Source organism: Artemia sp. Qi Xiang Cuo, chromosome 6 (assembly GCF_049724085.1).
Source record: "Artemia sp. Qi Xiang Cuo chromosome 6, ASM4972408v1, whole genome shotgun sequence".
Taxonomy (NCBI): Eukaryota; Metazoa; Arthropoda; class Branchiopoda; order Anostraca; family Artemiidae; genus Artemia; species Artemia sp. Qi Xiang Cuo.
In genome coordinates this window covers 14,569,023-14,641,111 of record NC_142799.1, presented here as the reverse complement: position 1 = coordinate 14,641,111, position 72,089 = coordinate 14,569,023, and the positions used below count along the sequence as shown (strand labels likewise).

General features: G+C 35.2%; 2 protein-coding genes across 3 annotated transcripts in view; both read right to left on the bottom strand.

The window, feature by feature from the left end:
• LOC148950898 (RCC1 domain-containing protein 1-like) overlaps nucleotides 1-7,178 on the bottom strand; it is a 59,095-nt gene extending 51,917 nt beyond the window's left edge. For both annotated transcript variants that reach the window (XM_089090507.1, XM_089090508.1), the window contains exon 1: nucleotides 7,095-7,178. In XM_089090507.1, the coding sequence (XP_088946633.1) occupies nucleotides 7,095-7,107 (13 nt within the window). In that variant the 5' untranslated portion in view covers nucleotides 7,108-7,178. The remainder of the gene's footprint in view (nucleotides 1-7,094) is intronic.
• A 5,505-nt stretch (nucleotides 7,179-12,683) lies between these two features.
• Nucleotides 12,684-57,035, bottom strand: LOC148950897 (XK-related protein 6-like). The gene is made up of 7 exons (XM_089090504.1): nucleotides 57,007-57,035; nucleotides 51,199-51,592; nucleotides 48,737-48,838; nucleotides 40,857-41,068; nucleotides 38,842-38,997; nucleotides 30,872-31,107; nucleotides 12,684-17,232 (listed from the first exon to the last, which is right to left on the bottom strand). Exons 2-7 carry the CDS (start codon nucleotides 51,453-51,455, stop codon nucleotides 16,954-16,956), a joined length of 1,242 nt encoding a protein of 413 aa, XP_088946630.1. The 5' UTR covers nucleotides 51,456-51,592; nucleotides 57,007-57,035; the 3' UTR covers nucleotides 12,684-16,953.
• Between the last annotated feature and the right edge of the window lie 15,054 nt (nucleotides 57,036-72,089).

The window sequence follows — 72,089 nt, the reverse complement described above, 5'->3', positions numbered from 1 at the left end:
AAGACCTAACTAGGTCAAACATCTAGGAATCTTACTGTTTGATTAGAAGTTTGAAGTTTTATCAGAAAAGGTTCAAAACTCCGACTTTCTGAAACTGGACCATTTTCACCAACAAATCCGACAAAACAAAAAAGTTACCCGTTTTTGATGTAAGTTGGAACCCAATTGGACACATGTCAAAATACCTGGGGAATGCTTGTGGACGGATCCTTCTGCATTTTACATGCCTATTCTTTTTACTTTATTCCTTTGTTTCTCTTCAACTTTGTTTAATCCATAAATGTATAAAACACTATTCAGATAGTGGAAGCAAAAAAAAACTGAAAAAATTGTCTTGGGTATAGGAACAAAATTGGACAATCATATGGAGTGTAATTGTGTAACCTAGGTTGTATGCCTTTTTTTTTTCCTTTTTTTAAAATTTTTGCATATGTGCCACAAGAAGAATATCTCCAAACACTATCTGGAATGGCCCAGTTCCTCTCAACTTTAATGGTCCAGCAAAGATTTCTTTGTTGTTCAAAGTGAAAATGTTGTCAACATTTGGCCATTTCAAAGTTAATCTGCCATTTTTATCCACCTTAAAAATTTTAGTTTTGAGCATGCTTTGTCTGGAAAGTCCAGAATTCTTGAAATATGCATTTCCTACTTAAGATTATTAGAAATTTGTGACACCAAGGAGTTTAACATTTTCACTAGCATTTTGGGTGGAATAGGGTCTAAAAAAAACAGGAGTGGATTTCAAGAATTTTAAGAAGTTTATTATTATTATTGAGTTAGTGGAATTTATGTTTGTATGTAAATTCTTAGCCTTGTCCTAAACATGGATTTTGATGGGGCCACTTTTGATATTTCTATGACATTTTTCAGGGATCAGCAGGTAATCTACACATTAATACCTTTGAGGGAGTCTCTTACCAATTTCATTAATCAATACTACATCTAAGAGTGGTCCTGACCAGGTTCCTAAAGGAATTCTACACCAAGTAGGGAGGGGATCAGAGAGAATTTTTATTTTACAACTTGGGATCTGTTTGAAAGAAAACATATACAAAATTTACTAAGAGAGGGTCTACTTCAAAGTTATTCAGTGATAAATGAATGAGGATGTTATAATTAACCAATTTAAATGTTTAAAAATATGAACAGAGTATGAGGCCAAGGGGCAGTTCCTCAGATGATGGAAAAATATAACATCTAGTGTCAAATCAGTAAAACTATGGTTTAATAAAAACCTTTTTTTTATGTTTTTTTTTCATGGGAAATATGATTATAAATAACAATCATCAAAATCTCTTGTTGTTGAGAAAGTACCCATAAATTTGACAGCTGTTTTTGTCAGAGGACCCTAGAATTTTGACACCAATTCTTTCTCATCTGTTTTTATGTTCAGTGAAGTTGACAGAGTCACCTATATTTTGACAGGGCCTGTTGCTGTCAGTCAAAAAATTTTGACAAGGTTATTACTAAGGGTGCCAGCAGAAATTTTCCAGGGGGGGGGGCAGATGCCGAATTAGCAGTGGTGGTTGGGTGACAGTTTAGGTGGTTTAGGGCACCAAACTAGAACTTTACCCCAAAGAGAACAGATTTACAATCAATTTAAAGTCCTGAGCAGCTAATTGATTTAAAAGTTTCAATAGCTATATTTTAGGCTTCCCAGTTGCAAAAGAAGTAATGCTGCAGGGTGGTAGTACTGGATTCAACCAATATAATTTGCTTTATTTGTATTGAAATTATGCTATGTTTGGTGATCTGTAATTGTGTATCAGCTATAATGAGGGGAGTGTGAGTCATTGTTTAGGTGGGGGTAGGGTAGATTCCTACAAAAGTACATTTTAATGGACAAACTGCTTACTTTTCATGAGGCTTCAGATAAATGTTGAAAGAGGAAAGGGAGAGAAGGAATTAATTAAAATGTTTCTCTATACAGCTAATATGTCACATTTCCAAATCTACTAGCACAGATGTGGAAAAGGCAAGGCAGGTCATCATCAGCCCCATCATGAAATTTCTTTGGGGTGGCAAATACTGCTAGGAACTTAGTTTTCAGTAGTTTTCAATGGTAATATTTTTCTTTTTCTATTTATATGAAGTACTTCAATGTATTAAAAAAAATATAAGTAATGTATTTATCAATAAGAAAATCCTATTGTAGAGGTTGTGATGGCTTCAGTTATGTAGAAGATCAAAAGTCTCACAGAACTTCCATCCATACAAACAATAATCCTCCTTTTCATCCAACCAAAATTCTTTAGTAGTTTTCAGCAATTTTAAACGGTGTTATTTTCTTTTTCTGTTTATGTGAAGTACTTCAATGTATTTAAACAAATGTTTGTAATGTATCTATCAATAAGAAAACCCTATTGTAGAGGTTGTGATGGCTTCAATTATGTAGTAGATCAAAATTCTCACAGAATTTCAATCCATACAAACAATAATACTCCTTTTCTTCCAACCGAAATTCTTTTGTAGTAATATTAACAAGGACTTCTTATCAAAATTACTATTCATCACCAATTTTTTAAGCGTATTCAAATTTTATCCAAAATTGAAATTGCAAATTTAAATGTAGAATGGTACTAATCAATGTACAATTATTGATTTACCCATTTTAAAAGCAGTGGACCAAGGATTTAAGGGATCAGTACCTCAAATTATATCTTGGTTAGGCCTAGGTATAATTTGGAAAACAATCAAAAATTAAACAAAAAAACAAGCTTTTCAACTGAAAGCAAGGAACAGATTTGAAACTTGCTCCTTACTTTAGTTTACAAACCTTTTCTATTTGTTTAATTACATTTTATGAAACTAAGATTTATGATTAAAATACTTTTGGTATTACTGTTCGGATTTTGATGGGTAATCGAACAGTTCGTGGTAATGAACTGTCACTTACATACAGCAACCTGGCTCAATAGTAACCAAAACTCTAAAAAATGGAATTTTCATACCAGTAGATATACCAAAAGAATTGGCTTATTATGCTGATTCCAAATATATTAGTTTCATTAAGTTTAGTCTTACCCACCTAAGCTACAAGCCTGAGTAAATTTTCCTGATTTTTGAAAAAAGGGGGAAAGAGCCTCTTGAAGTGATATAATTTTAATGAAAATCAAACCATCAGATTTAATGTATCAAAGAACCCTACTGTAGATGTTTCAAGCTCATATCTGCAAAAATGTAGAATTTTGTAATTCTTACCAGAAGAAAAATCACAGATACATGTTTATTTGTTTTTTTCTCAGGGGTGATTTATTGACCCAGTGTGCCTAGAACGTCAGGATAGGGCTCATTTTAATGGAAATGAAAAGTTCTTATGCCCTTTTTCAGTGACCAAAAAAATTGGAGGGCAACTAGGCCCCCTCCCATGTCACTTTTTTCCTAAAATCGTCCGATTAAAATTTTGAGATAGCTTTTTTCTTCAGCATAGTTGAAAAACCCAATAACTATGTCTTTGGAGATAAAATGACCCCCTACAGCCCCTGGGGAAAGGTTTTAAAGTTATAAAAATTGGTTTTTGTTTTATTTGTTATTGGGATGTATGCATACATTTTTCGGGTGGGGAGGGGAAGACGAATTTTCTGCTGGGAGAATTTACAATGGGGAGCATGGTTTCCAGGGGGTGAAATTTCCAGAAGAAATTTTACACTGGGTGAATTTGCCAGACTTCATATATGAAAATTCTGTATATGACTTGCTTTCTCTTTACCAATTCAATTTTACACATGGAGATGTTAAGGGTAATTGTCCAGGGTATATTTTTCCCAGGATTGAATTGTCCAGAGGATATTAGTATGGGGAGGGGGATTTGTCCATGGAGGTGGAGCCAGGTATCCTGGTGTTATTTGAAAAATGATCAGAAATAAAAAATAAGAAGTTTTTTTTTCAACTGAAAGTAAGGAGCAACATTAAAACTTAAAACAAAACGAAATTATTACTCATATGAGGAAGGTTGCCCCCTCTTCAGCATTTCACTCTTTGTGCTAATATTTAAATTTTGTCCCCATTCTTTAAAAATGATTCCTAAAACACAAGGGTTGTTTAGTTAGAACAATAAGTAACTTTTTTTAAAGGGCCAAAAAACTGTAGCTTGAAGAGTGAGATGTTGTGGAGGGGGGGGGGGCTCATATACATGATAATTTCTGTTTGTTTTAAGTTTTAATGTTGCTCCTTACTTTCTGTTAAAAAGTATTTTCTTTATTTAATAAGGCTTAGAGACAAACAATTTTCTAAGGCAATGGAAAAAGTATGTCAATTAAAGTAAAAGTATTTAAAAATGAAAAAAGTAAGTAGCCACAAAAAATACAAAAAACAATAGCCTGCTTACAAAACTAAGATACAAACTCCCAGCATTAAGTTCTGTTGAGCAATGCTGAAGCATTTGACAGATATTTTTTAACAATATTGACAGTTTTGAACTTGATTATCAAACAACAAAATATTTAATGCCTTTAGACTCAAAGTTTTTAAAAAGTAGCACATTATCAAAGTAGTTTGTTCAAAGTAAAACATTAAAAGTAAGATTAAAAAAATCAAATAAAAGTTTTTAATTCAATATTTGTAATTAAATTTTGAATGCCAAAAGCCAGTATATTTGACACCATTATACTTCATAACTTTAAAAAATCAAATTTTTTTCAAAGTGACAAATAAATAAATACAATTGTTCCTAGAGAAAAAAATTGATAATAAAACAAAAAAAAAGTATCCATTCAGGGGGGAAATACAGAAATTCTTAGCATTCTATTCAGGGGAAATATTTCTGGCAATAGTGGCTTCATATATTAGCTCATGGGTACTCTTGCGATGCAAGCAAAAGTTGACAGCATATGCTTACCAAAATTGCCTATTATTAAGTTGTTTTCCTTGTGTTTTCTATAATTATACACACTTTCTTGTGTTCTAATAACTGCACTAATTACTAATAAAGAAATATATATTTAGGATCACCATAAAAATCTAATTCTTTGAATGAATGTTATAAATAGTTAAGCTCTCATACTTTCATTATTGACAAGGGTTGTTATTTACTTACCATTCATTACTATGAAGAATTTTTTTTTTTTTTTTTTTTTTTGCTCCAACCAAATAATACCAAAAATATTTTTGTGGAAAAATATTTAAGGGTCACTAAGTCACAAATTAGAACTTATATTTTCCTTATTATGGGTCAAAATCTATTGGCAGGTAGTCAACAATGGGGCAACAAACATTTCCCCATGGTTTATCCCTATTCTGCTCTCTTTCCTTTGGTTTCCTTATAATTATTACATAGTCCCAAATTTACAGGGGGCCATGCCCCCCCCTGTTGGCACCCATGATTACTACAAGATATTCTCAAAAGAAATGAATCTCATGATAGAAGCCAATATCTATATTTGAATTTGACAGAAGCAAAATCTTTAGTTGGCCTTGTATTCCACTACATCAGACAAGAATTTTCAACACTTGGAACTTAGTTTTGTCAATATAATATTAGCTGCCATTTTAATTTGATTTTATCAAGAAAAAGCCAATGTGGCTACATTTTAGAGAAGATCAGATGTATCTTGATGCATTGGTGCTGATCCCAACTTTTTTTGCTAAAAAATAACGAAGTAATGACAGTTTGAACATTACATAGCTAAAAAATTGTTGGGAGCTCATTTTGTGTCAAAACAGGAAACTCATTGAATTGAATATTCTTTTCTTATCTTTGTGTATTGGATAGTGTCCATGTTTTGCATTGTCAAAATATAACAATGGCTTCAAGAGATGGTGTTCCAAGTCACAACTAAGCAAAGAGTTATCCTGTTTTGAAGGAAAATTTTGAGTGGTTACAAAATTGCACTGTTAAATCATTGGTGCCTTTACCCTAGTGTCCCCATTTCACATTGTCACAATATAACAACGGCTTCAAGAGATGGAGTTATGCCTATCCAGTTTTGAAGGAAAATGTTGACAGTGGTTCCAAAATTGCACTGTTGCATCATCAGTGTCTTTACCCTAATAAAGTGGGTGAGGGGCAGTCTTTAACATTGTAATAAAAGCAACCAATAGGCTATATTTTAAACAGCCTAACATAAATTAAGGAGTCTAATGGTACCACTTTTGTCTGTCTGGCATGGTTCTTTTGGTAAATATTTACCAAATCATTTAATTGATTAACAAATAAAGTTAATATACCATTTGATGCATTTTTTTATGGTTATCACAAATATAATAATCCTTTCTATCGTAAATGAATTTTAGCCCCCCCCCCCCGATATATGCCAATTCTGGGTATATATTTCTTCATTAGGGAGGGTGGGGGTAAAATTTAAACTTACCTCCCATTTACATCAGAAATAAAATTTGCCCCCCACCCCCTAATGTAGAAATATATACCCTGAATTGGCATATATTCTATGGCATATATTCAGGGGCTATAAATTTAGCCCCTGAATGGGGCTAAAGTTCATATCAAATAGAAATGATTATTATATTCATAATCAGCATAAAAAAAAGGCATTGAATGGTATATTCACTTTAGTTATTACTCAATAATATGATTTGGTAAATATTTAGCCTACTGTTCCTTCTAGAGAGTGGAAAAACTAAACACCTGGTGCTTTTTTGGGATAGAAAAAAATTGTAAGTAAATTTAGCAGTTTTGAGTAGGCTAGAATCAAACAAAATTAGCCTACACCATCAAAAATCACTTAAAAGCATAGATGGAAATGTGATTAGCCTAATTGAAAACCACTGAATTATATCATAAAAATTTCATCACTTTTAGTCTTTAAGTTTTCATTGAGCCTAGGGTGATGTCTTGGACTATTAGAGGAAGGACCAATTAATGCAAATACAAAAAAAACATAAAGTGCACAAAATTAGAAATTATATGGATCTAATCTTTTCTTTACAGTGCTTCTTTTAGAACGTTACTTTTCATGCAGTTGTACTGCCTTTCAAGCTATCAATATGGAATTATTAGCCTAATCATTTCTTATATAGATTTAGGAGCTCTTCAACAGAGTAGACCTTGACTACATGAAAGATTACATCCTTTACAAGGAGAAGGCAAGGAAAATATTGAGAACTGATAATCAAAAACAACAAAGGTGTATTAGTACTTTTAGATTCCATTATAAAATAGAACGAAAGTACTTTTCAGCACAATGAACACTTGAATGTTTCTGCTGTTTACATCAGTGTTGCGAGGAGTGTTTCCATTAACTATTTTTATAATCTGTTAGAAGGTTTTCCATAGAAAATCCGTAGATAGCCTTTTGGATTCAGTAAAGGGCCAGACACACGTAGCATTTCAGACATCGATTTCAGCATATCAGTGGGCAAACAATAGGGTAAATTTCTAGGTGTTGCTATAATTTAGCTATGATCAAAGTGAAAACATCATTTGATGCCTTTTTTACGCTCTTTCATAATTTACCAATCACTTCTGGGCTAATTGCATCTTGAGGGGAAGGTGCCAGGACATCGACACATCAGGACCACTACCGTCAGGACATCGACACGTCAGGACATTGACAATTATAATATGGACAGTCACAATCGCTACCCGTCCAAACATCGACATGTCATAATATCGACGTCAGTTCATCGACAGTCACAATCGCCACCCGTCAGAACGTCCACGGTCATAACATCGACACGTCATAACATCAATTTTTTTTTCATAACGAAAATCCGTCAGAACCACTAACCGTCAGAACGTCGACAGTCATAACATCGACACGTCATAACATCTAAAAAAAATTCATAACGAAAATCCGTCAGAACCACTTACCGTCAGAACGTCGACAGTCATAACATCGACAAGTCATAACATCTAAGAGTTTAAAGCTTTAGTTTTTTTGGGGTTTACGGGGGAAAAGGTTTCTAGGTTAGGTTACATATTTAATATATGCTATGCTCCCCCCCCCCCCCCTCTGATGTGCAAATATATAGCTGACATTTGTTTCTAAACTATTATATAAACTTATAAATTTTTTTTCATAAAGAAAATCCGTCAGAACCACTAACCGTCATAACGTCGACAGTCATAACATTGACAGGTGATAACATGTAAATATTTTTTAGATGTTATGACGTGGCGATGTTAAGACTGTCGACGATCTGACAGATAGCGATTGTGACTGTATAAAGAAAATCCGATAGAACCACTAACCGTCACAACGTCGACAGTCAAAACATCGACAGGTCATAACATCTAAAAATTTTTTCATGACGAAAATCCATCAGAAACACTAACCGTCAGAACGTCGACAGTCATAACATCGACACGTGATAACATCTAAATATTTTTTAGATGTTATGACGTGTCGATGTTAAGACTGTCGACGATCTGACAGATAGCGATTGTGACTGTCGATGGAATGACTTTCGACGTTATGACGGGCAGTGATTATGACTGTCGATGTCCTGACGTGTCGATGTTCTGACGGATTTTCCTTGTCGACGAAATGACGTTTAGTGCTTGTGACGGTTAGATGAAATGATAGCATCCCATCTTGAGCCCTTAAAGGAGCCCCAAAGGTATTTTATATGAATTATGAAAGAGCATAAAAAAAGCATTAAATGATGTTTCACTTTCATCCTAAGTAAATTATAAGGCCCAATGCAAATTTACCATGAACTTTTAACCCCCCCCCCGTAATGTGCAAATATATAATCTGAATTGGGGTATACCCTGAATTGTCGACGGCAAAGTTTCGAATGGCAAAATTCAGCGCTATCTTTGTCGACGGCATTTGAAAAACTTAAAACGGTTTATATTTGAGTTGCCTAATAAATGACGTTTGAATAGTTAAAAATAAGTATTTTTGGAATATATTACTCATGAAAGACTTATTTATGCACTAGTGATATGTTTTTAGTCACTTTTCAATAACTTAACTAGTGTTGATATTTTCTTTGTGTGGTAACAAAAATGAAATACCTTTGGGGCCCCTTTAAGGGCTCAAGATTCAACTAACCCCAGAAGTAATTATTGAATTATGAAAAAGCATACAGTAAGACATCAAATGACGTTTTCACTTTCATCCTTGCTAAATTACAGCGACACCTAGAAATTTACCAACGATAGTAGTACAAAAACAATGCCCTTTGCGTAGGATTTTCAAAAATTAACATCCTGGACACCAATAGTCAATTACACGTTATCAATACGTGCATGATTGATCTCAACTTATTATTTAGTTCTTCTATTGTTATTATTATCAATAAGTTATGTATTATTAAATTTCATTCTTTTTAAATTTTCATTTCATTAAAAAAATTAATTAAACTTTAAATTATTTCAATATTACATTATAACGTTCTTTTGTTGTTAAATATTTAATTATTATTATTTAGTTCTTATGATTTTTCTACTGAAGAGGAGAAACGATTAAAGATTTCTATTTTTTATGATCAAGATGAAATTCGGTGCCGTTTTTGTAAATCGGCACAGAAAAAAAAAAAATCAAGCTCAAATTGCCGCCATTCTCTTTGAAAATCGGCACCGAAAAAGCTAAGTCTGTTCAGCCCTTAAGCCGCAATAATCTTATGGTCTACACGAAACACAAACCCGGCAGCTTTTTTTGTCATAATCACTCACAGGTACAAGATTGGAATTTCGCCAATATTCGAAGCTTTTCTCTTTTGTTGCCCAGTAAGGTTCTCAATTTCTTTTTTTTTTCTGTAAGGGTTCTGTCCTCATTCCCTTTTTGTGTTTTCCTTGAAGCAATAATTCATCTTTAAAAATATTTTACATACGAACTCAAAAGATTTAATGCTAATATAAAGAAAATCTGGGCCAATTTTCGCCAAAATATAACATGGCAAAACTAGTTCGAAAAACATTCGCGTACAGACTGGAGAGATATTTAACTTAGGATAAAGTCAAATAATCTTGGTATTTATGTAAAACAAAAAGGTTGGCTTTTTTGCAGCTTGGTTAGACTTAAAACATTAACATGGCCTTAGTTTTTTCAGTATTTTGGCTGACAGAAGCAATATATTCGAAAAATCAGTAGTCAGTAGACAAAGAAAAGATTTGGTCAATTTAAGAGTAAAAAGACTCCATTGCAAAACTTGTGCTTTGAGGGCTACTTTTGTATTAATATGCAGTGAAAATAAGTAATTGAAAAAAATAAAGATTTATATTTTTATTTGTGACAGATTGCTTAGTGACAATTCTTCGAAGCTTTATCCTCCTCTTGAATAGCCAAATCACCAAGTCAGCTTATACTTAAATCGATGATGATTATACTTGCACGCAATAAAGAACCTGTTTTGTTTCTTGAAAACAAAAAGAACCAATACAAATGCCACGGACGAAAGAAATCGCAGATATGATTTCATCAAAATGCGACGCATCTGCATCAAACCAAAAATTCGAACTTGTAGCAGAATTCTCTGGTGATTTAAGATAAATATTATAAAAGAAGGGTGAATATGACATTTTCAATAGGATTTCGGTAGGTATTCCGTAGATAAAGTAACTGCGTCCTTTCATCCGTAGATAGACATCAAATTCTGTAGATCTACGGAAAAATCCGTAGAAGTGGAAACACGGGTTGCCGTCACCTTGAGATAAATTGCATCGATTTTTTCGACCAGAATTTTACCACAATAGATCGTTTGGTTCCATCCACAGACAAAAAGTATGTAACATACTTTTGTAATATTACCCACTGGTTAAGTCTAGCGTGTGACATTCATCAGTTAAAATATGATTATTTCCAACACTTTCTAAAGATTATCCTTTTCCACAGTGTGCTCAGAAAACGTAAAATATTTACATGAATTATGATTTACAATTTAAATCAACTGTAGAGAATAAGTTTTATTTTGCCAGTTCTGATGCGACAACAATCTATCTGTTAGTAATTTATTCAAACTGCAGCTGAATGGTTCAGAAGTCCCTGCTGAATGGCAATAATAGCACAAGAATCAGCTTTGGCGTGTATTATCACTCTGCTGCAGTTTCAGGCCTTCAGCCCACACCAAGTGGCCCTTGCACAAATACATACGAACCTACTAAATTTATTAGATTACAAAAAAAAAAAAAATCCTGAAAACGAAATTTCAGGATTATATTTCTTTGTTTGATTACAGGAGAACACTTGTTCTTGCCTCGGGCTTCGCCGATACGTAAATATACATTGACGTAGAGAGATACGCAGATATCAGTTGGCTTTGTTAAACTCTAATAATAATTTTTCATTAAGCGAAACTTCGATATTGTATTACCTTATAAGTGACAGAATTTGCAATTCGTCATTTTTTTCTGAATTTTTTAAGTACATGAACTATCTATGCAATAGGCCAACCATTCTTTATCATGAAGACACATTTCTAGCTTATTTTAGGATTCTAGATTCAGTATACTAAATTAGTTCCATCAAACTTCTCATGACAAACAAGAAAACAAAATAAACAAATAGCCAAGAAAAACCAGGGTAATGTCAGCCAGAAGACAGAAAAGAAGCGAAAATGACAAAAGCAGATATTTCGGCAAGAACCTCCGCTAAACCGTCTTCACTGCTCAAAAGAAAAAGAAAAAAAGGAAGAAAAACTAACCTTATAAAGAAAACTCGAACAGAAAAAGAGATATACTGAATCAAACAAACCAAAAAACTAAGCCACAATAAATGAAAGACCATTCACCATTTAGATTGGGCAAGAAGTCTCTGCTTAGCGATTGACATGGCTTGCTCTACTAGCCCGATTTTCATCTAAAGTGCAGTCAAAAGATGTTAATTTAACTGAGGAAAAGTGTGATTTGAATCTTTTAATATTAAGTCATTGTAAATTGGGTTTATAGGTATATTTCCAGTATCTCTGTTTAATACAAGGTCTCTCTTTATGAATACTTTTTAATTTAAATTGCCCCCTTAAAAGACTGTGGTAAGCCATTTGCTGTAGACATTAAACTTGCCAAAACGCTTACTTTCTTACTTGATTACTTCCAAAAAGAAAGTAAATGATGAGGACTTTCAAAGATGTGGAGGGCCAAGGCAAAATCAAAATCGTCATTTTTATTTCTATTTTCAAATCTCAGAGATTTATCTATTAAAATCTTGTGTTCATGCAGTCTTTCTCCCGCCCGTTGACGGGTCATACCCATGTTAAACATCCCACTTGAACACGAGACCCTCTGAACATCACTACCCAATAAAGATTCAGTTTCATCCTTTCCAGAATTGAAAAAACGTTCAACGTTTACTTCATTTTCTAGAGAAACAAAGAGATTATGTTTCTTTAAAAATTTTCCAAGTTTGCCGCTGAGTTTTGGGATATATGGTACAGTGGTGGTTTTGTTTTCAACTGCCAGAGTAACTAAGGAAAGGGGGAGGGGGTTCATTATTTTCTTGATTTACCTTTTTTAATCTTCTATGATATTCTCAATAAGTTTAATTGGGTAACCATTACAGAATAAAATATCTCTAACATAATTTAATTCAAATGCTACATGATTGTATGGACAGATTTTTGGAACTTTGTCGACTAAGAGATTACCACCCCTCTTTTCACATAAGGAGGGTGGTTTGATGATCATCGAGGGTGGGTTTTCTGTAGACAGAAAATTCGAGATATCAAACTTCTTAAGAACTTTGTGTCAACTTTTCTGAAATAATGCAGACTTTCCAAAAGCAGTCTCATCAGAAATTCCTAACAGCAAACATTTCGCATTCAAATTCATGATAAAATCAAAGTGAACAATTTATTCCCAAAATGTCAATTTACAGCGTGGCTTGTAATATTGATACAATATAAATAATACCTCACCAAAAAATTGGTACAATGCAATTATATGCATAAGTAAGTCACATAAGTATGCAGTGCTATCGAACTACCTCCAACATTAGAAATTATTAATACCAGTCTAAGTAACACTAATAAAAAGCGTGCCACGTGTGAAATGAAATAAATCACAGGAGGACACAAAAAAAGAACAAAGATCACAGTTTAAAATCTGAGGCAACTCGTTAACTAGAAAAAAAAGTGCACGGTTTTGAGTCTTTGAACTTCTTTATAGCAAGCTTGATAAAAGGCAATACAAGGAGAATGATTACTGGTAAAACACTTGTAAAATATAATACATGGTTAAATTCTGCTTTTGGAAGTATACCAACGCAAAGGGGACAGTATACCATCGTCTTAACAACCCTCCCAAAAAAGATCACGAAAAAACACGTTGCAATTACAGGAACCTGGATACCTTCCAGATGTGTTGGCTTCATATCCGTTTCACCAATAAGAAGGAATTAAACACACATAAGCACAGTTCCAAATGAGACCCCAAGGAGTATACTCCAATAATTGTAATTTGTAACAAGTAAATAATTTAATTCATTTTAAAATTAAGTCTGAAAAAATTGTGTGATTCGTCCATGGATCAGTCATAGTTAAGCACAGTAACTGACCTTTTTTAGTTTGGTATACACTGACATGTTACAACTAAGTAATAAAATGTAACTTCTTAAAGTGCGAAAATAAGGCTAACATCACCTTGCAAAAGCAGGAATATAAAACTCTAAATTTTGAGATAAGCATTTTGTTCAGTTTAGTTGAAAGGTCCAATAGCTATGCCTCTAGCGATGAGCCCCCATAGTCCCCAGAGCAAGGACTGTAATTTTGAGATAAGCATTTTGTTCAGTTTAGTTGAAAGGTCCAATAGCTATGCCTCTAGCGATGAGCCCCCATAGTCCCCAGAGCAAGGACTGTAATTTTTACAATTAATACCTTTGGATATGCATAACCTTTCTAAGTTGATGATTGAAAAATCATCAACTTGAGCCCATTTCACTTCTCCCTTGAGATGTTGAGACTTTTCTACAATTTCTCATACTTCCAAATAATTCGTCTGTTTTTTTTTTTTTATATTTCTTATAAAACGAGCTCCCATCACCCCCAATGTGAATTATTGCTTATATCCTTGACTCATATTAAATTTTTAGTTTATTTGGCCATACTTGATTGCTGCAGAGGGTAAGGGATTGAATGTATTTCTCAAAATCTTAAATTAAACAACAAAACATGACGATATTAAGATGTACCCTTTTTTAAAAGAATGTGTACTGCACAAAGCCTCTGGCACTATTACGAGCTCTTTTTTTAGTGAAAAAAAAAGGCCAGCGAGACTCAGAATAAATAACCTATAAACTTATTTTAATTTGGCTAGTCTTGAGCTTAGGGTTAAAATCCTAGTAGTAAATTAAGGGCTGTCAACAAGAGCCCCAACTATGAAGCCTTTATTTTGAAATTTTGCTTTATTTTTTTTCTTTTCTGGATTTTCTTTTTAACTTTTTTTTTGTTCTTCAATTTTCTCCTTCCTTTGGACTAAACACACCTTGTTCATTACAGTCGAAATACTTGTGACACAGTTTTCTTTTCGCAATCTCACTAGACCTTTTCTTCGTTGTTTTATCACTTTCATTTTTGACACTTAACTTGCAAAGATTCGATTTTCCGCAAAACCTGACCATCTCAAGAAAAACAACTTAATTTTCCTAACCTAAAATTATATTTTTTAAGAGTTTATGATTTCTAAGTCAGCCAGGTGGCAACAATACCTAAGGTTATAATATAGTCAGAAGACAGAAATAATTGGTATCATCATGACCAGATCAGAAAATGACTAGCATGCTAATCCCTCCTTTAATATGAATCCTCCTTTTTATATAAACCCTTTGTAGCATTATAATCCAGGTATGTATACAGGGAGATGTACTCCTTTGAAATCTCAAGATTTTTTATAATATAACGATGATAATAATAATAATACAAAAATGTCTGAAATGTCCATTTATGACAGGTTGGATTTTACTGTTCTATGGAGGAGGGAACAAATTCATTACAACAGCAAAATAAAGGAAAACTGAAACGAAATCTTTAACAAAACTCCTAGTATACATATCCGGTTTATAATGCTAGAAACGAGGGATTTATAAAAAAGGAGGATTTAGATTATAGGAGGGATTTAGCCTATATATAAAAAAAGGAAAACAGGATTTATAAATCCCTGTATACATGCCAGGATAAATATGCTACAAAGGAGGGATTTATATAAAAAGGAAGATTTACACTAAAGAGATTTATATAAAAGAAAGAAAAAAGGATTTATAAATCCCTGTATACATGTCTGGATTAAAATTCTATAAAGTAGGAATTATATTAAAGGAGGGCATTATGTAAAAAAAAAAAAAAAAAAAAAAAAAAAGAATGTGGGTACTGAGAACATGAATTATTTTTATGCAACAGAATTTTCTACAGAAAATCAGTGGAATGTCACTAAGTTAAGAGGAAAACTGGAATAGTTATTGACACATTAATTTAAAATAATAAATCTAAGTCAACAAAAAAACTTTGACATAAACAATAAAGTTTGCGTACAGAACTATTGCGAACTGATGATTCAACCTAGTTAATACTAAATAACAATGTGACGCATAGAAAATTTGAATGTCGTAAACAAAACCGTATTTCAAAAGAGAAAGAGAGTGAGAGAGAGAGAGAGAGAGAGAGAGAGAGAGAGAGAGAGAGAGAGAGAGAGAGAGAGAGAGAGAGAGAGAGAGGAAAACTGATTTGATCACTTCATCACAATATCTTCAAAATTTAATTTTCAATCATAACTGCATTCAAACATTTGACACATTGTTAAGTTCGAGAATAAGAAAAATTAATTTTTATTTAATTAAGATCCAAAAGTCTTTTTTAGGTATTGATTTGAGTTTGGTAAACAACCAAAATTACATTTCACATCAGCCCAAATCTTAATCTCAATATTTCTATCTGAATGTCCTATTTCAGGCAGAGGTAGCAACAATTAAAGGTTGTAAATTGCAGACTCGAGACTCAACTCAGGGTAACAAATAAAAGTTACATAAAAAAAAAAATCCTGAAACATATACTCTATTTCAGATAATGGGAGTGAGAGATAAAGCCCATGAGTAGGAAATAGTCAACTTAAGAGTCATCTCGCGACCATAAATAAAAAAAAAAAAACACTTGATACTCAACTACCATTTAAGCTCAAAGAACAAACGGATCAGATACATAACGAGCTTCAGACTAACTAAATAAACTGGTAAAATATGCCAATAACTGAGATAATTCATAACAGGTCACACAGTAAACAATCATATTTTGGATGAAATGAATGTAGTATTGATTCTATTTAATACAGTCTCGAAGTCCTTAAAGATTTAACAACGGAATTTAGGGTATCTATATATTAGGAAAGTATAGGTCGTCAAGTGATTTCCATTGAAGTTGCTCAATGATAACTTAAAAGTTTCCTCTAGAGCAGTTTCTGTGGGGTCTCTAGCGGCTCTCTAATGTAAGCTAAGGTATCGTGTACTGTTTAATGTATTTATGTAATTTCGTCATTCACAACTTGTAACTAAGATTTAAATTTGTTTACCTGCACTTAATACTATATTTAAGCCCCTGACACTGTTCATATTTTGAAATCTTCGTATTTTTCCTGCTCTTCTGTTACTATGTTATATTGAGGGATATGGTCACTTTTAAAATGACACTATGCATAGAGACTACGCATAGAGGCTAAACTTTCACCCAAAATAGTAAAACCTGTGCTATTTTTATTTGCCAAAAGTTTGGCAGATATAAACACAAATATGGCATCAAATACAATGTTACTGTGATATGACCAACAGCGCCTTCAGTAAATGTGCTCAAGCGGTTTTATTTTCAGCTGCAGCATATTGTTAATATTGATTGCCAAAATTTTTGCATATACAAACTAAATACAGTGTCGAATAACCTCTTACTGTAATAGGACCCGCAGCACCATCAGTAAATGTACTCAAGCAGCTGCATTTTGAGTGACAGCATTTGTAATTTTTGTTTGTAAAAAGTTTAGCAGATATAAACATAAATACGGTATCAGATACCATCTTACTGTGATAAAACCCGAAATGCCTTCAGCGAATGTGCTCCAGTGGTTGCATTATCAGGATTTCAAACGGCTGAATTATCAGGATTTTCAGCACTTGTACTGTTATCATTAACATTAGTTTCTTCAACAGTTTCTTCTTTCTTAGATAGAGTGGACTGCCAGAAGTTGTTCGATATTGATTCACATTCGGGATGCAATTTCATATAATATAAGCACAATAAAGAAACACCAGATACAAACAGCAAAAAATGCAGAGGTAGTCCACCAACTTTAAATGCTACGTCCAAAGGTGTGTGGAAAAACCATACCATGATAAAGACTGTATTTTCAACAAAAACTACCTAAAAAAAGAATAAGAAAAATTGATTAATTTTAGTTTTCTCCAAAAGTATCTTCTATGACAGTCTTACAGAACCTTTTAATTTTTATTCCTATGATATAAAGAAGCCCTACTAACGTCAAACAAATAAAATTCAAATGAATTGCCAAATGAACCATTATGAAGCCGAATTGACTAGATTCCCTTTTCGTGCTTTCTTTTTACTTTTTTTAAAAGTCAAAACCAATGGCTTTTGATAACTAGAATCAATGACCAAAAATAATCAGAAATTTTTGACATTGAAAAGACAAATTCTTTAGGACCCAATCTTGCTAAACGTGCTAAAATAAACTATTTATGCTTCACACTGTAACTTATACTTTCATTGATTTCTTTTCTTTATTCCAATGTCAAAATCTTTGAATTTCAGAATTAAATAATACAACATAAATATAAAAAAAACTTAGACATTGAAAAAAAATACACTTATTAGAAAACAATTTAATTTCAAGGATATTAAAACACGGTTAAACAAGCTGTTCATGCTCAAAGACATAAGAAAATGCAAGAAGATTTTTGAAATCATTGCTGCATTATAATCAAAGTAAGCAATACATCTTCTATGCTATTTTTTCTTAGAAGGTTGTTGAGTATTTGGTATCTGAGATAGTTATTTATCATAAATGCAAATAACAGCCTAGTTAAACAGCCCCCTTACTAAATGGCGTTATTCGCGTACTGGCTAGCTTTCTTTCTGGAAAGCTAAACCAGCTTAGCTTTCCATCTGATGTTCACGACTAGCTGAAATCTACCTGATCGATATTCAAAGAAGAAAAGAATTGACAACACTTGGAAAGCAAATCAAGGCTGCTAGTGGAATCTGTTTTTAGGCTAGCAACCTTTAGCACTAAATCCTAACTATTCCCTTCACGACTTAAAAAAAAGCTTGCAATTTCGACTCGGGTACTCTCACACCACATAATTTTCTAATTCCAGTAACAAGGACCATACCCAAAAGTTTAATTTGGAGGGTGGGCGCTCAAGCGCAGAAGAAATCGTTTTAAAGTCTTGCTAAGCTGCTGCGCCGAGTAGGATCAGTCATCATATAAGTCAAATAAATTCTTTTAAACATAATTTCTCAGTTTCCTTAGAAGAGATTGAAACAGGTTCTCTTCGTCTCAGATATGTTGTGTAGAAGAAAAAAAAAATCGAAGACCCGGAAGAGAAGCGAATTCGCAGAACACATGGACGAAAAAAAAACATAATTAAGTAATCAAATTAAAAAAAAAACACAATGATCATTCATGATGCAATATAATCAGGAATAATGAAAAAAGTGAAGAAATCAGCCTATCATCTCCAACACCTCCCTGTCATGCATCAAGCAACAATAACATTAAACACAATTTAATATGAAAAATATAAACAATAAGACCCAGAGGGAAAGAGGTAACAGTCCAAGAAAAAAACAAGGGCCTGACTACCCCAGTTCTTCAGGTCCATTTGCATCACTTACACTATTGTGAAGAGAAGCTCAGGCTCTAGGGTGTCAGCCGCCTGAACAACTATATTTCAAAAATAATAACAGTTTTAACTTTATGTTTAGATGTTAAAATCAACTGCAGTAAATTTACAGATCTCCTTACTCAAACGAATAAATTGAAAATTTAGCTTCATCGGAAACCCCTCACCTTTAGAGCTTCGAAAGCATAAAAATTCAAGGACATATCCACAGACAGCAACAGATTAAGCCCACAATTCAGTCATGAAAAGAGCCACTTCGGATATTAGATATATCTTTTGGATGGGCACGGATCATATCCCAAGTATTGATCCAACAATGTAATCCAAAAGGATTTAATAAGATTAAACAAAATGATCTAAAATTTTCATTTTTATGTGACAAATACAGAGTTTTAACAGGAAAAGATCAAGGAGGACCATTTATCACTAAGTAAAACCCAATATGATTAAAAAACTAATGAGTTTAAAAAGACTAAAGGTTAAATAGTAGCATGGCAAGATAGCGTAATTGAATTCTGCCAAACTATTCTTCTTCACGACCCGATGTGTGAAAGCAAACTTTGAAACTTCGGAAAAAATTCCCCGTTTTTCCCAGAAAAAAAAAATTCTCAGAAAAAATAAACCAACAAAATATGTTTATACCGTCTGTAGATAATAGATCGGATCTCAGAAAGTATAGCAGATAGAAAATTTCTGACTGTACCACTGCCACTTAGAACCACGTCATGGTTAGTAATATGTTGGACCACACTGTGTTTCCATTTAAAAATAAAACGAAATGAAAATATCGTAAAAAAGGGTATAAATATTTCAAACATAAAGCTTTACATCCGGAAGTCTTTATCAACCGAAAAAAAGCTAAGCTGAATTAAACACAACATATAAAGATATAAGAAAAAAAAAACACAAACGATAAAAAACTCGCATCTTATTACGCTTGAATTACATGTAAAAACTTACATCGTTTGTGTTTTGTTTTTTACTAATCTTTATAGGTTTTGTTTAATTTAGCTTAGTTTGTTTTTAATATATGAAGCCGGAATATTCGGACTTAGATTATTATCATAGGCAGCGCAATCGCGCTGCCTAAGTAAAGAACGATGTTGGCACAATGTTTTAATTTTTTTTTCATACCAGGGCACTTCGTATCGAAGGAGTTGTCGTAGAAACTTCGAAAAAGGCTCATTCAATTGGAAATTGGAGGGGCTTGAGCCCTTTTTAATAGTCAAAAGCGATTAGAAGGTAGCTAATACCCCTCCCACGCCCACCGTTTCACCAAACACATCCAATCAAAATTTTGAGATAGCCATTTTGTTCAGCGTAGTTGATTTCCAGATAGAAGTTATGTTTTTGAGGAGGACACTCCCCCGCAGCCTTCAGGGCAACGGTTGTAAATTAAGCCCTGGGGGCATATAAGGTTGTTTTTTTAGAAGGCGTTGTCGTAGAAACTCCAAAAAAGGCTCATTCGATTGGAAATTCAAAGGGCTAGTGCCCTTTTTCCAGATAGAAAATATGTTTCTGAGGAGGACACTCCCCCGCAATCCACGGGGCAGGGGTTTTAAGTTATCCCCTGAGGGCATATAAGAACAACGTTGGCACAATGTATTATCTATTATTTTTTTTTCTTTAGAGCAGGGCACGTTGTATCTAAGGAGTTGTCGTAAAAACTTCAAAAAGGGCTTATTCGATTGGAAATTAGAATGGCTTCAGCCCTCTTTAATTGCGAAAAGGGATTGGAGGGTAATTAGCATCTTTTCCACGACCAAATTGTCCCAAAACAAATCCAATATAAATTTTTAGATAGCCGTTATGTTCAACGTAGTTGATTTCTGAATAGAAATTGTTTTTTTGAGGAGCACACTCCCCCACAGCCTTCAGGGCAAGGGTTGTAAGTTATGCCCTGGGGGCATACAAGTTTTTTTTAGAAGGCGTTGTCGTAGAAACTTCAAAAAAGGCTCATTCGATTGGAAATTTAAAAGGCTACTGCCCTTTTTAAAAGTTAAAAGTGATTGGAAGGCAAATAACCCTCATCTCACGCCCACCATTTCCCCAAACACATCCAATCAAAATTTTGAGATAGCCATTTTATTCAACGTAGTTTTAAGTTATGTAAATTAGGTATTTGAGGATGACAACCGCCTCGCAGCCCTCAGGACAAGGGTTGTAAGTTATGTCCTGGGGGCATATAAGGTTTTAATAGAACGCGTTGTCGTAGAAACTTCAAAAAGGGCTCATTCGATTAGAAACTGAAATGGCTTGCATCCTTTTTTACAGTAAAAAGCAATTGAACGTCAAGTAGCACTCTTTTCGCGCCCACTATTTCATCAAACACATCTGTAGTAAAATTTGAGACATCCATTTTCTTCAACGCAGTTTAAAAATCAGAAAATTGTACCTTTAAGCAGGATACTCCCCCCACAGTCTTCAGGGCAAGGGTTATAAATTATTGCCCTGGGGGCATATAAGTTTTATTGAAATCTTTGTCGTAGGAACTTGAAAAAGGGCTCATTCGATTGGAAATTCAAAGGTCTAGTGCCCTTTTTAATAGTCAAAAGTGATTTGAGAGCAACTAACCCCCCTCTCTCGCCCACCTTTTCCCCAAACACATCCAATCCAATCCACTATTATGTCAAGGCCCATGAAGTACACATGCCCTGAGTGCAGACTTCGTGCCGCTAGTGGAACAGTGCAGTGCAGCCGGTGTCAACAGTGGTTTCATCCAAAATGTGCAGGCATTTCTATTGAGGAGAGAAAACAATGTGGTGAGTGGCTTTGTTTAAACTGCCAGTCCCCCCGTTCTTTGAATGAGGACCCCGAACCACCTTTAACACCACTTTTTCTACCCCCTGGCTCTAAACCACGCTCTACACCCAAGTCTGCCACAAAACCTACAACGCCAAAATCAGTTTAAAAAAATCAAGCTTCCCAAGTCCCCCCTTGTGTTGACTGTGTTAAACATATCCAGCAGCTGGCTGATCTCCGAGCTAAATACAATTCCCAGTTAGAGAAGAATTCAGAGCAAGAAGTAGCTATAGAAGATTTGAAAAAACAAGTTGATATTTTTCTCAATGACCAAAAAATTGGTAACGATATACTCCATGAACGCGATCTTGAAATTAAAAAATTAAGTGAAAATATCAACTCCCATAATTCCCACCGCCTCCTTATGGAAGATGAACTCTACAATCTAGAAAACAATCAAGTGACCCTTAAATCGAAAATCACCAAATTACAAGAGGACTTAAAAAAAAAACGAAGCAATTATTACTACACTAGGGGATAAATTACCAGAGTTCAGCAAATCCAGAATTAATTGCAGAGTATCCCATGAGAGCGTACAAATACCTACGTGTAGTATAACTACTGATGACGCCCTTGAGTTCGGGAATAGTCCAGTTACTCCCGGTTTTTCACATAAATTATCAGGTGATAATGAACTAAACAAAAGGATTAACAAGGTTATGGAGAAGTCATAACCAGACGATGACATTGTTATTATTTTTGAAAAAATTACGAAAGTGATGGATAAAAGGGAAATAAATATAAAAATAAGCAGAAAGGAAAATGTGATCTGCAAGCATTTTGATAGTGGTTTCTGCAAGTTTCGCAAACAATGCAAATTTCTATATATTTGTCGTCATTTTATTTCGGGAGTCTGTGTGTCTGATAAGCGTATTTTTGACCATGTTGATCTGTGTTTTGTTTTATCTTGTATTTATAAGTCGTGTATTTTTGCACATACATCTCCAGGGTTGGAGCATAGTTTTAAAACCAAACATTTTTTTGGGTGACATCAAAAGTATTCACGACCCCCCCCCCTCCCCTTGTTGGTGTTCCATTCGAATTTCATTCTTATCCCCCTGCATACCCGATACACAGCAGTATACCTCAGGAATCCATCCCTCGAAACAATCCTCCGCCCCAAGCACTTACGCGTGCCCAGCCAGTCCAACCCCCACAATCACTTCACTCAATTCGGACCATCCCCCCCCCCCTCACACATATTCCTCCCAAAAATCCACTTCCTTTCGACTCCGTTCTTCTCCGTGCGTCCAAGAAGTTACCGGCCGGTTCTGGACTCCCCCCGTTATTTGCCGAAGCAAACCCAACCCCTCCCCTCTCAGACACCCCCACCATACTTCCCTCCCTCAGCATCAGCTTGCCCCCCACCCCTCCATATAAAGAACACTCCCAATTTGACTTATTCCCAGATCACCAGGAAACCTTTCTCCCTTCCCTTGCACTTTATCCCCCCTGGCTACCCTTCCAGTGTGACTGGTTTAAGAATAAGCAGGTAGAACGATCCACTTGTAACACTTCCATGCAGAGTTTCTAAAACTTCAAATAGTTACCGCTGTTTAGAGTCTCTGCTAGTACCTGCGCAATTATATTTGAAAAAGACGGATTTGATCCCCCTGTCCCTTGTTCTCACTGTCCAAGTTTAGCCCCCGTCAAGAATTACATTAGAACCTCTGACCCCATCTGTGATATATAAGAAGGAAAGTATAAAAACGGTACCTTCACAAGTCGCTTTCGATTCCCCACACTTTTGTTGAGCAACGCCGAAAGCCCCAACTTTGAAAATCTTAATGAATTAGACACTCTTTCTAAAATATATAGATTAGATGTAATCGCTATTACTGAAGTTCAAGCTCAAAATTTGCACATGTTAAAGATTAACAATTTTTCTCAATTTATTAGACTCAGACCAGAAAACCATCCTCTGGGTAAGAAAAGTGGCGGAATTCTGTTCTTTGTCCGTAATGATTTATACCCAAGTGAAATCCCAATTCCGTGTCTTACTCCCTTTGATGAAATTATGTGGGTGTCTGTTCGACCTAAAGTCTTGCCACGTCCTATCAATTTAATTGTCCTGTGTTGTTTTTATTACTCCCCTAATCAGAAATCTGCTGACAAAACACATTTTATCGAAAAATTACATACAAGTACTGACTTTGTGCAGTCAAAATACCAAAATCCAGGAATTTTCCTAATGGGTGACGCAAACGATATAAGACTTGATTCTACATGTAACACTTTTAATTTAAAACAGGTCGTTAATGTCCCTACTACAAAAGGCAATACTACTCTTGATTTAATTTGCACTAATCTTTCTAAATTTTACAAACCCGTCTCCACTCTGCCCCCTTTAGGGGGTAGTTACCACTTTAGCCTTCTCCCATCTCTACTGGCTAAAGTTTAGCAGTCGTTATGTCGAGCTGAAACCGACTTTGGACCCCTCATTGGACCAAAACTAGTTCGCGTTTGCAGTTGGATGTATGTAGAAAATTGGCACACGCTGTATCACAAAAATGACGTTTACTGAATGAATTAATCTCTCAGAAGTCTATATAAGAAAGATTCTTGATCCTATTTTCATGAGAAAAAATTTCAAACGTGTTCTACAGATAAGTCTTATGTCACTGAGTCTTTAAAAAAACTTATAAGAAAAGAAATCAATTTTTTCAAAGCAGGTCGTATTACTGAGGCTAATAGTCTAAAGAAGTTCCTAAAGAAAAAAAATTAAGAAAAGCAGCTTCTAATTATTATAATAATAAAGTCAAAGGTCTATATTATAACAAGCCCAAGCAATGGTACAGAAAAATTAAAGAAATGTGCGAAAAAAGTCCTTCCGAAATTGATTTTCATCTCCCTGAACCCCCTAATAAGACTGCCAATGATCTGAACTTGTACCTTGCTTCCATCGTTCAAAGCCTCCCCCCTTTCGCTGGCTCAAGTCCAACTATTCCTCCCAATACTTCCTTCCCCTTTATTTCTCCCTCTGATGTTATAAATAAAATTCTTAAGCTTAGAAAATCAAGTATTTGTCCCTTGGACATCCCACTTGACTTAATTAAAGCCTTTTCGGACAAAATTGCGGAGCCTTTATCAAATATTTTCAACCACATCACAAAATTTGGTAAATTCCCAAGTTGCTGGAAACAAGGTTTTATAACACCTGGCTTGAAAAATGCACCAGTCTGACTTTCACTTCTGTTTTTTCCAAACTTTATGAAGGTTTCCTCTGTGACTGGCTTAAGGATAAATTTGTCCACGCATTGACACCCGGCAGTTTGGTAACTTAAAGAAAACTTCCACCACCCATTACCTTGTGCACTTAATGCATACCATCGTAAGTAACCTTGATAAACCAAATGTTTGGCTGAACCTTGTCTTAGTTGATTTCCAAAAGGCTTTTGACCTGGTTGACCACACCACCCTAATTCGTTCACTACTGGTTAACTTTAAACTTTATCCTCTGTTAGTAAATATTGTTATATCGTTTCTTTCAAATAGATCTCAAGTTGTTAAATACAAAAATATTTTCTCTAACCCCCTGCCTATATATTGTGGAATTCCTCAAGGAACCTTATTGGGACCACTATTATTTCTAGTCATTATTAACGATATTGGTAAGGAGTTCCTCCAAAGGTGGAAATACATGGATGACTTGTCGATCCTCGAAGTATGTCACAGGAATATTAAAAGTGATCCCATCGAAATCCTAACCCACATTTAAGATGAAGCAAAGAGCCTGAACATGAAAGTAAATTCCCCCAAATGAAATACAATGACGATCCATTTCTTGAAATCCACTCCAACTTTCTTTAACCCCATCCCCCCCATATATTTCTTTGTCTTCCTTTGAATTATTTGGGGTTACAATTTCCTCTAATTTAAAGTGGGATATCCACGTGAAAGTCATTGTCCGTAGAGCTAATACGTCCATGTCTCTCCTTAAGCCCTTGAATAAATTTAACGTCTCCCCCTTCCTATTCTTCAAGGATTTATGCTTCCTTTGTCTGCTCGCATCTCCAATATGCTTGTCCAGTTTGGCATCCTGGCATCTCCCGTGATGAATCAGATAAAATTGGATCTATTCAAAAAAGAGCCCTAAGAATAATCTTTAAAGAAACTTTGGTACCATATTCACTCCTTCTAAAAAAGTCCAAGCTGAAAACTCTTGAGCACAGGAGAGGAACGCTGTGCCTCCGTTTTGCAAAAAATGCAATAATAAACCCTCGCACGGAAAACATTTCCCCCAAAAGACACTCCGCATCCAGACACCGCCTGCCACGTACTGTTTCTGAACCCGTCCCTATCTTGTCCTCAATCCGTTGTTTAACCTCCAGATATGAAAAAACCTTTGTCCCCTTCCTTACTGATCAAATAAACCACTAGTTTTTTTTTTTTTTTTTTTTTTTTTTTTTTTTGTACTGGTGATACCCATACTTGTGTCTGTTTGGTTCTTCCGTTCCCTCCCCTTTCTATATACTCTCTTTTAAACCTTTTTAACACTATTTTTATCTCATTTTTTTTTTTTGGTTTTGTTTTAGTTTGTGCCTTTTTAACTGCCTTACATAATATAAATATCTTATCTTATCATATCAATAAAAAATTTTAGATAGCCATTTTGTTCAGTGTGGTTGATTTTCAGGTAGAAATTATGTTTTTGAGGAGGACACTCCCCCACAGCCCTCGGGGCAAGGATTGTGAGTTATGCCCTGGGGGGCATATAAGGTTTTTATAGAACGCGTTGTCGTTGAAACTTCAAAAAAGGCTCATTCGATTGGAAATTGAAATGGCTACTGCCCTTTTTAATAGTAGAAAGTGATTGGAAGGCAACTAACACCCTTCCCACGCCCACCATTTCCCCAAACATATCCAATCAAAATTTTGAGATAGCCATTTTGTTCCACGCAGTTTAAAGTTCAGGAAATTATACCTTTGAGGAAGACACTCCCCCCACAGTCTTCGGGGCAACCGTTATAAGTTATGCCCTGGGGGCATATAAGGTTTTTATTGAAATCTTTGTCACAGAAACTTGAAAAAGGGCTCATTCGATTGGAAATTCAAAGGACTAGTGCCCTTTTTAATAGTCGAAAGTGATTTGAGGGCAACTAATCCCCCTCTCACGCCCACCTTTTCCCAAAACACATCCAATCAAAATTTTTAGATAGCCATTTTATCCAACATAGTTTAAATTTTTAGGAATTAGATCTTCAAGGATGACAACCCATCCCCCCCACAGCCCTCATGGCAACGGTTGTAACTGCTGCCCTGGGACCATGTAATGTTTTTACAGAAAGCTACGTTGTAAAGACATCAAAAAGGGCCCATTCAACTGATAATTAAAAGGGCTAGTGCCTTTTTAAGCGTCGAAAGTGAGTGAAGGGCAACTAACCCCCCTCTCACGCCCACCCTTTCCCCGAACACATCCAATCAAAATTTTGAGATATCCATTTTGTTCAATGTAGTAGAAACTTCAGGAGATTAGGTATTTTAGGATAATAACCCCCTCAGAGCCCTCAATGCAAGGGTTGTAAGTTATGCCCTGGGGGCATATAAGGTTTATATAGAAAGTTGTTGTAGAAATTTCAAAAGGGGCTCATTTGTTTGGAAATTGAAATGACCCTTTTTAATAGTCGAAAGTGAATGGAGAGTAATTGACCCCCCTCTCACACCCACCATTTCCCAAACACGTTCAATCAAAGTTTAGAGATAGCCATTTTGTTCAACGTAGTTGAAAGTTCTGGAAATTATGTATTTAAGGATCACAAACCCCCCAGAGTCCCCAGGGCAAAGGTTGTAAGTTAAGATTAAATCAAAATGCACTGTGTTAATGCTAATTCTCAATACGGCATCTCAGCAGTATCCCAAGAACGACCGAGGGTATTATATTCAAACTTTCGGGGCTGCTTCTGCTCTTAAAATTTAACCAAATCAAAGTAGCGTAAGTGTATGCAAGCTATCAAAGAAAGTAAATAGATTTTTTTTGCAAATGGTATCAAGTTTACTGTTTCAGGTCAACTAGAGAAGTATGAAACTAAATTAAACACTACTATTTGTGTCCAGATTTTTAAAAGGGTGCATCTTGTTAAAAATTGCTGAACAATTTTCTCCAGCATACAAATAGCAGGCAAAACTATAAAGTCTTTAAAAAAAAGAAAAAGATTTAAACTATTATTTTCTTTTTCCCTGAAAAGACTATGTCAATATAAAACAAACAGAAATTAATTAAAAAAACTTTTTCCACAGAATAAGTTTTTCAAAGAAAACGAAAGAACACCATTGAACAAAAAATAACGAAAAATAAAATCAAATAATCTAACAGGCGTGAAACTACCACAAATCAGCATGGATAAATAAATGAAACTCAATACGAAAAGAAGTTACAATAAATAACTAAGTCTAACTCAAAACGAGGAGTTATTAACATGAGTAGAGCTCAAAACCCATATGCCTTCCCAAGGCCAGAACATAATTTGCACTTTACTGAAAAAAATACAAATGGAATGTGCATTGTCAGTTTAATATACATATTCTGATATTTGTTAATCAAGATGTTAATATTATTTGATTTATTACAGTTATAAAAGTAAAAACATAAAAGTAAAAGACATTTTACGTTTTTGAAAAATTTTCAAGGTCAGGACCCCCCCCCTATTCGTCTGTCACCTTGTAAAACTTAGCATCTTCGTTTTTCAATTTGTGGAAAAGTCACATAATAGTGATTTGCTTTTCATATCTGTAACGAATAGATTTGTTAAATAAGTATTCTACAGCCTATTTTCTTCCCCTCTTAAGTTTTGGTAGCGAAACACCAATGTAAATACCCTGTGAATACTATTTCGTATCTCCGAAAATGTAGAATAAGGGGAAATCCATTCTAACACAAAATCGCATTTTTTAATTTCACAAAATTAAATTGAAGCGATAAAATTTTTTGGCAGAGGACGGCCGCATCACCATGACCTTTCCTTGGAACGCTTAGCCAATACCACCGTACTTAACATGAATTAATAATTTATAAGAAATTTATAAAGTATAGTATATTTACACACTTCTTTATAAGAAAGTTTAGTATGGTACTTGAATCATTCCTTTTGGTGGCTATTGACACCTAAATGGATTTAATGATTCAACTAATACTATATCTTCTGAGAGCTGATTCCTTAGACTGGTTACTCTCTAGCTAAAGAAATAGCTTCTTTTTCAAGTCGTACGGTGATTCCTTAGATGTCCCCTAGTCTTCTGATACTTTGAGGGGAGGTCGAGGAAGGGTAGAAAAACAGGAAGGGTACTTTTAGATAGTTTGTTAATAGAATAATATCTTCCAGTTATATTTGGCAAGTGTGCGATGGATCTTTAGGTGGCAAAGACATAGTTCATAAAACATTTGCTAAGACACACTTAAAATGGTTCCTCTTCGTTCCTATATAAACGTTGCTCTTTAATTTCGTTTGAAAAAAAAAAGCTTTTTTAAAGCATTTCATTTCTGCGTGTTTCAACATCACAGCCAGGGTGATCTTAAATGCATCACGTCAAGTAACGGACTGTACTGACTTCAGTAAAAAGAAAAAAGAATTAAATGTTTATGAAATTGAGCTCACTCATTTTTCTTGTCAGATCATAACAACAAGCACCTAACACCATGTTAAATGCCAAATCTCCCATCTATATCTCCTTAAATTGATTCAAATTCAAGGACCACGAAACAGACATAGGGAGGGACCGAAAGCCCAGCCCCTTCTTCAGAAGGGTTTTTTCTGTAATATTTCAGACAACACAGAGAGAGTAAATGTTATGGGCACTACTTCTACCTCCTTACTTTTATTTAACCTCACATCTTTACTTGTAATTCTTTTTTTATGTTATATATTTTTATCTTGCTATACATTTTTGGTTCATTTCAGTCAGATCTTGACCACCACTTCGTATTAGTCTGTATTTTAATTTGGGATTCAATTGATATGTTGTGCATTTAATAGTAAAACCAAAATTCGGGCAGTATTTTGATTTATTTTTTTTAAAACCCTGTTCAACAATAGTACGTTACACTAAAGCTGTCAATGTCAAGGTATAAATGAATGAAGTTCAGATTCGATGAGAAACGAGTATGTCAAATCGATCCAATTTGAAACGCCACAGATTTTCTTTTTCCTTATATGATCTATATCACGGTAAGTTTTTTAGTGCTTGTCGCTTATTTTATATTCTTACATACACTCTACACATAATCTTATTATATTATCTATCAATTATTGTGTTAGTTAAGTAGTTCTTTTGCTCTTTCTTTTTCGTCATCTTTGCTCTATTAAATTTGTATCATAACGGGTATAAATAAATTACCTTTTTTTACACAGAATTTATGTGGATAGAGTATAAAATTCAGTTTTCAAAGAAAATCCTATCAAAACCTCACTGGACATGAATTTATTAATATTAATTCAATTAATTTCAATAAAGTGAAAAAAAAAAATCTTACTGAATAAAAATAACAATATTTTACTTTTTATTTAGTTTTTTCTCTGTTTGTTTATATACTTCTATTAATTTTATATCCCTACAATACTATCACTAAAATTTCGGCCTTTCCTACCATTTTATCTGCTTTTAAATCCCTCCAAACACTTCAAAATAAATCAATGAGGATTCTTTTCATAATGATTGTACTACATCAGTTAAACATCTTTGCGAGATTTGCGGGATTTTTCTTTACACCAACTGAATTTAATTTCTATTTCTGATATTAGCCATGGCTATTCGTACGGTATGTTGCCTTTGAATTTTTCTGGGATGTTCCCAACTTAATCCCGCTACCATAATTACCCGAAGGCTCGGTTTTACATGAAATTTTTTGCTTGAATCATTAGATTTTTCAAGTGAAACTAGTTGAACATCGAAAACGTGTTTCAGCATTCGTCATACTGGGCGAAAAATCTGGAACTCAATTCCTGCTAAAATCCAGGAGCATTCTGATAAACGGTTGTTTCAGAGGTTGCTGAAAAATTATCTGAAATTTGAATTTGTAGGGGAATACTTCAAATTCTTATGTTTTTTGTTTGATAAGTTAGTTAAGGTGGCTTTCATTATGGTTTATGTTTAATTTGATTAAACAATGTTTTCAATTCTGTTTAATTAGAATTGAAAATACGTGGACTGTGTTTCAAGAATATATCTATATTTGTATAATAAATATGTTCTAATCTAATCCAAAAGAGTTTAAATTTTATTTTCCATAGAAGATATCTAAAATGAAGAACAACTTCAAAACAAACTGCAGGTAAAGACATCGTTTCATGGCTTCTAGTTTTTTTTTTGTATTTTTTTTTAATGAGTTTTAAATATCTTACCGAGTAAAAAAGAATATAATTTTTCTTGGTTGGCTCTTCAACAACATTGAAGAAAACGAAAATCATCATTACAGCAAAGATACCAGAGACGAAAGTTTCAGGCAGGTCTACACAGCCAGCCTTATTTCTTTGTACTAAGAGCCAAGTATACATCAACAACCAGTGAAGAACGCACACAACTCCAATCCATAAAGGAAAAAGCGAGGCCAAGAATCCAATTGCCATTATTCGTGAGCCTTAAATAAAGTTTGTGAATAAATACACAAGTTTACGAATATAAATAAATACAAAATGTAAACAAATGTATATACAATAAATACAAATGTTTTTGAACTTAAGCAAATTATATTCATATTTATACAAAATATATGTATTTATTAACAATTATTTAGTAGAGACTTCTCAATTATTAAAAATTATTTAATTATTAGTTATTTTAATTAATTAATTATTAATTACTTAATATAACACAAATGATCAATTATTACAAATTATTTCATTACTAAAAAATTATTTTTACTGCAAAAATTATATTTATACAAAAACAAAACACAAATGTTTATGAATAGATACACAAAATGAATTATACCCTAATGAAGCAGAATTGGAAGTTTTTATTTTTGTTTAGGACAAAGATGACACATCTTCTTTTTAAATATTTTGACTTACTTGACTTAACTTAAGTCCCGCCCGGCCTTTGTGGTTGCTTTTTTGGGGGGGGGGGGGTCCTTCTCTTCTGGAAATTCAATGAATATGGAGGCAATATTCTGATCGGCCTGGCACTAGATGGATTGTATATGATTTGGATTAAATATAATTTGTAATTTACTTTAAAAAATTCAAAATGAATTTACTGAAAAAAATGTGCATTGTCAGTTTAATATACATATGCTGATATTTATTCCTTAAAATCTTAATTAATTTTTGTTTTCTTAAAGTTATGAGTGAAAACATTTAAAAGATATTTTTTTCAGTAAAGTATAAATTATATTCTGGCTTTTAGAAAGCATAGGGTTTAGAACCCTACTCAGATTAATTTCTGCTCGTTTTGAGTGTGACTTATTTTAATTTCTGTTTGTTTTGGGTTTCATTTATTTATTGATACTGATTTGTGATAGTTGTATGCTTGGTAAATTATTTGATTCTATTATTGGTTTAATGGAGTTCTTTACTTTGTTTTGAAAAACTTATTTGTGCAAAAAGTTTTTTGATTAATTTCTGCTCGTTTTATATTGACATAGTCTTTTTCAGGAAGAAAGACTGAGCCTCTTCTGACGTTAAAGAACCATTGCTTCCATAAAAACCTTTAATACCCCCTGGTAAAAACTTACAACCCTTGCCCCTAAACTCTGGGGTTTGTTTCAACCCCAAAAGCCTTGTTATATGATAATTCGACTATTTTGAATAGAATGGCTATCTCAAAATTTCTATTTGACACATTTCGGGACAATATGAAGTGTGTGTAGGGGTGAGAGGGTAGCTGCCCTCTGATTACTTTGACTCTTAAAAAGAACACTAGAGCGTCTGATTAGAAATCAAATGAGCCCCCTTTAAAGTTTATATGACCAGACTTTCTATAAAAACTCTATTTGTCCCCAGGGCACAACTCTTAACCCTTGCCCTGAGGGCTCGGGGATTTGTTATCCTCAAAGACATAATTTCCAGACCTTTCTGATAGGCTTAACAAAATGGCTATATACAAATTTTGATTTGAAGTGTTTGGGGAAATGAGGGGAGACATTTGCCCTCTGATTACTTTTCACTAATAAAAAAGGAAAGACTTTACTTAGGGCTCAACTGGGTAAGTGCGTTTAGAACCTTTGCCGGCGGTACTGTTCATAATAGCGTTACACGTTCAAAAGGGTAAACCTCATAGCCATATCTCTGACTGTGATGGGGGGAGGATTATACCTCTTAAAGATATAATTTCCAGACCTTCCCACTACGTTGAACATAATGGTAATATCAAAATGTTGATCGGAAATGTTTGGGAAATGATGGGCGTTGGGGGAGGGGGGAATTCTCATTCTGATTACTTTCAACTATTAAAAGGGCAATAGCCCTCTCAAATTCCAATCGAAAGAGCCCTTTTTGAAGTTTTTACGACATCACTTTCTATGCCCCCAGGGAATAACTTAAAACCTTAGCCCTGAGGGCTGTTGGGGGTTGTCATACTCAAAAACATAATTTCCAGACCCTTCAACCACGTTTAGCAAAATTGCTATATAAAAATGTTGATCGGAAGTGTTTGGGGAAATGATGGGTATGGGGGGGGGGGAATTAACCCTTCGATCGCTTTTGACTATTAATAAGGACACTAGCCCTCTCAATTTCCCAACTGAATGAGTCCTTTTTGAAGTTTCTACGACAACACTGGCAAAAACCTAATTTCCAGAACTTTTAACTACATTGAACAAAATGTCTATCCCAAAATTTTGATTGGATCTGCTTGAGGAAATGGTGGGCTTGAGAGGGGCGTTATTTGCCCTCCAATCACTTTCGAATATTAAATAGGGCACTAGTGCTATCAATTTTCAAACGAATCAGCCCCTTTTAAAGTTTCTACGATAAAACTTTCTATAGAACCTTATATGCCCCCAGGGCATAACTTACAACCCTTGCACTGAGGGTTATAGGGAGAGTGTCATCCTCTAACACATTACTTCTGTACTTTTCATCTACGATAAATAATATGGCTTTCTCAAATTTTTATCGGATGTTTTTGGGGAAATGGTGGGCGTGTGAGGGGTGTTATTTTTCCTCCAATCACTTTTGACTATTAAAAAGGCACTAGCCCTTCGAAGTTTTCATTACAACGCTCTAAAAAAAATTATATGCCCCCAGGGCATAATTTACAACCCTTGCCCTGAGGGGTTTGGGGGGGGGAAGGTATTATCATTTTGATAGACATACTATCCAGAAGATTTAACTGTTTTGAAAAAAATGGCTGTGTATGCATTTTGTTGGGACTTAGTTGGACAACAGGTAGCTGTAAGAAGGGTGCTAGCTTGTCTTCACTCAGTTTCGACTAGCCTTTTAAAAACGGCATTAGCCCTTTCAATTTCCAACGGAATGAGCCTTTTTTGAAGTTTCTACGACAACATTTTCTATAAAAAAAACCTTATATACCCACAGGGTATAACTTACTACCTTAGCCCTAAGGGCTCTGAGCGGAGTGTCTTCCTCAAAAACCTAATTTTCAAAACTCTCATCTATATTGAACAAAATGGCTATCTCAAAATGTTAATTGAATGTGTTTGGAGAAGTGGTGAGCTTGTGAGGGGGGCTTGTTGCCCTCCAATCACTTTCGACTACTAAAAAGGGCACTAGCCCTTTCAGTTTCCAATCGAATGAGCCCTTTTGAAGTCTCTACGAAAATTCTTTCTACAAAAACCTTATATGCCCCCAGGGTATAACTTACAACCCTTGCCCTGAGGGGTTTAGGGTGGTTGTCATCCTCAAAGACCAAACTTCCAGAACTTTCAACTACGTTGAACAAAATGGTTATCTAAAATTTTTAATTGCATGTTTGGGGAAATGGTGGGCGTGAGGGGGAGGGGGCTAGTTGCTCGCCATTCACTTTTGACAATTGAAAAGGGTACTAGCCCTTTCAATTTCCAATCAAATGAGCCCTTTTTAAGTTTCTACGTCAACACTTTCTATAAAACTTTATGTGCCCCCAAGGTATAACTTACAACCCTTGCCCTGAGGGTTTTGAGGGAGTTATCATCCTAAAAGACCTAATTTCCAGAACTTTCAACTACGTTGAACAAAATGAATATCTTAATATTTTGATTGGATGTGTTTGGGGAAATGGTGGGCGTGAGACGGGGGTAAGTTGGACTCCAATAAGTATTAAAAAGGGCACTAGCCCTTTCAATTTTCAATCGAATGGTCCCTTTTTGAAGTTTTACGACAACGCTTTCTATAAAAACCTCATATGCCCCCAAGGCATAATTTACAACCGTTGCCTTGAGGGCAGTGGGGGTTGTCATTCTCAGAGACCTAATTTCCGGAACCTTCAGTTACGTTGAAAAAATGGCTATCTCAGACTTTTGATTGTATTTGTTTGGGGAAATGGTGGGCGTGAGAGGGGGGCAAGTTGCCCTCCAATGACTTTCGATTATTAAGAAGGCCATTAGCCATTTCAATTTCAAATGGAATGAGACCTTTTCGAAGTTTCTATGATAACGTTGTTATAAAAACCTTATATGACCACAGGGCATAACTTACAACCCTTACCCTGAGGGCTGTGGGGGGGGGGGGGTGTTATCCTTAAAGACCTAATTTCCAAAACTTTCAATTACGTTGAACAAAATGGCTATCTAAAAGATTTGATTGTATGTGTTTGGGGAAAAGGTGGGCGTGAGAGGGGGTTAGTTGCCCTCCAATCACTTTCGACTACTAAAAAGGGCACTAGCCCTTTCAGTTTCCAATCGAATGAGCCTTTTTAAAGTCTCTACGAAAATTCTTTCTACAAAAACCTTATATGCCCCCAGGGTATAACTTACAACCCTTGCCCTGAGGGGTTTAGGGGGTTTGTCATCCTCAAAATCATAATTCCAGAACTTTCAACTACGTTGAACTAAATGGCTGTCTCAAAATTTTAATTGAATGTGTTTGGGGAAATGGTGGGCGTGTGGGGTAGTTGCTCGCCATTCACTTTCAACTATTGAAAAGGGCACTAGCCCTTTCAATTTCCAATCAAATGAGCCCTTTTTAAGTTTCTACGTCAACACTTTCTATAAAACTTTATGTGCCCCCAAGGTATAACTAACTACCCTTGCCCTGAGGGCTCTAAAGGGATTGTCATTCTAAGAGACCTAAATTCCAGAATTTTTAACTACGTTGAACAAAATGAATATCTCAAAATTTTGATTGGATGTGTTTGGGGAAATGGTGGGTGTGTGAGGAGAGTTAGTTGCCCTCCAATCACTTTTGACTATTAAAAAGGGCACTAGCCCTTTGAATTTCCAATCGAAAAAACCTTTTTAAGTTTCTACGACAACACTTTCTATAAAATCTTATATTCCCCCATGGCATAACTTACAACCCTTGCCCTGAGGGCTATGGGGGAGTGTCCTCCTCAAAAACATAATTTATATTTGGAAATCAACTACGCTGAACAAAATGGCTATCTCAAAATTTTGATTGGATGTGCTTGGGGAAATGGTGGGCGTGGATGGGGTGTTAGTTTCCTTCCAATCACTTTCGATTATTAAAAAGGGCACTATCCACTCCAATTTCCAATCGAATGAGCCCTTTTCGAAGTTTCTACGACAACTTCTTCGATACGAAGTGCCCTGGTCTAGCCCCAAAAAATAAATAGTACTTTGTGCCAACATTGTTCTTTACTTAGGCAGCGCGATTGCGCTGCCTATGGTACCCGGGTCAATGTAGGTAATCCCCGCTATGTGGCGGAAGCATTTAGTCTAAAACGAGGATAATCTTCGTCCATCAGCTGCCTTTATTGACTAGATTTCACTTGAGTATAAAGCGATGGGAGATATTAGAGTTAAAGAGACGGACCTTCAAATAGGTCGACAGTACTTTGTTTTTCCAGCTTGGTAGTAGGCCCTTGAAGCTCTAACTAGTCAAGTCTTTGCTTGATGGATTTTGAGTGATCATTGTTAGCACTAATGAGGCTGCATAGGTAGATGAAGGAATCGACGTTTTAAACTAGCTCTTCTTTAACTGTTATCCACAAAGTTCTTGGCGCAGAGTCTCTAGATACCCGCATGATCTTGGTTTTGGCTGTATTAATGATCATCTTGAAGGATTCAGTCGCTGACACCAGTTCATCAATGCTTCATTGATGAAGGTGTTCTAGGCTAATAATTTTCACAACATCATCTACGTATGCCAGTTTGTCAATTGATTTCCCACCAATTAGACAAACTGGCAAATCATTTAGACTATTCATACTAAGTAAATAATATTTTCCTACAGTAGCGGCACTCACAAGGGACAAAGACAGGCCAAAATTATCTTATGTATTTCGTTGTCTGAGAAGGTGATGTAAGACTTACGTTCCCTGTGCAAATTTTTGCAATGGTACTTCTCAGCAGTCCTACAAATTTAATGCTATAACATAAGACGAACAACTTGCTATCAATCGATAGCTGAGATTCTGCTATACACATCTACCAAGCTGTATTTTTGAAACTTGCACTGCATTTTTTCAGATTGAAAGAAATATGGGAACACTTGAAAAGGGAAAATTTCCCTATTTTTAAGTAAGTTTAGATCCTTTCACAAGAAATGTCCTACCAATATCATAGCTCTGGCTCAGTGAATGGGCAGATAAGAAACTAGTAAATCCAACAATATAACTAAATTTCCATTCGGTGAAAAACATCTTTTTAAAATAAAAAATACTAATATAGTAAAAGAAATATTTCATTTGAAAGACTAACTGTATATGGAAATGTCCAAATAATATATATATATATATATATATATATATATATATATATATATATATATATATATATATATATATATATATATATATATATATATATATATATATATATATATATATATATATATATATATATATATATATATATATATATATATATATATATATATATATATATATATATATATATATATATGTATATATATATAAGCAGATACGATCTGTACCAATTTCTTATATTGAAATTAGAAACCTACACCTTATTTTGAACCCTACACCTCGCTTAATGGAGCCCAAGGGTTCAATGAACCATTAAGTTCTGATTATCTGACCAAGTCCAGATAATTTTGTACAGAATAAAACAAATTCTGTGAAGCAAAAAAAAATAGCGAACAAATTCCGTCTAGCACAGAGATATGGTTGAAGCTGGTATGTTTAGGGCTGAAGAACAAATTCGAAAAGTCTTAATAGAAACACTCCTAGAGAAAATGAGCATAAAGAATTCTAATCCAAGATACAATGCAAATATGTTTTAACAACTATACTTATGTTATCATTGGAACTCGTTACTTCAACCAATAGGCGCAAGGCGAGTCGACGAAGGAAAAAAATAAATAACAACATATTTATGCCTAAAGTTATTTTCCCAAATAAGGTTACTTGGGAGTTAATTTCGATATAGCACTTAAGTTGCAAAGGAGGTATCTACAGTAGTGTTTATAACAGAAATGGCTGCCAAACATCCTTTCATTTTATAGTACACTTGGCCCCTACAAAAGGAGGACTAAGGAGGCTTCGTGCCTTAAGCAGAATTATAAGAAAATTCTACCTCTAATATAAAACAGAAGCAAATCAAACAATACGCAAAAGGATACATTCTATTTTGCCAGGTGAAAATTGCTGTCAGCGATTTAAATTTCAACTCTTGTCAATCTTTCTTTAGATCTACAGGAATTCACGACCAAACACCAAAATTATGCCAAATATTGTACCAACATGAAAAGCAGAAAAATTAAGAGACCAAAATAATTATGTTACAAAAATTGCAAAATAATATAGTTTTTTTTTTCAAACCGGCATTTTTCTTCTAAAAAGACGGGCCACGGCATCTCAGCTGCAATTATGGATTTTCTTTGGTACTACAAGAGAACACAAACTGCTTAGAAAAGGAAAAGAATACATGCAAAAAGCCCTTCGTACTCTTAGGGGAAATCATGCAGCATACCTTTCGTACACGACAGTTTAGACTTTTCCTTTGCATCTAAACTTGACATCCGACCCTTGATTAAAAGTGGCTTCACATTAGCATTCCGTATTGTAATCTGCTTATAGTATGTAAAATGGTCTATGATTGGTCAGCTAAAAATAATTCACCAATAAGAATCCAGTTTACATTCTTAGGGACCTTATGTACACCAATGTCACAGCCTTACTTAGCCAACGCAAAACCACCATAACTATACAAGTTTACAATCAAAATTTACTCTTTTTTCTTTCACTTATACGAACCTGAGAGAAATTACAGAATAGGCTTAAACAGACTTACCAACAAGGCAAAGCTGCGAGAGAAAATGCACAATGGTCCCTCCTAAAGATATATTTCTTTTATTCTCATACTGCAGTCGTACCGATCTTGCAAACGCAGTCATAGTCCAGCTTATGCTACACAGACTTGTTGTGATCGATAATATCTGGAATGCAACTGTAAGATTGATAAATAAATGAGTTAAAACGAAATTTCTTGTCCTGTTTCATAGAGAATCAGCCAATTACATCGAATCTTCATCAACAATCTTGAGCTGACGCAATAAACAAGACGGGAAAACTAAGCGGAAAACCTATACGTTGAAATAGGGTAAACAAGATTTCTGGCAACACTAGACTGGGTATTCGGCCACCCAGGTTGGGCCTCTTGGACCTAAAACGCTGCAGTGTTTTCAGCAAAGCTCTCAATTTAGTACAAGATACAAGATAACTTTTAGAGAAGACAGCCTGCTTTTAATCTATATTATTTTCCGCATTTTTTAACTTTGAATCTTGCTTTGTACTTCAGTCAAGGGAATAGTTTGTTCTTTTAAGGTAAACAATGTTTGAACAAGTCTAAAAGCCAGTATAAAAACCCTTACACCCTTACAACATAGATAAATATGGCAAAGAAACTGCTAAAATATTAAAAAAAAGAGAAATATACAGTTCTAAGGAATGAAGCCTTTCTCAAAATAGATCTTCAATTAACCGCTAGATTATGTGCTAAAATGTAAATAGCAAGGTAGATTATTTTAAATTCCAATTTCACCGACACACGGACAATGTAGATTATTTTAAATTCCAATTTCACTGATAAAAAGGCAATCAAAAGTGAGAATCCATATTCTGAATGAAAAGACCTTACAGAGAGCAGGAGACTTGCCACAGGAGGGGAAAAGGGGGCTAGACAATGCGTAAAGCTCCTAAAAATTTTTAAGCAAAAATTTCCGTCAAACGGACCATTCCTATTTCATTATGATATTTTTCGTCATGTTTGCCCCTTTTAACAAACAAATACCCATTAGAGTTATTTCGTGTCATGATTTGGCATTTCATATGTTACGTGAGCTTAAAAATATGTAAACTTTTTGGTTAAAATAATTGCATTTCAACTGCTACTTTATACTTATGTTGAATTCTAGCAGTCCTAGACAGAGCATAAAGACAATTTTGGTGAAATTTCGAGATGAAGAAAATGTCATTGTTTAGTAATACCCCCTTTTGGAAATTAATCTAGCTTAAGATAGCCTGACTATCTTTCAACAAGATTATGAGTTAAAAAAGCAAGCTATATCCAAATTGCAGGCCTTTCCGACAATTTTTCAGCTTTGATGACCAAATATTTTTTTCTAACTGAAAAAGGATCTTTCGACCAATTTTCGCATTCGTGATATGGTTCCTAAGCATGTAAAAAGTCATGGTAAAATAACGTTGTATGCACTATAAATATAGGATATTTCAAATTCGAATGGTATATACCGCAGAGGCGGGCACAAATACAAAGGAGTCCCCCTCCCCCCCCCCAAAACAACAAGAAAAAAGAGACCAAAAACATTACATGATACATTATTCTTTTAACAATTTACCACCAAATATAGATTATGGATTAACTTGTCTAAAATATAGAACATAATATAACTACTCCAATAATAGTTAGCTAGATTCAAAATTTAGACCCTCCAAAAGAAAAAATATGTATCTGTGCCTGCAAAGTGACATTTACCTTTTTTTACCTCATAAATTAGTTCATGAGCCCTTGGGTGTTTAGAAGAGCCACCCACCCACCCTATTGCACGTCTTGTTACACCATATCTGCTTGAGAATAGCATGTAAGGACCGGTTTTCACAAAAAAATACCGACGAGCTTAGTAGGCTGAATCCTAGTCCCTTACCAAATCCCTGCTTGAAAAAAAAGGACAAAAATCAATACACTGTTTTCCCAAAAGTGTAAAGAAGGGTTAACAGTTTTGCGACCAAATTGGTCATAAGGGATGAAAACACAGCAATCAATAACAACAAAAAGTAAGTACTTACATCTGATTTGGTTCTTCCTTGTTGCATTAAGTACAATGTAAATTTGGAGCAAAAGTTGAGGAGCAGCCTCTGTGTAGCTTTCTACTAAACGTAATAAGGTTATGTCTGCATCTTCGTAAATGTAGAGTTGATAGAATTGTCGGCGTTCTTTTTGGTCTCCTCTCTTCATTGCTTTCCGACTCATCACCCCATAGCGAAGAGCTTCAATATATCTGAAATTGTATAAGACAATAAGCTCCAACAGCTTAATTATAACAATTCAACTAAAAACTTGAATTTTAAAGGAAGAAATAGGTTCCTAAAATTGTTCCACGAGAATCCTTTAGGAAGATTATGGGGAAGGTGTGTTAAACACTTTTGTTTGACAAAACAGTCTTTTTAGTATTAGACCTTTAATTTCACAGACACAGTCTCTAACAACCTAGATGAGCTTTGTTTGTTTGTAAGTAAAATGCAAATATTACTGTTAAATCTGTATAGCAATTATTCTCTGAAGCTGAAGCTCCGTCTGTTCAACAGCAATGTATAATCCATATTAACATACAGATGCGAATCCTGGGGTCTGTCCAAAGCTGTAGAAAAAAAAGTTGCTTGGATTTGAGAACAAATGCTTGCAAAGAACCCTTGCAACTAGCTCGACTGATAGAGTACCAAATACCAAGATCTGGTCTCTCACTAAGCAGCAATAAGCAACCGATGAAGTCAGCAGGAGAAGGTGGCGGTACTGGGGTTACATGACTTGAATGAGACAGTGAAGAATTTCATATGACGCGTGGTGCTAGACCTTTCAGGGGCTTCGCATGGGTGGTAGACAACAAAACACGATTAGTCGTTCCTTATAAGCTGAGGCAAGAGGTCTACGTTCATCCTAGAATGAGCTGGGGTCTTTTGCTCAGGCTCGTCCAACGCGAAAGTTAACTGCTGCTCCCGTATGCGCCACCGGATGTTGGAGGACCTAAGTCTAAGTAAGTAATAGGGAAAAATTTTGAAAAAAAAACAGAAAAAGAATTTAAACCTTATTTGAAAAATTCGGCAATTCCAAACTGATCTTTCAAGTACCAAGGCAATTAAAATGAAAACATTGTTCTACCTTAGGTTTATTAATACCTGAAAATCAGGTTTTTCCACGATTCTTTCCTTTGGTTGTTACAAAATTAGGAAGAAAACGATCGCAAAGTTTCACAATTGTTGCCACACTGAACAGTAAAAAAATAAGCGTAATCATAGGCAGCGCGATAGCGCTGCCTAGTAAAGAACGATGTAGGCACAATGTATTTTTTTTTTTTTTCTTCTTCTCTCTCCATACCCGGGCACTTCATATTGAAGGAGTTGTCATAGAAACTTCGAAAAGGGCTCATTCGATTGGAAATTGGAGTGGCTAGTGCCCTTTTTAATAGTCAAAAGTGATTGAATGGCAACTAGCCCCCCCCCCCCCCGCCACGCCCATCATTCCCCCAAACACATCCAATTAAGTTTTGAGATAGCCATTTTGTTCAGCGTAGTTGATTTCCAGATAGAAAATATGTTTTTGAGGAGGACACTCCCCAAAAACCCTCGGGGCAAGGGTTTTAAGTTATGCCCTGAGGGCATATAAGCACGATGTTCGCACAATGTATCATTTTTTTTTCCTTTAGAGCGGGGAACTTCGTATCGAAGAAAATGTCATAAAAACTTCGAAAAGGGCTCATTCAATTGGAAAACGGAGTGGCTTGTGCCCTTTTTAATAGTCGAAAGTGATTGGAAGGCAACTAACACCCCTTCCACGCCCGCCAATTCCCCAAACACATCCAATCCACAATTTTTGGATGTCGGTTTTTTTCAGCATAGTTGATTTTCACATGGATATTATGATTTTAAGGAGGACGCTCCCTCTACGACCTTCAGGGGACGGCTTTTAAATTCTTCCCTGGGAGTTTGTACGGCTTTTATAGAAAGTTAGATTATATAAACTTAAGAAATAGATAATTCAAGTGTACATTCAAACGGTTTATGCCCTTTTTAATAGTCTAAAGTGATTGGAGGGCAGTTAACCCCCCTCTCACACCCACCTAGGTCTTTGATGAGGAAAACCTCCTCACAGCCCTCAGGACAAGTGTTGTAAGTTATGCCCTGAGGGCATATAAAGTTTGTATAGAACACGTTGTCGTAGAAACTTCAAAAAGTGCTCATTTGATTAGAAATTGAAATGGCTAGTACCCTTTTTAATGGTCAAAAGTAATTGGAAGGCAACTAACACCCCTTCCACGCCCACCATTTCCCCAAACACATCCAATCAAAATTTTGAGATAGCCATTTTGTTCCACGCAGTTATAGTTCAGGAAATTATACCTTTGAGCAGAACACTCCCCCCAAAGTCTTCAGGGCAAGGGTTATAGGTTATGCCCAGGGGGCATATAAGTTTTTATTGAAATCTTTGTCCTAGAAACTTGAAAAAGGGCTCATTCGATTGGAAATTCAAAGGTCTAGTGCCCTTTTTAAAAGTCAAAAGTAATTCCAGGACAACTAGCCCCCCTCTCTCGTCCACCTTTTCCTCGCACGAATCAAATCAAAATTTTTTGATAGCCATTTTGTTAATTGTTGTGGATTTCCAGATAGAAATTATATTTCTGAGGAGGACACTCCCCCACAGCCCTTGGGGCAAGGATTATAAGTTATGCCCTGCGGGCATATAAAGTTTTAATAGAGCGCTTTGTCCTAGAAACTTCAAAAAGGGCTCATTTGATTGGAAACTGAAATGCCTAGTGCCCTTTTAGATAGTCAAAAGTGATTGGAAGGCAACTAAAACCCCTTCCACACCCATCATTTCCCCTAACACGTCTAATGAACATGTTGAGATAGCCATTTTGTTCCACTCAGTTTAAAATTCAAGAAATTTTACCTTTGAGCAGGAAACTCCCCCCAAGTCTTCAGGGCAAGGGTTATAAGTTATGCCCTAGGGGCATATAAGGTTTTCATTGAAAACTTTGTCGCAGAAACTTGAAAAAGGGCTCATTCGATTGGAAATTCAAAGGGCTAGTGCCCTTTTAATAGTCGAAAGTGATTTGAGGGTAACTAACCCCCCTCTCACGTCCACCTTTTCCCCAAACACATCCAATCAAAAGTTTTAGATAGCCATTTTATTCAAGGTAGTTGAAAATTTTGGAAAGTAGGTTCTTTAGGATGACAACCCTTCCCCCCACAACCCTCAGGGCAACGGTCTCAAGTTGAGCTCTGGGAGCATGTAAGGTTTTTATAGAAAGCGATGTTGTAAAAACACCAAAAAGAGCTCATTCATTTGAAAATTGAAAGGGCTAGTGCCCTTTTAAGAGTCGAAAGTTATTGTAAGGCAACAAACCCCCCTCTCACGCCCACCATTTTCCCAAACACATCCAATAAAAATTTTGAGATATCCGTTTTATTCGACGTAGTCGAAAGTTCTGGGAATAAGGTATTTTAGTATAATAACCCCCTCAGAGCCCTCAGTGCAAGGATTGTAAGTTATGCCCTGGTGGCATATAAGGTTTATATAGAAAGTTGTTGTAGAAATTTCAAAAGGGGCTCTACTTCCGGATTTTGAGGCGCGCCAAACTCAACATTCTACGAGGCTCAGAGAAATAACGAAAAACGCAGCAAAGCTGGAACGACCGCCGATCCACTCATCCGAGCGCTACCTGAAGTCATTTGGTCCATACTTCTTAAAACACTACAATGGTGACCCAGAAAATTTGTAAATAAATCAAGTTTGAATAATTTAATTTTGTAAGTGTTTTTAAATTGTTTGACTTCCGCTGTTATTTTTGTTGTTAACAAGAATATTAAGAGAAAAATAAAGTGAATTTGAATTTGATTGGAAAATTAAATTGCCCTTTTTAGTAGTCGAAAGTGAGTGGAGAGTAATTAACCCCCCTCTCAAGCCCACCATTTCCCCAAACACATTTAACCAAAGTTTAGAGATAGCTATTTTGTTCGTAGTTGAAAGTTCTGGAAATTATGTATTTAAGGATGACAAACCCCCCAGAGTCCTGAGGGCAAAGGTTGTAAGTTATGCCCTGGGGGCATATAAAGTTTTTAATGACAGAGTTGTCGTAAAAACTTCAAAAGGGGCTCATTCAATTGGAAACTGAGAGGGCTAGTGCCCTTTTTGATAGTAAAGCGATTGGAGGGTAACTAACCCCCTTTCACGCCCACCATTCACACACATCCAATCAAAATTTTCAGATAGCCATTTTGTTCAACGTAGTAGAAAGTTTTGGAAATTAGGTCTTTGAATATGACAACCCACACCCCCCCCCCCAGCCCTCAGGGCAAGGGGTGTAAGTTATCCCCTGGGGGCATATAAGGTTTTTATTGAAGGCGTTGTCATAGAAACTTAAAAAGGGTTCATTTGATTGGAAATTGAAAGAGCTAGTGCCTTTTTTAATAGTTGAAAGTGATCGGAGAAGACTAACGCCCCTCTCACGCCCACCATTTTCCTAGACATATGAAATCAAAATTTTGAGATAGCCATTTCGTTTAACGTAGTTGAAAGTTCCGGAATTTAGGTCTTAGAGGATGACAGCCACCCTCACAGCCCTTAGGGTAAGGGTTTTAATTTATGCCCTGGGGGCATATAAGTTGTTTATAGGAAGTGTTGTCGTAGAAACTCAAAAAGGGCTCATTTGATTGGAAATCGAAAGGCCTAGTGCCCTTTTTAATAGTCGAAAGTGATTTGAAGGCTTGACATTTTTATAGTAAAGATCAATGTGGGTATGATGTATTATTTTTTGTTGTTGTTGTTGTTTAGACCAGGGCACTTTGTATCGAAGGAGTTGTCGTAGGAACTTCGAAAAAAGCTCATTCGATTGAAAATAGAAACGGCTGATGCCCTTTTTAATAGTCGAAAGTGATTGGAGGGAAACTAATCCCCATCCCACACCCACCCTTGCATTTGACTTTATGTTTAAAAACTAAATGTTGCCTTAAGATTAAATCAAAATGCACTATGTTAATGCTAATTCCCTATAAGGCATCTCAGCAGTATCCCAAGTACGACTGAGGGTATTATGTTCAAACTTTCCGGGCTACTTCTCCTCTTAAAATTTAACCAAATCAAAATAGCGTAAGTGTATCCAAGCTATCAAAGAAAGTAAAAAGATTTTTTTGGGAATGGTATCAAGTTTTCCATTTCAGGTCAACTAGAGGAGGTATGAAACTAAATTAAACACTACTATTTGTGTCCAGATTTGTACATAATTTGCACTTTACTGAAAAAAATACAAATGAATGTGCATTGTCAGTTTAATATACATATACTGATATTTAGTAATCAAAATGTTAATACTATTTGATTTATTAAAGTTAAAAAAGTAAAAACATTTATTGTTCTGGCCTTGGGAAGGCATAGGGGTTTTAAGCCAAACTCATGTTAATTTCTGCTCGTTTTGATTTTGACTTGGTTATTTATTGTAATTTCTGTTCGTTTTGGGTTTCATTTATTTATCGATGCTGATTTGTGGTAGTTTCACGCTTGGTAGATTATTTGATTTTATTTTTGCTCATTTTTTGTTTAATGGAGTTCTTTACTTTTCTTTGAAAAACTTATTTTGTGGAAAAAGTTTGTTTAATTAATACGAATCAACAAGCATCTGATAAGTAAAAACCCCAATATGACTCCACATATGTTTATTAAACCACTTTGACTTAGAGGGAGCACAAGTCTCTAAAGAACCAAAAGGTATAAAAAACTCAAGATGCAAACAATCCCTTAACAGAAAATCATTGGAAACTTTTACTATCTGTTGCTGAAGATTTACCATATCAATAAATATAAAGCCAAGACCAGAAGTGCTACCACTGTTATAGACATAAGTAAAAGATCTGTTTTTCTGTAGACAGTAGAAATTCTGAAGCAATGTAGCATTTAGCATTTGTGAAAGTCCAATAGTATTAGCTTTAATGTCCGTATTAAATTCTTCTATAATGACACTAGCTTTACGAGTCAGAGCTATTCTTTCGAGTAGTTTTGACAAAGACGAACAAGGAGACGACAATTTCCGGTTCGATTGGACGTTTCTGTAATTTATGGACACATAAACACAGACAACTACAACACCCCTAAATTCTACTGCGCAATATTCTTGATTAGATCCAAACAGATTACATTTGTACTTATTTTGAACAGCTATCATTAGACCACTCAAGGGCCGATCCCTGCTATTTTTAGCTGAGCGGATAAAGACTGGCGTTCGGAAGAAGTAACAAGTCTTGTACTATTGGCTTTGTTTAGCATATGTTCATTTACACAGTTTATATCGAATGCACTAAAGACTATTTGAAGGATATCTAATTTTTCTCTTGTATCGTTTATGTTTCGACATAACACACGAACTTCACCGTTTATCGAGCTGGTCTACGATTTGATTTATTCAGTGCACCTTGGTTTTGAGAAGTACCGCGAGCGTTGGCAGCATTTTTCAGAATTAGGCACCGAAAGCTGATGCTTGCATGGTTATATCTACAGTTGGCACACTTAAGCACGTCTGATGTGCACTCTGAGTAGCTATGGTTGCCAGCACACTTGCTACATTTACTGTCGTTTTGGACACTGGTTTGTACGGTGACCAAAACCCTGACATTTGTAGCACTGTAGTGGCTTCGTAAGGGGCTTTGATACTGGAAACAGAGCATATTCCACTTTAATACCAAAATTGAGGGCCTGATCGAATTTTCAAGTTGCTTAGCCTGGGAAACATCATTAACTAGAGTGGAAATAGCAGTAAAGTCGTAATCTTTGTCAACGGAAATGATCCCTAGGTGATCTGAATGCAGTAATTTGCTACGGATATTTTGTTCACCTTGAGCGGCAGAAGCGACAACATTTGCAGATGTTTCGTATTTCATATGCAGAAACAGCCTGTCTCTTTGTTGTTCAATTCTGTCTATTTTATCTGCAGGTCCAATTTTGTTCAAGAACTCCCTTTGCTTGGTAGGATTAGCATCCAAAATTGCGGGGAGATTTGACAGAACGACTGGACCTGTCTTCTACAGAATCCAAATTCTTGTATAGTTTTTGGGGGAGAGCAGATTGTCCTTTCCTTGGCAGCGTGAAGTATTGCAGCAGTCTTTGTTTAGCTTTATTAAAAAGTGTTGTTTGAGCAACACTTTGACACTGCTGCAGCTGTCAATCCCTGGAACTTGCAGGAAGAGATGTTCAAAAGAGTTTTTCAGCGAGTCTGCCCAAGCTTCAGCTGAAAAGTTTCCTAGGGCAGGGGAGATTTGGAATAATATTGATATAAAATACTCCTATAATTTCTCTCTGTGAGCAGGGTAAGTGAAGATTCTTTCTTTGTCTAAACAATAAGTTTTACAAAAAAAAAATTACCAGGTGAAACATACAAAAAGAAGTGACTTTTAGAAGAGAAATATTATAAGCGCTTCTCTGAGTGTTTACTGCTTATCACATCGAATCCTTGTGCACAGGTATGGACAGGATAAATGTCATAATACATTTGTGCAAAAAACAAGTATTTATTTCTTTTAATGTATAACTATAGTGCACAGGTTGCCCACAAATATAATTTATGCTAATGAAGAGTCTTCCAGATTGAGTTCTCCTCTCACCACACAATTTTTACATATTTACTATAAAAAAAATTGCTTAGCCTACCCACCTCAAAGCTTAACCTAATTAATTTAAAAAACTTTAGGCCCAAAAATTACTTTCATGGTTTCAAATATTCTCCATCATTTAGAGTTTTCTGATACTCCCTGTAAAGTATTTTTTTTTGGGTAATATGTATCTATTCACGCATACAATGCATTCTTCGACAAATGAGAGGCATGAACTAAGAAAAAACTAGTGCTTTAAAGTAACATTTTTTAATACTCTGTTTTTACTGAAATAAAGTAAGAATGAAAGTTACCTAGCAACAGGTCCCATGTGGAGAAGATGAAGCAGAAGCCTCAGGGCCCATCGTTTGTTTGATGTTTGTGATACGTCCCTTTTTTCTTCATCTTTGAGATACCTAGAATCCAACAAGAAAGTTTAACTTTAAAGAAAATTTTCAATTTTCTCCAAGGTAGGGTTCTTTTTAAGAATCTAGACCTTCCTTCCCTTGTCTGCAGATATACATATCAAACCTACTTTAATGTTTAAATTACCATACCACAATTAAGTAAAAAAAGTTCTGTTATATATCCAGAATGTCCAATAAATCACCTCTGGCATAGCTAATGATAAAACCCTAAGACCCTACAAAAAAAGAGTCTAACAGATTTGATAGCTATGAAGTGGAGTACACAGAGTGCGTATGGAAGTGTATCCTCTGCTAGGATAATTGAGTAGCTTCAAAGAATGGAACCTTGGATCCCTGATCAGTGGGGCTAGCATGGATTCCATCTGGGGTGGACTCTACAGGTACCACACTTCTTCTGAGTCTAATGAATAACAACTCCCCTTTCATGCCTTAAAACAGACTACTTTAGAAAAGGACAGGGATAACACTAATACTATTCAACTGATTTTTTTGAAAACTGTTGGATAATGTACTAGTCATCTCATAAATGAAATTTTTAAAATATAAGCTGTAAATTTGTTTTAATTTGGATTTGCTGTTTGGGGAATTGACATATGTGCTAGATAATTGTCATGTTGAAATAAGATGGACTTTGTCACCATGAGGCCAGATTTCCTTTATTTTATGGCTCAAATGCTGCAATATATTAGCAGGGTACTTACCAGTGATGCTTTTACTCTTTTCCAGATAGTCAATAAAAGTGATTCCTTACCAAAAATTGTATATCTGAAAACTTGCTGTAACATTGTTAGCTTCCAAAATTGGCTTGTGCCTTTTTGGACCAGCTTTGTTAGGTGTACCCAATCTTTTGGCTGAAATATGATTTTGGGAGTGAAGTAGTGATCCATGTCTCATGCATAGTTATAAAATGTCCCAAAAATCCAAAGCAATTTTTATGGTAGAGTCAGAGTGTCAAATTTTCACTTGAAACAACTTGTCAGCATAGACAGCCCCTACCTTGTAAAGACCTCCCATGAAGAAATATTTAGGGGTCATTAACATATCATGGTAAACTCGGTTTATCATAACATATCAGATAAACCGAGGCTATTTTAGATAAACAGAGGCTTTTTAGATCAATCTATTGTTGGTAGTCATTGTGCATTCATGCCTGGTTAAATTCCAAATATGGAACTTTCCATTATATTAAATAGCAACAAAGACCACACTGCCTTTACATCATAAACAACAAGTAGAAGAATAGGAATTTTTTTTATATAGACAGTGGAATGCAACTTTAAATGAAATTTCGACCCTATATCCAAGGGCTGACCTTAGCAAAACAAATGGAGAAAAAACGAATATAAAAGAATATAAAAACGCCTAAAACAGCACAAAGATGGCATAACTAGAGCTTTAAATTCTAATAGTACAAATATTTCTTTGGATTCTGCTTTAAGCAGTCATATCTTTAATAATTCTAGCCATAAAATGTTTTTTGAAGAAACTTCCCTTATTAGCAATGACTAAGGCATAAAACAGATTTTTTGAGAGGCAATTGAAATTAGAATCAAAATAAATAGTAATACTTCTATAAATTGGGATTAGGGAGAATATTCACTTAATGCCTTATACACAAATTTCATAAGAAATGATTTAACTAATTATATTAGAAAGCAGTAAACAATTCCATTCAACTTGTTATAGATAGACCTTTGAGACTGGCTGCCAAAAAGGCAAGATTAGCTTTAAAAGCTTGTCTGTAAATGTTTTTTTTTATTCCATTTGAATTAACTATCTTTTTTCACTTTGCTTGATGTACCAGTCCTGGTTGAACTTCCTTGAAGTAATGATTCTAGGGCTGTTTTGAAAATATTTTAGTTTTAACGATTGAATTTCCATGTGAGTTCTTTTATATACCTTTTTTCTTCATTTGTTTTGCTGAGGATGGCCCTTGGATATAGGGTCAAAATATTCATTTAAAGTTTAATTCCACTGTCTTATATAAAAAATTTCCCAAATGTTCTACTTGTTGTTTTCCATTATGTTGGAGTTGAAACTTCAGGTTTTAGCCTAGAGATAGTCTGAGTAAAAGTCATTCTGAAAAACCAAAAATTTTCAAGCATTTTACTTTTTTCTTAAAAAAAAACAATCTGTTAATAAGCTTAATAGGGTAGAGGTTCCTAGCTTTTTTGGTCTCTGTCTACCTGTTTCAAACACTTACTTATGTAATATGTATGTTAAAAAAAACATATGATGTTTTTAACTTATTGTAGCTTATTTCTACTTGTTCAAAGAAGAAGAAAACCTATAAGATAAATTAAGGACAACAAAGACAACTTAAGCAAGAAGCAAAATTAATGACTTACCATCTTAGGCTCATTCCAAGGATGGCCAAAAAAGGTACAAGCAAGAATACCAAGGTAAGTACAAAATAGGCTATTTCACCAGAACTTGAATATTCATAGCAAAGATATATATCAGTGCCAACATCAGCACAATAAACAATAATTGAGTATATGAGACACATGAAGTCAAATGCATTGAATCTGAGATTCTCTGGGAGAGCATCAGGCTCATCTTCAGATGTTCTTTGTACATAATGTTGCAGACTATAATGTTCCATTTTAGTTTCAAGTTACATGGTATAACTATTCACTGTATCAAGTGCAAACAAGCACTACAATAACAAATATCCTCAAGTGAAAAATTTCATATTCTTCTTCTATCACCCGAGTAGAGATGATATGTAGATAGCTTCTTCTGGAACCAGAATAATATAACCATTAGATATAGGAGGAAAAAAAACAATTTAAAGATTAGGAATACTAAAGTTGGCATCTTGCACAAAATACAACTTATAGAAAAATGAATCAAGAGTGCACTCATAACTCAGATACTTAGGATGGGGAAACCCTGCAATTTTTTTTCAGGGGAGAGAGGGGATCTGAATTTTAAAAGAAAAAATTTCTATTTTTTTGTCATAAAGCAATTCTATTTTTTTAAACAAAGCAAATGTCAAAGATTTTTGAACTTCTACAGGGCGCCATACAGGTTCCTTGAAAATAAACCATAGAGCGATTTTTCCACTTAGAGGGTAAAGGTACCAATGATTCGACAGTGCAATTTTGGAACTCCTGTCAAAATTTTCCTTCAAAATGGAATAACTCTGCTTAGCCGTGACTTGGAGTAACATCTCTTAAAGCCGCTTTTGTATTCCGACGATAGGAAACGTTGACACAATATCCGGTATACCCAGATAAGAAAAGAACATTTAATTCAGTCAGTTCCCAATTTGACAAGAAAGGAGCTCCCAACAATTTTTCAGGTTTGCAGCGTTCCAACTGCTTTTACTTAGATACTTATTGCAAAAAATAGCTGGGATTAGAACAAATGTTTTCAGACAAATCCGATTTCATCTGAAATCCAGTCACATTAGCTTTTCATCGCTAAAATTTAAATAAAATAGCAACCAATATTATATTTTCGAAACTAGGTTCCAAGCGTCAAAAATTATTTTTTAATATAGTGGAATACCAGACGAACTAAATATGTTCCTTTAGTCAAATTCAAACATAGATAATGGCTTCTATAAATTGATTTATTTCTCTTCCAAATATCTTGTAGTAACCTTGTCAAAATTTTTAACAGACAGCAACAGGCCCTGCCAAACTATAGGTGACTCTGTTGAAACCTCACTGAACATGTAAAACAAATGAGAAATAATTGGCGTCGAAATTCAAGGGTCTACTGCCGAAAATATAGTTGTCAAATTTATGGGTGACTGCTACTGCTAAAAATTGCAGAGGTTCACATGGAAGTCATTATTCCCTTTCCTTAGAACTTATCAATAAAACTAAAAAAATCTCAAATTTGAGTTGGAAGTTCAACCACAGCTAGACAAATACTATGCCATTTTCTTTAGTGACAAAAAAAGCAAGGTGCCATATTTTGTTGGTAGAATTCTGGACTTTCCTGACAAAGGACAGTCCAAACTAAAATTTTTCAAGTAGATCAGAATTACAAATCACGCATTGAAATGGCCAAATGTTGATAAAATTTACACTGTCAACAATGAACAAATCATTGCTGGGCCATTAAAACTGACAGGAAGTGGGCCATTCCAGATAGCATTTGGAGACACTATTCCTGTGGCATATATGTAACACTTACAAAAAAGAAAAGAAGATTTATGTGATCTAGGTCACAATATCACACTTCTTATGATTAGCCAATTTTGTTTGTACTAAATACTACATATTTGAAACAATTTTGTTAGCTTTAATAAAAATAATTTTATTTCAACCCTTCATACAAATACATGTAAATGCTCAAAAGGAGTTATAAAAACGAAAGAAAAAAATAATGAAAAAATCACACAATGCTACAAAACAAAATTAAACTGCGATAACTATGGAAAAGAGAAAACAAACAAAATCAAAATCACGATTTTAATGCACAAGACTAGCCAATGGAAAGTTCTGTAATGTTCTAAAGTTGTGCTTTATTACTTCCACTTTTTGAATTGTGTTTTATACTTTTATACATTAAATGAAGTTGAAGAAAAGCAAAGAAACAAGAATATACATATCAAATACACAAGGTTCTGTCCACAGGTATTCCCCAAGTATTTCAACATGGGTCAAATACACCAGGTTCTGCCCATAGGTAGTCCCCAAGTATTTCGACATGTGTTGAACTGGGTTCTGACTTGTGTTGAAAACAGGTAACTTTTTTGTTGTGTTGAATTTGTTGGTGAAAATTCTCTGATTTCAGAAAATAGGAGTTTTGTACCTTTTCAGATAAAACTTCAGACTTCCCATCAAACAATTGGATTCCTAGATGTTTTTTCTACATACTGAAACCCTTATCAAACCAAAAGTCTTTAAATTAGGACTTCTGGAGTAGAAAACTGTTTTTTTTACAAAAAACTGTCAAATCATTGGTACCTTTACCCTACATAACAAATTCAAGAGAAGTATGGGTTGTTAAAACTATAAGAACAATAAATATATATTTTTTAGGAGCAAGTAAACCTCCTGACTTAGAAAACATTTATAAGAATGGGATAAAATTAGGAAACAGTTGCATTCTGAAGGAGCAAAATGGTTTCTCTTTAACACAACAATATCTAATAAGGATGATCATTAGATACTCTTTCTCCCCTATGACTGTCAATGTGCATCTCTGATCTGTTACAAAATTCAATACCCTAGGCTAGGGGAAAAAAGGTAGATTTATACATGTTCATATAATTTAGCTAGGATAAAAGTGAACACATCACTTGATGTCTGTTTTTTATGTTCTTTCTAAATTCAATAATTCCTTCTGGGGCAAATTCCAATTTGAGCCCTTTATGGGGCCCCAAAAAGTAACTTATTAACTTGTTTAAATTTTTGAGACTAAAATGCAAAATTAAAAAATTAGTTAAAAACTAATTGCATATAAAAATTTTATTTTAATCGAGTCCTTAAGCAACTCTCTATGATGTCTCAGTACACTGTTGGCAACAAAAAAGAAAAAAGCACATCAATGCTACAAACACAAAAATGCAATTTTCCTTGTTAATCATGATGGGAACCGTAAGTTTCCTTTTTAGGATTTACAACCATGGTGATTCCAATGGTGTATTTTTATTTTGTTCTGATGCCTTTTTTGAGGGGTTCCAGGTGCTTATTAAAAAATTCCTGCCTATTTGTTTTCAAATAACATTTTATTGTAAAAACTAATAAAAATAATAATAACCATTCCTGAATCAAGTGCGAATGACAATTTTTTCTTACTAGACAGTTTTTTTTTTTAGAAACCTGCTTCAAACTTTTGCTAACAAGCCTAGGCCTATAGGCTGTTTTGAGCCCCATTAAGGCTCAAAATAAATTTGCCCTAGAAACAATTATTTAATTTGGAATAAATAATTTCAAAGACCACACTACATTTCCATGACAATAAATAAATGTTCAAAGAGGGATAAATCCTTTTATTAGACTGTTAATAATTCACAAAAGATACTGGATATTTTGGTCACATGCAGCATGACCATCATCAGCAGAAATGCTAAAATCAAACAATTAGGCTAAGGCCAATGATACTGGATATGATACTAGCACCAGAATTTTTCAGGCAAAAAGTTTACCTTTTTTAACTACCAAGATAAGTAAGCTAATCAACAGAAAACACAGAGCATGAAATTGCTATAGAAAAAATAAGACCACAGAAAATTATCAAGTCTTCAAATCTTTTTGTAATCAGACAATCAACATAATAAAGGAGCTGAAGAGAAGGTTTGATGAAAAATTGGCTGAGGATGTTAAGGATAACCCTAAATCTTTCTTATGTTATGCCACTCAAAAATCTAGCAGCAGACCCACAGTCCTGGATATCCTGCACAATAGTCAATCAGTTTCTGATCCTCAGCTGAAAGTTGAAATTTTTAACCAACAATTCTTGTCTGTTTTTTACTCCAATTCCAATATTGTTTATCCCACACTTCCTTTATATGATGTATGACATAAGATCAAACCAATTTTGATCACATATCAAAAGAAATTGACCTTCCCATCAGACATAATTCATTGTACAAAGTACATAAAGAAAAAGAGCCAACACTTAAAAAGTCAAAATAAAAAATAAATATATAGCAATAGAAATAATGACTAGATTTCCTGGTTATTATACAGCTCAACCAAACTTAGAACAAAACTCTCCCAATACCTTTCATGTGTAGGAGGGATAGGAGTCAGTTTGGGGACTTTTTGGGATTCCCTATGGGGAGGAGCTATTGTAGGCGGGAGGGTAGGGTTTGGTGATGATGGAACATAATCTGGGAACAGACAGGGTCTTGGTACAGATACAAAGGCACAGGAGGTTCCTTCTCTTTGCCAATGTTGTGAGCTTGAACTTACCTAGTCAAAAATGATATGGAACCTTCCCTTCACCATTTATGATTCTAAGTGCTTGTTTTTGGACATTTTTAATCATATAGATATTAGCTGAAGAAAGACCGAAATGCCACACTGAACAAGCAAACTTGAGTATTGGCTTGATAAAAGAACGATGAAGTTGGAAAAGATCCTTAGGGTGCCAAGAAAATTTTATCAAAAGTTTTAGTAGGGAAACCAAAGGGAAGCTTGTTTGAGGATGTTTTGAAAATGGGTGTCCTACTTCCAGGGGTGGGGAGGGGCATGGTGACCCTCCCCCCCCCCCAATTTTTTGGCATTTGGTAAAATTTTTGCCAGAGGGAAAAATTTTGGCACAAATTTTGCAAAATTAGCCGAAATTTAGCAAAATTCTTGATTTCTGCAGAAAATTTAACATAAATCAGGTAGCTATTTGGTAAAATTTACAAAGATTGCCCCTCTAATAAAATGAGCCTCAGGACGCCCCTGCCTACTTCAAGTCAGCAGTAATTGTCATTTTAAAGCCATTTAAAATAATTGTATTTTTATTATTGATTTAAAGCCATGTTCTGTTTATTAAAGTCAGATAAAGTAAGTCCAGTTGATGGTTCAAATAAAACTAACAAATTAGAACCTGGAAGGTCAAGGAGATTTGCTTCTGGTACTACACTGAAAAAAAAGGCATTAAACAATATGTAATTATGTTATTTTGTATTTATATCAATGGTTTTAATTTTTTTATTTTAGTACCTCTGCTGATGGTGGTAAAAGTGCATGTGACCAAAATATCCAGTACTTTTTGTCATTTCTGATAGAAATGATTATTAAGCTATATTCATAATCAGCATAAAAAAAGGCATCAAAAGGTGTATTCACTTTATTCCTAACTCAATAATATGATTTGGTGTATATTTACCCATCTTTCTGCCAAATAGATCAATGTAAGAGAACTTTGATGATATAGGCTACTCATCATTGTCCTTAGACCTCTGATCAGAGCAGAATGATGAAAGACATTTGCAAAAGAACGCCATAAGATGTAAGATCTTAGTGCTAAGATTTCACTTTTAAGCATTCTTTGTCAAAAAATGTAAGATCTTAGTACATAGGCTAGATGAGTAAAAGAACAGCCCTTGTGAAATACAATAAACTAAAGTTTTACCAGGAAGTACAAACAAAGCCTATAAAAAATCATATTCCTAGGATTCACACAGAAGAAATTTTGGTATATATAATCAAGGGGAAAGGCCAAGAGACCAGAGCATAGGCCTATTAGGCTACCTTCAGGTTTGGATTCAGGTGGCACTCGCAATTTTAAAAATTTGAATATTATGCTAATTCGTCGGTAAAATTGTCATGTATGTAAATTTGTAAAGGGCAGCGCTCACGCTAAAACAGACTGTAAATATTGAGAAGGGTCTGTAAAACATCACAGGTTTTATATGGTTGTAGTTTCACAGATTTTGCCACCGAATGTTAGAAATCCACAGATTTTGTACTAATGATCTTTAATTTGAATTGCTTTTCTACTACAATTTGAATTTAGCAGAGATCACGTGTCAGATTTTTTGTAGTGATTTTGAGGCTTGACGGGATGATATCTAAATAATTTGTTAAGGATTTTACCGAATTGGCCACTTCAAAAGGTGAATCGGCCAAGGGACAGAGAGAGCTTACTACCAAGTATTTAAAGGCCCTGGGATTCCGGTAAATAATTTAGTTGGTATAGGAAATGACAATGCCTCAGTCAACAATAACAATGCCACAGGTGCTCATATTAGAAGGATACCATACACTGAACTATCCATAGTCCTAAGAGTACTGTTAATTTCCTGATCAATAGAAGTTCGCTAAAGCTGAAGCAAAAAAGTTGCTATCAGCGTTTTATACGAGATGGCCCAGCCTTATAGCCCATATGGCCCAGCTATAACCACCAGAGGGTTATTAGAGACCTGGAATACCCTGTAATTCTTTTATAATAGTCAAGCTAAGCGGTATAGAGTTGACAGTTTGGGGTTCCTCGTAGAGCTCTGCAGGCAGATGAGACAAATAATATGCTGGGAAGACCCAATTTTGCCAAATCTATGAATTTTGAACCCAGTATTGAATTCAGATCTGAAGAGGTGAGCATTGTTGGAAGTTTAGTGTGCTTTTTAAATTTTTTGAAAAGCAGCTTAACGGTTGTAGTACCAAAAAATGAAAGCAGTGAAGATCAGCTAGAGCTAAGCCAATTTTTATTGGATCTAGTCAATCACCCGTCAGCCTTCTGGAAGAGTATTCTGAATCAAACAGTTACTATTGGCGAAAACAAGTCTTCTAATTTGGCACCCTCTGTGTTGCGCCTCGGTTGTTTTCTGCAATCGAGCACTGCTGGAGAGTGACAGTAGTTTTGTCCTGTTGCACACAAAATCAGACTGTAGAAAAAACTGAAACCCGGAACCGTTATTGTGCTAATGATGACCAAACAGTTTGTCAAGCAAGCCGCTTCCCGACTGTTCAAAGTGGTATACTAGTTAATGCTATCTATCAGAGGCAACGCTGTAGCATTTCCTATAGTAAAGGCCATACGGCTCCAATGTTTTATTATTATTATTTATTTTTTTTTTTTTCCCAGAGGCACTTCATATGGAAGGGGTTGTTGTAGAAACTTCAAAGGGGGATCATTCGATTGGAAATCGAGAGTTCTAGTGCCCCTTTTAATAGTCAAAAGTGATTGGAGGGCAAATAGCCCCCCCCCCACGCCCATCGTTCCACCTAACACATCCAATCAAAATGTGAGATAGCCATTTTGTTCAGCATAGTTGATTTCCAGATAGAAAATATATTTTGAGGAGGACACTCCCCCCCAACCCTCAAGGCAAGGGTTTTAAGTTACGCCCTGGGGATATATAAGGTTTTTATAGAAGGCGATGTCATAGAAACTTCAAAACAGGCTCAATCTATTGGAAATTAAAGGGCTAGTACCCTTTTTAATAATCGAAAGTGATAGGAGTGTAACTAGCCCCCTCCCTCCCCCCACACGCCCATCATTTCCCCCAACACAGCCAATCAAAATTTTTAGATAGCCATTTTGTTCTGCGTAGTTGATTTCCAGATAGAAAATATCTTTTTGAGGAGGACACTCCCCCACAACCCTCAGGGCAAGGGTTGTAAGTTATGCCCTGGGGGCATATAAGGTTTTTATAGAAGGCGTTGTCGTAGGAACTTCAAAAAAGGCTCATTCGATTGGAAATTCATAAAGCTAGTGCCCTTTTTAATAGTCGAAAAAGATTGGTGGGCAACTAGCCCCCCCCCCACCCACGCCCATTGTTCTCCCAAACACATCCAATAAAAATTTTGAGATAGCCATTTTGTTCAGCGTAGTTGATTTCCAAATAGAAAATATATTTTTAAGGAGGACACTCCCCCACAACCCTCAGGACAAGGGTTTTAAGTTATGGCCTGGGGGCATATAAGGTTTTTATAGAAGGCGCTGTCGTAGAAACTTCAAAACAGGCTCATTCGATTGAAAATCGAGAGTTCTAGTGCCCTTTTCAATAGTCGAAAATGATTAGAGGGCAACTAGCCCCCCCACGCCAATCATTCCCCCAAACACATCCAATCAAAGTTTTGAAATAGCCATTTTGTTCAGCGGAGTTCATTTCCCCATGGGAAATTATTTTTGAGGAGGATACTCCCCACACAACCTTCAGGGCAAGGGTTTTAATTTATACCCTGGGGGCTTATAAGGTTGTTATAGAAGGCATTGTTGTAGATGCTTTAAAACATGCTCATTTGATTGGAAATAAAAGGGCTAGTGCCATTTTTAATAGTCTAAAGTAATTGGAGTTTAACTAGCCCCCCCCCCCCACGCCCATCATTTCCCCAAAGACATCCTATCAAAATTTTCAGATAGCCATTTTGTTCAGCGTAGTTGATATCCAGATAGAAAATATATTTTTGAGGAGGACACTCCCCCACAACCCTCAGGGCAAGGGTTTTAAGTTATGCCCTGGGGGCATGTAAGGTTTTTATAGAAGGCGTTGTTGTAGAAACTTAAAAAAGGTTCATTCAATTGGAAATTCAAAGGGCTAGTGCCCTTTTTAATAGTCGAAAGTGATTGGAGGGCAACTAACCCCCCCCCCCCACTCCCATCAGTCCCCCCAACACATCCAAGCAAAATTTTGAGATAGCCATTTTGTTAAGCGTAGTTGATTGCCAAATAGAAAATATATTTTGAGGAGGATACTCCCCCACAACCCTCAGGGCAAGGGTTTTAAGTTATGCCCTAGGGGCAAATCAGGTTTTTATAGAAAGCGTTGTCGCAGAAACTTCAAAATAGGCTCATTCAATTGGATATTAAAGAGCTAGTGTCCTTTTTAATAGTCAAGAGTGATTGGAGTGTAACTAGCCCCCCTCCCCCCCCCCACGCCCATCATTTCCCCAAACACATCCAATCAAAATTTTCAGAGAGCTATTTTGTTCAGCGTAGTTTATTTCCAGATAGAAAATATATTTTTGAGGTGGACACTCCCCCACAACCCTCAGCGCAAGGGTCTGAAGTTACGCCCTGGGGGCATATAAGTTTTTTATAGAATGCGTTCTAGTATAAACTTCAAAACAGGTTCTTTCAATTGAAAATTAAAGTGATAGTGCCCTTTTATTAGTCGAAATTTATTGGAGAGAACCTAGCCCTCCACCACGCCCCGCAGTACCTCCAACACATTCCAATCCAAATTTTGAGTTAACCATTTTGTTCAGCGTAGTTGATTTCCACATAGAAAATATATTTTTGAGGTGGACACTCCCCCACAACCCTCAGGGCATGGATTTTAAGTTATACCCTGTGGGCATATAAGGTTTTTATAGAAGGCGTTGTCGTAGAAACTTCAAAACAGGCTCATTCGATTGGAAATTAAAGGGCTAGTGCCCTTTTAATAGTCGAAAATGATTGGAGGGCAACTCCCCCCCCACTCCCATCATTCCCCCAAACACATCCAAAAGTTTTCTTCTTTATGCCAACTACGCTGCCCCCACTCCAAAGCCTTTAATAAGGTAAATTTCTGTATGGAAAGAATGCATAGTAAATCTGCCATATAATGAAAAAACTTACAGCCATATTCAAAATAGGGTTAAATTACGTACTTTACGATAAATGCCACATTATTGTGGCACAAAAAATCCGAAAAATGTTCTTATTAAAACGACGAGTCTCTTCCTTATTCAAAAAATGAAATAACATATCAAGATCAGCTCATTGTTGAATGACAAAATGAGGTTTGATTTTTCATAGGCCTGTAAATTACGCTGTCTATAGCAAAGGCCATAAGACTTCAATGTTTTATTATTATTAATTTAAAAAAAAACCTTACATAAAAATAAGTTTTCTAAGAAGAGTAAAGAGCCATATTGAAATCAGGACCAGCAGAAATTAATTCCTATTGCAGTTAAAACTCAAAAAGACCAGAAATTACTGTTAAAGAATAAACAAAACCCCGAATGAACAGAAATTAAAATTAACTGTCTTACAAACGTAAAGATAACCGGTGCAAACATAAATAAATGAATAAATCTTATAGAGCTTCAATATTTTTATTACTTTCCCCCCAGAGCTGCTTTATATGCAAGGGTTACAAATACCATTTTGTTAAAAATAGTTGAAAGGTCAAATCGTAGTCAAATACGCCTTAAATTATTCCAAAGAAATCAATAAGAATCAAAAATCAGAATTTAAGAAAATGAAGCGAAAATAGTGAAAATTTTTAGTTTATTTAGCAGTAACAGAGGTCATTAAACTCCCCCTCCCCCAGAAGTTTCCCCCAACCATCGGAAAATTTCCCCAGGAAAATAACCCATGGTAAAATCTCCTAATTTTCCTTTCATAAAAACAGCCTAGACCTGAAATACTCGCGAGAATCAAGAGGTATTAAATAGCAGCCCCCCCCCCTCCACCCCTTCCTTTGAACTAATTCTGTTTATACCTGAAGGCCCAATGAGAGTTAGAATGTTTTGGTATTAACACACACCTATTAGGCATCTGCTCTCCTCCCTAACAAGGAAAGAAACAGAGTGTAAGGCAGTGGCAGATCCAGGGGAGGGGAGAGGGGGTGCCTTCCTTAACGTAGTCTAAAGTAATGTAACTTGCTTAATTAACGCAAGATTGCGTTAATTGAACTTGCTCCTAACGCAAGTTGAGCGGATCAACCTATTTTGCACCCCCCCCCCCTAAATTACAGCCACACTTAAAATAAGGTTAAAATACATACTTTGCGATAAATGCTAAATTATTGTGGTACAAAAAATCCGAAAAATGGTCTAATCAAAATGATGCTTTTCTTTCTGCATCAACAAATGGAATAACCTAGCAAGATCCATTTATTGTTGTGTGAAAAGATCAGGTTTGATTTTTCAGAGGCTTTTAAATTACGCTGTGTATAACAAAAGCCATAAGGCTTTAATGTTTTATTATTATTAATTTAAAAAAAAACCTTACATAAAAATAAGTTTTCTAAGAAGAGTAAAGAGCCATATTGAACTCAGGACCAGCAAAAACTACTTCCTAGTATAGTTAAAACTCAAAAAGACCAGAAATTACTGTTAAAGAATAAACAAAACCCCGAACGAACAGAAATAAAAATTAACTATCTTACAAACGTAAAGATAACCCCTGCAAACATAAATAAATGAATAAATCTTCTATAGCTTCAATATTTTTATTACTTTTCCCCCAGAGCTGCTTTATATGCAAGGGTTAAAAATACCATTTTGTTAAAAATTGTTGAGTGGTCAAATCGTAGTCAGATACGCCGTAAATTAGTCCAATGAAATCAATAAGAATCAGAAATCAGAATTTAAGAAAATGAAGCGAAAATAGTGAACAGTTTTAGTTTATTTAGAAGTAACAGAGGTCTTTAAACTCCCCCTCCCCCAGAAGTTTCCCCCAACCGACGCAAAATTTCCCCAGGAAAATCGCTTAAAAATACCATTTTGTTAAAAATAGTTTAAAGGTTAAGTAACAAAACTCTGGCGTCGACAAAACCCCCCAGGGCCCCGGGGCAGGAAGGGATTCTCGTATAAACTTCAGAGAGGGCTCATTTGATTGGAAATTGGAAGTTCTAGTCCAGCTCTTAAGATTCAAGATTGATCGAAGGGCAAATATCCCCCCCACACACCCTTTTTCCCTACCCCTTTCTTTGAACTAATTCTGTTTATACCTGAAGGTCGAATGAGAGTTAAAATGTTTTGGTATTAACACACACATATTGGGCATCTGTTCTCCTCCCTAGCAAGGAAAGAAACAGAGAGTATAAGGCAGTGGCGGATCCAGAGGAGGGGACACTCCCCCACAACCCTCAAGGTAAAGATTTTAAATTAAACCCTGTGGACATATAAGGTTTTTATAGAAGGTGGTGTCGTAGAAACTTCAAAGAAGGCTCATTTATTTGGTAATTCATTCAAATGGGCTAGTGCCCATTCCAATAGTCAAAAGAGATTTGAGGGCAACTAACCCCCCCCCCCCTCACGCCCACCTTTTCCCCAAACACATCCAATCAAAATTTTGAGACAGCCATTTAATTAAACGTAGTTTTAAGTTCTGGAAATTAGGTCTTTGAGGATGACAACTCCCCCACAGCCCTCAGGGCAAGGGTTGTAATTTAAGGATTCTCCGAATCCTTCCCATTATTTCTTATGGAAGGGATGCTCGTAAAAACTTTAGAGAGGGCTCATTTGACTGAAAATTGAAAGTTCTTGTTCACTTTTTAAGAGTCAAACTAGATTGGAGGGTAACTAGCCCCCCCCCTCCTCCAAGCCATAAATGCATCCGATAAAAATTTTGAGATAGACATTTTGTTAAAATAGTTCAAAGTTCTGACAAGAAAAAACTCCAGTGTCAACACAGCCCACCCGGGCCCGGGGGGAGGCGTTTTAAGTTATGTCCTGGGGAATAAATTTTTAAGGGGGGCTTATAGCTTATGGAGAGGGGTTTTGTATGGTAAGAACACATGGGACATCTATTATAATTATCCAACATTAAGGTTAAAATACATACTCTGTGATATATGCAAAATTGCTTTGGCACACAAAATCCTATTAATGTTAATTCCAAACAGTCGTGATCCCTTTGTGTCAGCAAGTAAAATGGTCTAAACCCCCTTATTGGAGCTATTTTTTCAATCACTTCATTGTTGTCAATCGCTGTCCACAAGTTGTGCAAGCTGTCTATTGTTCATATATAAGGTTATTATCAAAGAGGTAATCGTATAGACCTTGAAAAAAGCCTCATTCTATTTAAATTGAAAGTTATATATCTGTTTTTTAAAGTAAATAATAATCAGACAGTATGTACCCCCCCCCCCTCCATGCCATAGAAAATTTAAACTTTTGCAATCAAAAACGAACAAAAATTAATTACATAAAAAAACTCTACAACAAATAAGTTTTTCAAAGGAAAGTAATGACCATTTTAAACTTAAGCTCATTTGATACGAATACCTGTTAAAGTTCAAACTCAAAACGACCAGAAATCACTATTAAAGAACAGATCAAACCCGAACCAAGGCTAATTTGATTAAACAGGTATAGCAAAAACAAGCAAAAGGTAGTAATATAAATGTATGAATATATTTTCAACTTAGTAATGCTTAGATTGAATATGAATATCTATCTTAAAAAAAAAAAAAATATTGTGCTATCAAAGTATAAATGAAACTTAAAACAAACAGAAATTAAATAAACAATCAATGTGAACAAACATACAATATATATTAATGTAAATGAATAAATAAATCTTAAAACGAGTAAAACTTAAAAAGAATATGGAAATGAAGTTTGAATCGAATAAAAATAACTACAAACAAGAGTTTGGGTATCGCCTCACTGCAGAAGCCTAAAACCTACTGCGTCATTGGTGCTTTACTGAAAACGAATTATATTAGAAATGTTTTCTTTTGTACTTAATATTGAAAATAAATATTAAAATTACAGTAAAATTTTGAACTGATGAGCTTTTAGCAATTAATATCATTATGCATCAAATATTCAGTTTAATTTGGTAGTTCTTTTCAAGATTGGCGAAGGCAAATATAGTTTCACTACAGCAAAATTTGTATACTGCCCCCTTCTTTAAATGTAAAAACCTAAAGTATTCTGCGTCATTGGTGCTTCACTGAAAATGAATTTCTCCTATATTACAAATTAATTCTTTTCCAATTCTTACAGCATTGAAAATGAAAATAAAAGTTACAGTTAAAAAAAATCTAGAACTGATGGATCTTTCAACAATTAATATCATTATATATCTAATATTCAATTTGAATTTGTTTATACTTTCCAAGACTGTTCAAGACTCATATAGTTTTGCCATTTTTTTTAACTCTGCCATTTTTTCTAACTAATCGTGTTAGTTTGTTATGAAAACATTCTATGGCTTCTAGGCATTTCTATTTCAGCGGAAAACTGCACCTCAAACTTTGTGGAACGTGCATTTTCTTGCATGAAACACCAAAATATAATAAAATGTCAAGTTTCGGAGTGTTCCACCACTCGCAAGCAAGTGCCATTGGTATTTTTGAATCCGCATGGTCAATTTAGGGGGTGGAGGGCAGGCTAATTCTCGTAGCAGCCCCATTCCGTCGTGGTATGGTTCACATTTTCAACACCTGGCGTCCGGACTATCATATAATCTACCAAGCATAAAACTACCCCAAATCAGTATCAATAAATAAATGAAACCCAAAATGAACAAAAATTAAAATAAATATTAGAGTCAAACTCAAAACGATCATAAATTAATATGAGTAGAGTTCAAAACCCCTATGCTTTCTAAAAGCCGGAATATAATTTGTACTTTACTGAAAAAAAATTCAAATGAGTTTACTGAAAAAAAATGTGCATTGCCAATTTAATATACATATGCTGATATTTATTCCCTAAAATCTTAATTAATCTTTGATTTCTTAAAGTTACAAAAGTGAAAACATTTCAAAGAATTGTTTTCAGTAAAGCGCCAATGACGCAGCAGGTTTTAGGCTTCTGCATTGAGGCGATACCCAAACTCATGTTTGCAGTTATTTTTATTCGATTCAAACTTGATTTGCATATTCTTTTTAAGTTTCACTCGTTTTAAGATTGATTTATTCATTTACATTAATATATATTTTATGTTTGTTCGCATTGATTGTTTATTTAATTTCTGTTCGTTTTCAGTTCATTTATACTTTAGTAGCAAAATATTTGTTTTCGTTTTAAGCTTGATTTTCATACTCAATCTAAGCATTACTCGCTTTAAGATCTATTTATTCATTTATATTATTGCTTGTCGTATGTTTTTTCCTATGATTTTTAATTTAATTTCTGTTCGTTTTGGGTTTCATCTATTATTTAATAGTAATTTCTGGTCGTTTTGATTTTGAATTTTAACAGGTATTCGTATAAACTGAGCTTATGTTTAAAATGGCCTTTACTTTTCTTTGAAAAACTTATTTTTCGGAAAGTTTTTTTTTAATTAATCTAATAGGAAAATACAGCTTGCAACATTGAAGAAATTCTTCTTCCTCGGTTTGACACCTCAGACTCTGACACTGGGCAGAGTATTGACTTTGATGGGCTAAGTATTTTTTTTGCTTCTATGTATTCATATGCAAAAAAAAGCTCGTAACTTTTCCTTATACCAACAATAGGGCCTCCTTTTTTTTCGAAGTGAACAGTTTCTCTTCTCATTAAATTGATGAGAAGGAGTTGCTACTAATTGATAACAACACAAAAATTGATTAAGAGTTGTTTAAGTAGAAATAATCATAGACAGCGCAATCGCGCTGCCTAAGTAAAGAACGACGTTGGTACAATGTATTCTTTTTTTTTCTTTAGACCAGGGCACTTCGTATCGATAGAATTGTCGTACATACCTCGAAAAGGGCTCATTCGATTGGAAATTGGAGTGGCTTGTGCCCTTTTTAATAGTCCAAAGTGATTGGAAGGCAACTAACACCCCTTCCACGCCCACCTTTTCCCAAAACACATCCAATCAAAATTTTGAGATAACCATTTTGTTCAGCATAGTTGATTTACAGATAGTAATTATTTTTTTAAGGATGATACTCACCCACAGCCCTCAGAGCAGGGGCTGTAAGTTATGCCCTGGGGGCATATACAATTTTTATAGAAAGTGTTGTCGTAGAAACTTTAAAAAAGGCTAATTCGATTGGAAATTCAAAGGGCTAGTGCCCTTTTTCACTGTCAAAAGTGATTGGAGGACAACTAACCCCCCCTCTCACGCCCATCTTTTCCCCAAACACATCAGATCAAAATTTTGAGATAGCTGTTTTGTTCAACGTAGTTGAAAGTTCTGGAAATTAGGTTTTTGATGATGACAACCCAAACCCGCCCCCCCCCCCCGCAGCCCTCAGGGCAAGGGTTTTAAGTTATGCCCTGGGGGCATATAAGGTTTTTATAGAAAGCGTTGTCGTAGAAACTACAAAGAGGGCTCATCTGATTGGAAATTAAAATGGCTAGTGCCCTTTTTAATAGTCGAAAGTGATTGGAAGTCAATTAACACCCTTTCCACGCTCACCAATCATCCAAACACATCTAATCAAAATTTTGAGATAGCCATTTTGTTCAAAGTAGTTGAAAGGTCTGGGAATAATATCTTTGAGGATGACAGTCCCCCCACAGCCCTCAGGGTAAAGGTTGTAAGTTATGCCCTGGGGGCATATAAGGTTTTTATTGAAAGCTTTTTCGTAGAAACTTGAAAAATGGCTCATTCAATTGGAAATTCAAAGGGCTAGTGCCCTTTTTAATAGTCGAAAGTGAGTGGAGGATAACTAACACCCCTCTCATACCCAATATTTCCCCGACCACATCCAATCACAATTTTGAGATAGCCATTTTCTTCGACGTAGTTAAAAAGTCCGGATAATATGCTTTTGAGGATGACACTCTCCCTACAGCCCTCACAGCAAGGGTTTTAAGTTATGCCCTGGGGGAATATAAGGTTTTTTCTAATAGAAAGCGTTGTCGTTGTAAATTCAAAAAGGAATCATTCCATTGGAAATTGAAACGGCTAATGCTCTTTTTAATAGTCGAAAGGGATTGGAGGGCAACTAACCCCCCTCTGACGTCAACCTTTTCCCCAAATACATCCAATCAAAATTTTGAGATAGCCATTTTGTTCAACGTAGTTGAAAGTTCTGGAAATTAGGTCTTTGAGGATGACACCCCCCTCCCCCACAGCCTTCAGGGCAAGGGTTGTAAGTAATGCCCTGGGGGCATGTAAGGTTTTATAGAAAGCCTTAGTGTAGAAACTTCAAAAAGGGCTAATTTGATTGGAAATTTTCAATTTCCAATCTACCCTTTTTAATATTCGAAAGTGATTCGAAGGCAACTAACACCCCTTCCATGCCACCAATTTATCTAAAAACATCCAATCAAAATTTTGAGATGACCATTTTGTTCAAAGTAGTTGAAAGGTCCGGAAATAATATCTTTGAGGATGACACTCCCCCCATAGTCCTCGGGGTAAGGGTTGTAAGTTATTCCCTAGGGGCATATAAGGTTTTTATTGAAAGCTCTGTCGTAGAATCGTGGAAACTTGAAAAAGGGCTCATTCGATTGAAAATTCAAAGGGCTAGTGCCCTTTTTCCTAGTCGAAAGTGATTGGAAGATAACTAACACCCCTCTCACGCCCACCATTTCCCCAAACACATCCAATCACAATTTTAAGATAACCATTTTGTTCGACGTAGTTAAAAAGTCTGGAAAATATGTTTTTGAGAATGAAACTCCCCCTACAGCTCTCACAGCAAGGGTTGTAAGTTATGCCCTGGGGGCATATAAGGTTTTTTTTATAGAAAGTGTTGTCGTAGTAAATTCAAAAAGGAATCATTCCATTGGAAATTTAAACGGCGGGTGCCCTTTTTAATAGTCTAATGTGATTGGAGGGCAACTAACCCCCCCCCCCTCTCACGCCCTTGTTTTCCCCAAATACATCCAATCAAAATTTTGAGTTAGCCATTTTGTTCGACGTAGTTGAAAGTTCTGGAAATAGGTCTTTGTGGTTGACAACCCCCCCCCCCCCCCCACAGCCCTCAGGGCAAGGGTTGCAAGTTATGCCCTGGGAGTATATAAGACTTTTATAGAAAGCGTTAGTGTAGAGACTTCAAAAGGGGCTAATTCGATTGGAAATTGAAATGGCTAGTGCCCTTTTTAATATTCGAAAGTGATTAGAAGGCAACTAACACCCCTTCCACGCCCACCATTTATCTAAAAACATCTAATCAAAATTTTGAGATGGCAATTTTGTTCAAAGTAGTTGAAAGGTCCGGAAATTATATCTTTGAGGATGACACTCCCCCCACAGTCCTCAGGGTAAGGGTTGTAAGTTATTCTCTGGGGGCATATAAGGTTCTTATTGAAAGAATTTTTTATATAGAAAGCGTTGTCTTAGAAAATTCAAAAAAGCATCATTCGATTCGAAATTGAAACTGCTAGTGCCCTTTTTGATAGCCGAAAGTGATTGGTGGGCAACTAACCCCCCTCTCACACCCACCTTTTCCTCAAACACATCCAATCAAAATTTTTAGATATCCATTTTGTTCAGCGTAGTTGAAAGTTCTAGAAATTAGGTCTTTGAGGATGACAAGTCCCCCATAGCCCTCAGGGTAAGGGTTTTAAGTTATGCCCTGGGGGCAAATAAGGTTTTTATAGAAAACGTTGTTGTAAAAACTTCAAAAGGGGCTCGTTTTATTGGATATTGAAATGGATAGTATTCTTTGTAATAGTCGAAAGCGATTGGAAGGCAAATAACACCCCTTCCACGCCCACCATTTATCTATAAGCATCCAATCAAAATTTTGAGACAACCATTTTATTCAAAGCAGTTGAAAGGTCCGGGAATAATATCTTTGAGGATGACACTCCCCCCACAGTCCTCAGGGTAAGAGCTGTAAGCTTTTATTCCCTTGGGGCATATAAGGATTTTATTTAAAGCTTTATCGTAGAATCGTAGAAACTTGAAAAAGGGCTCATTCGATTGGAAATTCAAAGGGCTAGTGCCCTTTTTAATAGTCAACAGTGATTTGAGGGCAACTAACCGCCCTCCCCTTACGCCCATCTTTTCTCCAAACACATTCAATCAAAATGTTTAGATAACCATTTTGTTCAACATAGTTAAAAGTTTTAGAAACTAGGTATTTAAGGATGATAACCTCCTCAGAGCCCGCGGGGCAAGGGTTGTAAGTTATACCCTGGGGGCATATAAAATTTTGTATAGATAGTGATGTTGTAAAACTTCAAAAAGGGCTAATTTGATTGAAAAACCCAATTAAAGGGGCTTGTGCCCCTTTTAATAGTCGAAAGTGATTGGAGGCCAATTAACCCTCCTCTCACGCCCAACACGCCCAACATAGCCATTTTGTTCAACGTAGTTGAAAGTTCTGGAAATTAGGTCTTTGAGGATGACCCCCGCCTCTCACAGCTCTCAGGGCAAGGGTTTTAAATCATGCCCTGGGGCATATAAGGTTTTTATAGAAAGCGTTGTCGTAGAAACTTCAAAAAGGGTTCATTCGATTGGAAATTGAAAGGGCTAGTGCCCTTATTAATAGTCTGAACTGATTGTGAATAGTTTGATACTGATTGTAAAGTGCAAATTGCGTTCTGGCCTCGAGAAGGCATAGGGGTTTTGATCCCTACTAATGTAATTTCTGCTCGTTTTTAGTTTGACTCGGTTATTTATTGTAATTTCTGTTCGTTTTCGGTTTCATTTATTTATAGACGCATATTTGTGGTAGTTTCACGCTTGGTAGATTATTTGATTTTATTTTTGCTCATTTTGGGTTTAATGGAGTTCTTTACTTTTCTTTGAAAAACTTATTTCGTGGAAAAAGTTTTTTTTAAATTAATATCAATCAAAAGTAGGGTTTTCAGATGAACATTTACGAATGAAAGGATTCTTACTAGGTCTTCCTTAACGGGTGAGAGGATTTTTCAGTTGAATTTTTTTTTTAAATATAATCTTGGAAGGTTGATGGAATTTTCAATATATAAAAGAAAAAAACTTAGGGTTTCTTCAAACAGAATCCGGTTATAAAGATATTATCAAAACAGTGTTCGATTACTTATCTAAGCCCTTAATTAAATTTTTGTACCCTTAATTTTTAAAAATGTTCATCTGCCGAACAACGATGCACTCTCTTCTTTGCTTGCCTTTTCTTAAAGAAAAAATCCATGTGCTTAATTGTGCATTTTTTTTAAGACACTAATTATAAAAGTCACATTTAAAAACTTATTATATGAAAATATAATAGTAGCACATTATTCATAATAATAAAAAAATAATTATACTACATTATTATAATTAACCAATACCTAAATAATAAAAAGAGTAACACTTTATAAACTACACTTGATCGCTGTTTCTACTTAAATACTGTGTTTCAATTATCAAACGCTATCTTGACATAAAAAACAGGGTGAACTTCCCTTATGACACGGGCCGTGATTTTAATTGTCGAATACTGTGCCAGAGCGATAAAGAAGCAAAATTTTGATATTTAGACCTTGGTAAAACAACAGTTGACTTAACTGTAATAAAGTCAACTATTTTAGGGTCTGAAAACATTCTTAGTTTTTTCAATGACGGGCACAGCTTTATAAGCGTGTTATGGTCTTTTTACTTTGATAACATTTTCTTCTTCTTAAAAAAAAAACCTGAAATCCTAAACGGGCTCCTTTGGGCTTGCAACTGCACTTTTTCACAACTATAAAGCAATTGCAGAAAAAACACATAATACAAATTCAATTACAGTTAAATATATAATACAGAGGCCTACAGGCTGCCTGGCTCCGATACGGCTTTTCCTGCTCAATCAAGCTTTATTCTGCACAAGTTTACAAAATACAAAAACAAGAAAAAATAATAATACTAAATCCCTCAAAGCACATCTAAATTTGTTAACATATCAATTACCTCTCTGTAAAACTTCTTTTCAATGATAACTGGTAAAGGAACATCCACAATCAGGTTAATTCGTAGCGGAAGTTTAAAATTTTGAGATAAGGTATGCAGTTTATAAATTTCAGAAGTACTTGCAGTTTATTCCAAAAGAAGGTGTTGCAAAGTCTCTTTAGTCAAACTGCAGGGTCTACAATTAGGGTCACTATAATGGCTTCTATCTATATTCTTCTTGTCTCATTATTACTACTAAGGTTTTGTTTTAAAGTAGGCTCGATTTATTTCAGACTCTTCAAAAATTGGAAACAAAGCAGAATGAGGCTTTCTATAAGGATGGCGGGTTCTAATTGCATATCTAAGTACGATTGAATAATTTTAAGCAAGTTGTGTGTTGTTAGACTTTGCTGTCTCTGCGGCATCACTGTCCACTTTTTAG

Excerpts from the sequence above, each read along its gene's own strand:
- LOC148950897 (XM_089090504.1), bottom strand. The coding sequence starts at position 51,455 with ATGGAACATTATAGTCTGCAACATTATGTACAAAGAACATCTGAAGAT. Across the intron at positions 41,069-48,736 it reads CACATGGGACCTGTTGCTAG|ATATATTGAAGCTCTTCGCT; the intron begins GTAACTTTCATT and ends ATACAATTTCAG. Across the intron at positions 31,108-38,841 it reads CTCGCAGCTTTGCCTTGTTG|GCTCACGAATAATGGCAATT; the intron begins GTAAGTCTGTTT and ends ACTTTATTTAAG.